The 65,823-nt window shown below is 41.4% G+C and overlaps 2 protein-coding genes and 2 non-coding genes across 4 annotated transcripts; 2 read left to right on the top strand and 2 right to left on the bottom strand.

The window, feature by feature from the left end:
- Window positions 1–25,864: 25,864 nt before the first annotated feature.
- Window positions 25,865–25,947, top strand: trnal-cag (transfer RNA leucine (anticodon CAG)). Its single transcript has one exon. It is a non-coding gene; the product is annotated as a tRNA-Leu (tRNA).
- Window positions 25,948–26,626: 679 nt separating this feature from the next.
- LOC146512655 (GH3 domain-containing protein-like) lies at window positions 26,627–34,188 on the bottom strand. Its single transcript, XM_085171299.1, has 11 exons — window positions 34,033–34,188; window positions 33,576–33,851; window positions 32,115–32,311; window positions 31,827–32,021; window positions 31,633–31,752; window positions 30,946–31,243; window positions 30,636–30,825; window positions 29,079–29,150; window positions 27,480–27,613; window positions 27,280–27,368; window positions 26,627–27,171 (listed from the first exon to the last, which is right to left on the bottom strand). The coding sequence occupies exons 1-11, from the start codon at window positions 34,124–34,126 to the stop codon at window positions 26,950–26,952; spliced, it is 1,887 nt and encodes a 628-aa protein (XP_085027425.1). The 5' UTR covers window positions 34,127–34,188; the 3' UTR covers window positions 26,627–26,949.
- An 18,537-nt stretch (window positions 34,189–52,725) lies between these two features.
- Window positions 52,726–52,808, top strand: trnal-cag (transfer RNA leucine (anticodon CAG)). The gene has a single exon. It is a non-coding gene; the product is annotated as a tRNA-Leu (tRNA).
- A 524-nt stretch (window positions 52,809–53,332) lies between these two features.
- LOC146512653 (GH3 domain-containing protein-like) lies at window positions 53,333–59,647 on the bottom strand. The gene is made up of 11 exons (XM_085171298.1): window positions 59,372–59,647; window positions 58,915–59,190; window positions 57,455–57,651; window positions 57,167–57,361; window positions 56,973–57,092; window positions 56,286–56,583; window positions 55,976–56,165; window positions 54,419–54,490; window positions 54,186–54,319; window positions 53,986–54,074; window positions 53,333–53,877 (listed from the first exon to the last, which is right to left on the bottom strand). Exons 1-11 carry the CDS (start codon window positions 59,463–59,465, stop codon window positions 53,656–53,658), a joined length of 1,887 nt encoding a protein of 628 aa, XP_085027424.1. The 5' UTR covers window positions 59,466–59,647; the 3' UTR covers window positions 53,333–53,655.
- Window positions 59,648–65,823: the final 6,176 nt, after the last annotated feature.

Below are 65,823 nucleotides of genomic sequence, written 5' to 3'. Positions count from 1 at the left end.
TAGAGCCTGATGGGTTCTTCTTACCAATATCTATTTCTAGAGATGAACAGTCTGAGGTTCCTAAAACCAGTGTTTCTGTAAACACCTATGAAAATGAACAGGCAACCACCTCTGAAATAGATGAGGCTCCTAAAACCAGTATAAACAACTTTGAAAATGAAGAGTCTCCCACCAGTGAGAATTACAGCACTGATTTATTCAATGGCGTCCTCCCCAAACCTTCAGATATGAACAAATCTGAAGAGAAGGAACAAAACGCTGACCAAGGAAGTTTTCAAAGAGAGGACAAAGAAACTTTTTTTTCCAGAGTTCAAACAAATCTTTCAGCTCTGTCTTCCATTATTACAGCTCCAGTTGAGTCAGTTGGGCGAGGAGTCATTTTTGTCACCAGGCACATTTTTAATATTGGTCGAGCACCATTTACCTCACCCATTAGTGAAACGGAAAAGTCACCCACCTGTGAAACAACTGAGGTTCCTTCACCGAGTGTTTCTGTAAACAACTTTGAATACGAACAGTCACCCTCCAGTGAAACAACTAAGATTCCTACAACCAGTGTTAATATGAACAACGCTGAAGATGAAAAGTCTTCGAAAGTCTATGAAAATGCCATTCTTCCTGAACCTTCAGATAATGGACCCGAAGATAATGAACAAAATGTTGTCCCAGGCAGTCTTCAAACAAAGGAAGAAGAAACTATTTCTTCTGGAGTTCAAACAAATGTTCCAAATTTTTATTCCTCTTGTAGAGTTCCAGATGTGCCTGTGGGCCTTAGAGAAGATTTCATCACCAGGCACCTCCTTAATATTGGTCGAGCACCATTTACCTCAAATATTCCAAATCTCTATTCTTCTTGTAGAGTTCCAGATGTGCCTGTGGGCCTTAGAGAAGATTTCATCACCAGGCACCTCCTTAATATGGGTCGAGCACCATTTACCTCAAATATTCCAAATCTCTATTCGTCTTGTAGAGTTCCAGATGTGCCTGTGGGCCTTAGAGAAGATTTCATCACCAGGCACATCCTTAATATGGGTCGAGCACCATTTACCTCAGTTACCACACCCACTAGTGAGACTTCTGAAACAGCTAAGGTTCTTAAAACCACTGTTTCTATAAACAACTTTGGACATGAAGATTCTCCCACCAGTGAGAGTTACAGCATTGATTTATTCAATGTTGGTCTCCCTGCATCTTCAGAGAATGAACCAAATATTGTCCAAGGAACTCTTCAAAGAGAGGACAGAGACCCTGCTGTTTCCAGACTTCACCGAAATCTTTCAAGTTTTAATTCCCTTATTACAGCTCCAGTTATGCTTGCGGGCCAAGGAGTCATTTTTGTCACCAGGCACATCCTTAATATTTGTGGAGCACCATTTACCTTATTGTTCAATCATTTTTCAGCAATTATTCAGCGTATGTTTCCCATTCCCCACAGAGCAAATTCAGGCCTGATTCCTACAATCAGAAGATGGTTAGATGTAATTTCTTGGATGACTTCAGTAATTGGTGCACTTGCACTTTTAGTTTTACTTATAATCATACTTAAAATAGTCATCATGGTAATTCACTAATTCTAACAAACATGAAATTCAGTATCCTTAGCATAAAATGACATCACAATTATGCCCCCAGCCAGTCACAGCAGAAGGCTGCCCCTCCCTGAGTCTGGTTCTGCTGAAGGTTTCTTCCTATTAAAAGGGAGTTTTTCCTTCCCACCGTCGCCTTAGTGCTTGCTCATAGGGGATCGTTTGATTGCTGGGGTTTTCTCTCTAATACTGTGGGGTTTTAACCTTACAGTACAAAGAGCTTTAAAGTGCCTGTTCTAACACAGCATTATTAAATAGACCATAAATGGCTTCAACTGAAAAAACATTACATAATAAAAATAGTAAATCAATAAATAATGGTGTGTGTTTGTTTCATTTTTCTATACCAGGATTAGTGCTAAAACTTAGTGGGTTACAATTTATGTAGCTTTTAAAAGATTATTGTTGTTCCAAATGTGACTGCTGAGTGGCCGTGGCATTGCGCACAGGATAAAACTTCTTGATTTTAGTGTCATGCAGAAGAGTAGTAATACACCTGCACTTTTTTTTAGCCAGATTGACGACGCGATCAAGAGGGACAGACTCAACACTGCGTACGAGAGTATTAGAAAACGTCTTGTTTTTGACGATCTGGCGAGTTGTCCGAAGACTGGTTTGCCTGCTACCCTGTGCAAACCTAAAATCATAAGACCTTCCGACAACTAAACAATAAACTGGTAGGTTTAATGTGAGGGGTGTGTGTGGGGGGGTTGTGTGTGTGTATCTATGTGACAAATTAAGAGCTTGTGGTTTTCATTTTACAGAGAATGACTCGCCGTCGTGGGACCTGTCAGAGTCACCATCAATAGGGCTGCTAATCCCGACCCCCCAGACTCCACCACCCTCACCATCATGCTCGCAGGACCCCCTCATATCAGACCTGTGGGAGGAAACTGTAATCGACATCAAACTCGCAACTCTCCACCTGTTGATGTTGGCGCTGAATGAGTTTCTACAAGAGACATGTTACGGATGCCAAACAGGCCACCCCAGTCAGGTGCAACACAGCTGCTTGCAGGAATTGTCTGAGTATTTCTTCGACACCTACTATGACGATGTGATGATAAGGCTCAAGACTGACCGATTCATCCCAGCCATCCAGCTGTTTGTACGCTCAAACACCACAGATGGGACTGGAACACAAATCCGCAGAGTTGCAGAACACCTCATGTGTGAACTGAGATCAGAGCGAAATATAGTATGCGCCATTAATGACAACATTGTGGACCTGCTAGAAGCAAGTACTTGCGCCCGACGTGTTAAACCAGCCATGCTCCGCATGATTGGAAACTACTGGGGTGGGAGACACCTGGTTTAATGTGTGCTGTTCAAGTATCCATTGTCTGTGATTGTGTCTGTGTGAAAATTAAATAAAAAGACGTGTTAACACCAACTTCTTAGTCATTTGTGGTTTGCACAGTCATGGAAAGCACATTGCATAAAATATATCATGATCCAGCCCATCCTGCGGGGTTGGCCAGTTTAAATAAGCTACGTATAGCGGCAGGGGAGGCATCAGGTGTAACACCTCCAATATCTCAGGTCAAACATTATTTAGAACAAGACGACACTTACACACTCCATAAACCTGTGAGGATCCATTTCCCCAGAAATAGAGTATTGGTGACAGGGATCGACAAACAGTTTCAAGCCGATCTGGTTGACATGTGTGAATATGTGTCAGATAATGATAATGTGAGATATCTGCTAACATGTATAGATGTATTCTCAAAATACGCATGGGTTAGATGCCTAACAAACAAGACAGCGAATGTTGTATCAGCTGCTTTTGAGGATATACTTAGTGAGGGTAGGATCCCTGTGAAACTACAAACAGATGAAGGCAAAGAGTTTTATAATACAACCTTTAAACAGCTAATGGAGCGATATAATATCAAGCATTTCTCAACAGCTAGCGAGGTTAAATGCAGTATTGTCGAGAGATTCAATCGTAGCTTCAAGGGTAGAATGTGGAAGTACTTAACATCAGCCAACTCCCGGAGATATGTAGATGTCATACCAGATCTCACACAAGCATATAACAATGCTTATCACAGATCTATCCAAATGGCTCCGGCAGAGGTGAATAAGGATAATGAGAAGTCGGTGTTTAACGCGCTGTACAAAACGAGGCCTCAGAGGGAACTGTGCTTTAAATTTAATATTGGCGACACTGTACGAATATCAAAACTGAGAGGAAAGTTTCGAAAAGGATACGAGCAGACCTACACCGATGAGATTTTCACAGTCAAGGAACGTATAGGGAGACAGCCCCCAGTGTACAGACTAGCGGATCTAGCAGGAGAGGTATTGAAAGGGTCATTTTATGAGCCTGAGATACAACGTGTGGTTGTTGATGAAAACAAAACATTTAAAATTGAAAACATATTGGCTAGAAAAAAAGTGGGTCGGAAAAAGCATGTGCTAGTGAAATGGCTAGGATGGCCCGACAGCTTTAATTCGTGGATTCCAGAGAAAGACATCGTTGAGGCGTAATTAACTCAGATGACGCAGCTCTACACACATTCATTCAACACTGTGCATAGACGGAGAAAGCATGAATAAAAAGAACAACAACAATGCAGGCTTCTATGTAAGCCTCTTCTCGAATGCTTCGGCGCATGTTTACCCGGGTAATAAGATATCTAATTTTAGAACAAAGCTAGCAAAACCTATCGTTTTGGATCAGCCGTATGAGGTCGCTGTTATAGAGATACAGTACCCACGCATATGGATGTCTTTTCCACAATCAGATTCGCAAGTGGAAATTCATGACCCAGTCAAAGATGGAACCATCGCCGTAACCATGATCGAACTGTCTGTGGGTCATTATGCATCTGTGGAACAGATAATAAAAGAATTTAATTTTAAATGTCAGCAGTACCAAACCACTGGAGACCTTAAAATGCAATACAACACAGTTACTAACCATGCCTGTGTTATGGGACCTAGGGGCACTATTCTCACATTTAGAGGGAGACTGGCGGAAATCCTAGGATTCGAAACAGGAGAGCCGTTTGTACTTCATTATAAAAACACATATGCCCCGCACCCCGCAGACATATACGGGGGAAAATATAACATCTTTATTTATGCAGATATCGTTGATTACCAGCTTGTGGGTGACGCCCACGCGAGGCTATTAAGAGCTATAAATATCACGGACGATGACCGCCGCTTGCCTATTCTACAATTTGACAGCCCACACTACACACCTGTGTCAAAGACATTGATCGACGACATAGAAATTGATTTGAAAGACGATCGAAATCAACACATACCCTTTTTATACGGCAAGGTGTTTGTCAAGTTACACTTCCGACCGATAACCCACCATTTTTGAAAAAAAGGATGGCCGTCTACAACACTGATGACTCAAAATATGTAAAATACTACTTATCACAGGCTGGTGGAGAGCTCGGAGGGTATGTTGGGACCAGTACGCAATATGGGTCAGGGCTGGGTGGGTTGTTCCGCAGCTTGTTTAGATTTGCTGTACCACTGTTTAAAAAAGGAGTTAGCATAGTCAAACCACACCTAAAAACAGCCGCATCGGGCATAGTGTCTGATGTCATAACCAACATAACCAGACCCTCAACCACTAAGCAGGACGGTAGCGGATTGTATGTGTATACGCCCAGACCATCTAAGACCCCACCCCCAGGGCAGCCGTTGTCTAAAAAGCGTAAAACCACAAAACCTAGCAGGAGAGCTAGCAAACGGACACCGCCACGCAGAGTGAAAAGACCCAGAACCAGTCGTTCTAAAACTGCAGCGTTTGACATATTCTAAATGGCACTGTTACACAGTCATTCTGGAGAATGTGTAAAAACAGAGCTGGACCTGTTTACTGTTCCCTACACACAGACTAGCATTGAGAAAAGTACATTTATCGAAATCCCACCTGTATCTGCAATCACTGATGGAGGGCCGATCGAGTTTTACATCTCATCGTCCGGTGAAGATTACCTGGATCTAAATGACTCATATATCTACACACGTGTGAGAATCACAAACGCTGATGGCTCAAACCTTGCTAGGGACGCTAATGTAGGATTTATTAATTATCCTGGATGCAGCATATTTAGTCAAGTTGATGTTAATTTGGGAGACCGGCTCATTAGTCAATCATCCAACACATATCCATACAGAGGTGTGATAGAATGTCTTATCAATTATAATAAGGACACTTTAGACACACAGTTCAGCACCGGGTTATTCTGTAAGGATACATCATCACACATGAATGACACATCTATAGAAGGAGAGAACCAGGGCCTGGTGACCAGAGGTGGCTACACAGCAAATAGCAGTATTGTTGAATTGATTGCACCAGTACATGCAGACCTGTTTTTTCAAGAAAAACTGTTACTTAATGGAATCGACCTGTCACTGAAATTTGTGCGCTCTAAAGACGAATTTGCTCTCATGACAGCGGATGCCAACGCATACAGAGTTAAAATTGTCTCAGCCAGTCTCTTTGTCAAGAAAGTTAGTGTATCACCGACCGTCAGACTTGCACACAGCAAGGCATTGCACCATGCAAACGCAAAATACACGGTAGACAGAGTGTCTTTAAAGACCTTCTCCATACCTGCAGGGGCTAGAATATCAACAAATGACAATTTATTTATGGGTAGGATACCTAAATTTGTGATCATTGCATTTATAGACAATGAAGCATACACTGGCTCCTACCAGCGTAATCCATTTCATTTTGAAAACTGCGATATAGAATTTATGTCTTTATATGCTGATAGTCAGGCTTATCCTGCTAAACCATTCCAGCCCAATTTCCAGAGAAAACACTATACCAGAGAATTTTACCAGCTGATACAAACCACAGGAAGACATTTAAAGGACAGATCCTTATCTATTACGCGTGCGGACTTTGGTAACGGCTACACTTTATTCTGTTTCAATCTGGAAGCTGACGAAGGACATTCAGGGAATGTGTCGTTAATTAAAACAGGGAACGTGAGATTGGAAACCCGTTTCAGAAATCCACTACCCCGTACAGTGAACCTCTTGTGTTATTCGGTATTTGATTCAGTCATTGAAATATCTAACATGAGACAGGTGCTCTTGGACTACTATTGAGACAAAAACGGTCATGAACACTATAGAACTATCAGCCGTGATCGGCAGCATTATCAATAAAAACACACATTTCCTAGGCGTGTTAGCCTATGATCAGCTAACCACTGAACGGCTTCAAAGACTCCCTGCTATGAGTATTGTAAACACCCACCCTTCTACGATGCCCGGGGAACATTGGCTTGCTGTTTATATTTCGAGAGACAGACGCGGTTATTTTTTTGATAGTTTTGGTCACTCGTTAGACAGTTTTCCCCCAGCAATAAAGATGTTTCTTCTAAAAAACTGTTCCACTGTTTTATATTCAGGAAAACAAGTGCAGAACGACTTCTCCATCACATGCGGTCAACATTGTGTATTTTTTTTATATCATGTGCAAAATGGTGTATCTTATGAGCGTGTGCTTAACATGTATGGGTCTGATTTAATTTGTAATGATGCTATGGTGTGTCGATTTGTCAACAACATACAACCTGTTGCTGTATGCAGTGATTACGTGTGTGTGCAATGCGGATACTGACATGTACTAATGAGAATAATAAAAACAACATGAGAGCATGATAATCGAGTCAATGGTATTTATTATCAAATCTCGTATATAAATATATAGATTTACAACATACATTGTTTAAACATAAATAAAAGAAATCAAACATTAACCCGTAATAAAAAAGAAAAACATATATTTAACAGTAATAAAGACATAATATATTTAACAGTAATAAAATAAAACAAAACAAAACAATTTAGCAGCAATAAGTGAAAAAAAACATTACAGTAGAAAAAACACCAAACAGCAAATATTTTTAGCAGAAAAACAATTTCAGGTGCAATAAGAAAAAACCTGAATTCAAAAATCCAACCACTCTACAGGACCCCCCTTTAATTTGTTTTTTTTTATTCTTTATTTTTTTTAGTGTACTATGTCGCAGCGGTCCACCAGGGGTGATCTTTTTTGGTGTGTGTTTTAAAAAACCAGGGTCTTCAGACAGTGTGTGATCGGTTTTATACATGGCGACGGTCTTACGTATGCCTGTGTTAGATATGGCTGATAACGGTACGTTTAAATCTGAGACAGCTTTTAAAAACTCTGTCCAGCCGATAGGTCTCAAACCCTCAGAGGGTGCGTGTGTGGTTGTGACGCCTTTAATTAGATCATAAATGTGTGAACCAGGGATGGTGTGTTTATCAACAACAATTTCGCCTTTGTCGTTGTAAGAGATCAAGTGTGGCGAACGGCTCACCGCTGATAGAATAAGTTCTGCATTCCTCCTACACCTTTTAGGTATGTGTGTTAAAACATTCTCCGCAACAAGATCCCTCACCCCTGCATCACCATGAACAGGCGATGTGTCCGTCGACTGGGGTTGCACATCCCTGTTAAATTGTTCAGGTAATGATAAAGACAATACATTCTTTTCACGGGCACCTTGTCTCACAAGGGTAAGGTATCTTTGGAGAATATCGCTGTATTTTTTAGCCTTCTCATACACATCTATGTCAGAATCTTGTAACACTTGTAACATCTCCTTGTCCAACTCGTTCTGAGACTGTTGTCTGATGCTGTCTGTTTGCTGCTGCTGCTGCTGCTGCTGTTGCTTTATTAAGTCCAACTGGTGTTGGGGTACCAAAAACATCTTTTGCACATGTTCCATTTTCACCTGTTTGCTATCAGACTGGTTATGAAAGGGATTGCAGCCCCTAATAGCGGCAGTAAAAACCCTCCAGATTGGTTGATTGTCTTTCTCTTTTTCAAAGTTTTTATTTTTTTGTCTGCAATCAGTCTGATTATTGATTTTTTCTTTTTCAGCTGTTTGTACTGCTGATTGGTCAGTGGTATGTTACCATGCAATACAATACATTAAAGGCTATCTCACACAGCGCATTGATAAAATCTAAGTTTGAATTACTAATAATAACTCTGCGTAGAGTAGGAGGAGCCCTGTATATCATCTCCAACAGAGACAGATTCCTCCGCATGCGTGATGACATCCTTTCACCTCTTTGCTGATTTTTGTTTTGGAATGTAAACAACCGGACGCTCTGATAGTAAATTTGTTCTGAGTCTTAAATAGTCCGGGGTCTTAGCTTTATAGTCTATTAAAAGATACCCGTATGTTGTGGATGTGGCATCATTAAACGCTTCTATAAAATATTTAGTATTACCCGGAAACATTTGCCTACCTAAAAGCATAACCTGATATTTATCTCTCGGATTTTTAAACAATATTAGATAGTTAGTGTTCAAGGAAATGGTTCTACTGGATTTTCCTTGAATAAACAAATTCTGAACTAGATATATACAACTCAAATTCCTATGATGCACATACTTTGTGAACACATTTTGAACTTCTAAATTGTTAGCTGCATCGTTCATTACATCGTCTATAATTAACAAATTGTTCTTTTCTGCAGGAAGAAGGGTGTCATCAGCAAGAGATTCGGGTATACCGTTAACAAAGTTTATGTCTCTTATCTTAAGAAGCTGGTCATATAATGGCTGCCAGCATGAGTATATATATACAATATTGTCAATGCTGCATGATATAATCCGGGAAGAATTTTCAATTATGCTTTTAACAAAAAAAGTCTTGCCGCAGTTACTGGGACCACTGACCACCATACTGAACGGGTGCTGCAACCGGGCGTCAAACCCCTGTTCTAATTTAAAATCCATAAGGTACGGTTGTATAGTCTGGGAGCACACGGCGCTTAGTGTAAACAACTTTAACTTTTTTCACAATGGTTTTATTCTTCAAATGAAGCTTCTTTTTATCGCGTCTGATGCTATCAGACACGGCAACTAGGTGTGCGTCTGATGTCTGATTGGTTACAAACTTGTGGACTAAACCTTTCAAGGATTCATGGGTGACAACTTTTGAGTTTAGTGCGTTCAGTGTCACGCCTTTACATTTGACCTGGGTCTTGCCCAACGATGTGTGATACGCGTAGCATTTTGGCCCACCGGAAACAAATTCCGCTATGTAATCCTCCACACCACCCTCTCCCCCCAGTCGACGGACACATCGCCTGTTCATGGTGATGCAGGGGTGAGGGATCTTGTTGCGGAGAATGTTTTAACACACATACCTAAAAGGTGTAGGAGGAATGCAGAACTTATTCTATCAGCGGTGAGCCGTTCGCCACACTTGATCTCTTACAACGACAAAGGCGAAATTGTTGTTGATAAACACACCATCCCTGGTTCACACATTTATGATCTAATTAAAGGCGTCACAACCACACACGCACCCTCTGAGGGTTTGAGACCTATCGGCTGGACAGAGTTTTTAAAAGCTGTCTCAGATTTAAACGTACCGTTATCAGCCATATCTAACACAGGCATACGTAAGACCGTCGCCATGTATAAAACCGATCACACACTGTCTGAAGACCCTGGTTTTTTAAAACACACACCAAAAAAGATCACCCCTGGTGGACCGCTGCGACATAGTACACTAAAAAAAATAAAGAATAAAAAAAACAAATTAAAGGGGGGTCCTGTAGAGTGGTTGGATTTTTGAATTCAGGTTTTTTCTTATTGCACCTGAAATTGTTTTTCTGCTAAAAATATTTGCTGTTTGGTGTTTTTTCTACTGTAATGTTTTTTTTCACTTATTGCTGCTAAATTGTTTTGTTTTGTTTTATTTTATTACTGTTAAATATATTATGTCTTTATTACTGTTAAATATATGTTTTTCTTTTTTATTACGGGTTAATGTTTGATTTCTTTTATTTATGTTTAAACAATGTATGTTGTAAATCTATATATTTATATACGAGATTTGATAATAAATACCATTGACTCGATTATCATGCTCTCATGTTGTTTTTATTATTCTCATTAGTACATGTCAGTATCCGCATTGCACACACACGTAATCACTGCATACAGCAACAGGTTGTATGTTGTTGACAAATCGACACACCATAGCATCATTACAAATTAAATCAGACCCATACATGTTAAGCACACGCTCATAAGATACACCATTTTGCACATGATATAAAAAAAATACACAATGTTGACCGCATGTGATGGAGAAGTCGTTCTGCACTTGTTTTCCTGAATATAAAACAGTGGAACAGTTTTTTAGAAGAAACATCTTTATTGCTGGGGGAAAACTGTCTAACGAGTGACCAAAACTATCAAAAAAATAACCGCGTCTGTCTCTCGAAATATAAACAGCAAGCCAATGTTCCCCGGGCATCGTAGAAGGGTGGGTGTTTACAATACTCATAGCAGGGAGTCTTTGAAGCCGTTCAGTGGTTAGCTGATCATAGGCTAACACGCCTAGGAAATGTGTGTTTTTATTGATAATGCTGCCGATCACGGCTGATAGTTCTATAGTGTTCATGACCGTTTTTGTCTCAATAGTAGTCCAAGAGCACCTGTCTCATGTTAGATATTTCAATGACTGAATCAAATACCGAATAACACAAGAGGTTCACTGTACGGGGTAGTGGATTTCTGAAACGGGTTTCCAATCTCACGTTCCCAGTTTTAATTAACGACACATTCCCTGAATGTCCTTCGTCAGCTTCCAGATTGAAACAGAATAAAGTGTAGCCGTTACCAAAGTCCGCACGCGTAATAGATAAGGATCTGTCCTTTAAATGTCTTCCTGTGGTTTGTATCAGCTGGTAAAATTCTCTGGTATAGTGTTTTCTCTGGAAATTGGGCTGGAATGGTTTAGCAGGATAAGCCTGACTATCAGCATATAAAGACATAAATTCTATATCGCAGTTTTCAAAATGAAATGGATTACGCTGGTAGGAGCCAGTGTATGCTTCATTGTCTATAAATGCAATGATCACAAATTTAGGTATCCTACCCATAAATAAATTGTCATTTGTTGATATTCTAGCCCCTGCAGGTATGGAGAAGGTCTTTAAAGACACTCTGTCTACCGTGTATTTTGCGTTTGCATGGTGCAATGCCTTGCTGTGTGCAAGTCTGACGGTCGGTGATACACTAACTTTCTTGACAAAGAGACTGGCTGAGACAATTTTAACTCTGTATGCGTTGGCATCCGCTGTCATGAGAGCAAATTCGTCTTTAGAGCGCACAAATTTCAGTGACAGGTCGATTCCATTAAGTAACAGTTTTTCTTGAAAAAACAGGTCTGCATGTACTGGTGCAATCAATTCAACAATACTGCTATTTGCTGTGTAGCCACCTCTGGTCACCAGGCCCTGGTTCTCTCCTTCTATAGATGTGTCATTCATGTGTGATGATGTATCCTTACAGAATAACCCGGTGCTGAACTGTGTGTCTAAAGTGTCCTTATTATAATTGATAAGACATTCTATCACACCTCTGTATGGATATGTGTTGGATGATTGACTAATGAGCCGGTCTCCCAAATTAACATCAACTTGACTAAATATGCTGCATCCAGGATAATTAATAAATCCTACATTAGCGTCCCTAGCAAGGTTTGAGCCATCAGCGTTTGTGATTCTCACACGTGTGTAGATATATGAGTCATTTAGATCCAGGTAATCTTCACCGGACGATGAGATGTAAAACTCGATCGGCCCTCCATCAGTGATTGCAGATACAGGTGGGATTTCGATAAATGTACTTTTCTCAATGCTAGTCTGTGTGTAGGGAACAGTAAACAGGTCCAGCTCTGTTTTTACACATTCTCCAGAATGACTGTGTAACAGTGCCATTTAGAATATGTCAAACGCTGCAGTTTTAGAACGACTGGTTCTGGGTCTTTTCACTCTGCGTGGCGGTGTCCGTTTGCTAGCTCTCCTGCTAGGTTTTGTGGTTTTACGCTTTTTAGACAACGGCTGCCCTGGGGGTGGGGTCTTAGATGGTCTGGGCGTATACACATACAATCCGCTACCGTCCTGCTTAGTGGTTGAGGGTCTGGTTATGTTGGTTATGACATCAGACACTATGCCCGATGCGGCTGTTTTTAGGTGTGGTTTGACTATGCTAACTCCTTTTTTAAACAGTGGTACAGCAAATCTAAACAAGCTGCGGAACAACCCACCCAGCCCTGACCCATATTGCGTACTGGTCCCAACATACCCTCCGAGCTCTCCACCAGCCTGTGATAAGTAGTATTTTACATATTTTGAGTCATCAGTGTTGTAGACGGCCATCCTTTTTTTCAAAAATGGTGGGTTATCGGTCGGAAGTGTAACTTGACAAACACCTTGCCGTATAAAAAGGGTATGTGTTGATTTCGATCGTCTTTCAAATCAATTTCTATGTCGTCGATCAATGTCTTTGACACAGGTGTATAGTGTGGGCTGTCAAATTGTAGAATAGGCAAGCGGCGGTCATCGTCCGTGATATTTATAGCTCTTAATAGCCTCGCGTGGGCGTCACCCACAAGCTGGTAATCAACGATATCTGCATAAATAAAGATGTTATATTTTCCCCCGTATATGTCTGCGGGGTGCGGGGCATATGTGTTTTTATAATGAAGTACAAACGGCTCTCCTGTTTCGAATCCTAGGATTTCCGCCAGTCTCCCTCTAAATGTGAGAATAGTGCCCCTAGGTCCCATAACACAGGCATGGTTAGTAACTGTGTTGTATTGCATTTTAAGGTCTCCAGTGGTTTGGTACTGCTGACATTTAAAATTAAATTCTTTTATTATCTGTTCCACAGATGCATAATGACCCACAGACAGTTCGATCATGGTTACGGCGATGGTTCCATCTTTGACTGGGTCATGAATTTCCACTTGCGAATCTGATTGTGGAAAAGACATCCATATGCGTGGGTACTGTATCTCTATAACAGCGACCTCATACGGCTGATCCAAAACGATAGGTTTTGCTAGCTTTGTTCTAAAATTAGATATCTTATTACCCGGGTAAACATGCGCCGAAGCATTCGAGAAGAGGCTTACATAGAAGCCTGCATTGTTGTTGTTCTTTTTATTCATGCTTTCTCCGTCTATGCACAGTGTTGAATGAATGTGTGTAGAGCTGCGTCATCTGAGTTAATTACGCCTCAACGATGTCTTTCTCTGGAATCCACGAATTAAAGCTGTCGGGCCATCCTAGCCATTTCACTAGCACATGCTTTTTCCGACCCACTTTTTTTCTAGCCAATATGTTTTCAATTTTAAATGTTTTGTTTTCATCAACAACCACACGTTGTATCTCAGGCTCATAAAATGACCCTTTCAATACCTCTCCTGCTAGATCCGCTAGTCTGTACACTGGGGGCTGTCTCCCTATACGTTCCTTGACTGTGAAAATCTCATCGGTGTAGGTCTGCTCGTATCCTTTTCGAAACTTTCCTCTCAGTTTTGATATTCGTACAGTGTCGCCAATATTAAATTTAAAGCACAGTTCCCTCTGAGGCCTCGTTTTGTACAGCGCGTTAAACACCGACTTCTCATTATCCTTATTCACCTCTGCCGGAGCCATTTGGATAGATCTGTGATAAGCATTGTTATATGCTTGTGTGAGATCTGGTATGACATCTACATATCTCCGGGAGTTGGCTGATGTTAAGTACTTCCACATTCTACCCTTGAAGCTACGATTGAATCTCTCGACAATACTGCATTTAACCTCGCTAGCTGTTGAGAAATGCTTGATATTATATCGCTCCATTAGCTGTTTAAAGGTTGTATTATAAAACTCTTTGCCTTCATCTGTTTGTAGTTTCACAGGGATCCTACCCTCACTAAGTATATCCTCAAAAGCAGCTGATACAACATTCGCTGTCTTGTTTGTTAGGCATCTAACCCATGCGTATTTTGAGAATACATCTATACATGTTAGCAGATATCTCACATTATCATTATCTGACACATATTCACACATGTCAACCAGATCGGCTTGAAACTGTTTGTCGATCCCTGTCACCAATACTCTATTTCTGGGGAAATGGATCCTCACAGGTTTATGGAGTGTGTAAGTGTCGTCTTGTTCTAAATAATGTTTGACCTGAGATATTGGAGGTGTTACACCTGATGCCTCCCCTGCCGCTATACGTAGCTTATTTAAACTGGCCAACCCCGCAGGATGGGCTGGATCATGATATATTTTATGCAATGTGCTTTCCATGACTGTGCAAACCACAAATGACTAAGAAGTTGGTGTTAACACGTCTTTTTATTTAATTTTCACACAGACACAATCACAGACAATGGATACTTGAACAGCACACATTAAACCAGGTGTCTCCCACCCCAGTAGTTTCCAATCATGCGGAGCATGGCTGGTTTAACACGTCGGGCGCAAGTACTTGCTTCTAGCAGGTCCACAATGTTGTCATTAATGGCGCATACTATATTTCGCTCTGATCTCAGTTCACACATGAGGTGTTCTGCAACTCTGCGGATTTGTGTTCCAGTCCCATCTGTGGTGTTTGAGCGTACAAACAGCTGGATGGCTGGGATGAATCGGTCAGTCTTGAGCCTTATCATCACATCGTCATAGTAGGTGTCGAAGAAATACTCAGACAATTCCTGCAAGCAGCTGTGTTGCACCTGACTGGGGTGGCCTGTTTGGCATCCGTAACATGTCTCTTGTAGAAACTCATTCAGCGCCAACATCAACAGGTGGAGAGTTGCGAGTTTGATGTCGATTACAGTTTCCTCCCACAGGTCTGATATGAGGGGGTCCTGCGAGCATGATGGTGAGGGTGGTGGAGTCTGGGGGGTCGGGATTAGCAGCCCTATTGATGGTGACTCTGACAGGTCCCACGACGGCGAGTCATTCTCTGTAAAATGAAAACCACAAGCTCTTAATTTGTCACATAGATACACACACACAACCCCCACACACACACCCCTCACATTAAACCTACCAGTTTATTGTTTAGTTGTCGGAAGGTCTTATGATTTTAGGTTTGCACAGGGTAGCAGGCAAACCAGTCTTCGGACAACTCGCCAGATCGTCAAAAACAAGACGTTTTCTAATACTCTCGTACGCAGTGTTGAGTCTGTCCCTCTTGATCGCGTCGTCAATCTGGCTAAACAGACGCGACAAACCTCTCCAGTCGCACCACTGTATAAAAAACAAGTCCTTAAACCATCTTGTGCGCTCTTCAAGGTTTAGAGGGTAAGGATTTAACCTCCAGTTTTCAAGCCCTCTGGAAGCAATAAGACTATCCCTGTCATCACATGCACTGAGAAAAATAAAGTCTTCAGGGTTGCGATTGAAACGATCAGCCTCAACCCTGTAAAGCTCAGGGCCTGATGCACTGTTCCACTGGGAAACATACAGCATCTCTGGGAAGCCCACATTGTCCAGGTCCGCACACACTACGGTCCGGAAGAGCTTCCAGTTTTTGGTAGAGATGCTTTGGGGTTCCCCCCAAAACAATCCCTCGCCACAATCTACACTAAGCACAACTGTCCCTTCGGTATATTTAATGGTATACACATACCCTTCAGCGCCGCGATATTCTAACTTAAATACAGTCCCATCTACGGCATTTTCACAGCGTTGCTTTTTACGTTGAGGACCCCGGCTGCATACTCCTGTAGACATACCTAGAGCGGCTGTGGCATGGGCGATGTCCTGGCTGGGTGTCATGGTTGATACAGATGGTATTCCGTGCTCCTTAGGTCGGTGAGTCGTTGGGGGTCCTTAGCGCGATGTGTCTGTGCTCCTTAGGCCGTGGCGGTGATGGTCTTAGAATGTGAAAGGATCACTTTTATACCTATATAACCTAAGCCATCCCACTAGGAGGAGTCGATACCGCCCAGAGGGTGTGTTTTCACACCTGAACGCGCATGCGCCGAGCACATCTGAACGCGCATGCGCACACGCACGAATCCGACCAAACGGGGTGGGAGGTGTGGGGTGGGGTGGGGGGTGAGGGGGGTGGGGGGGGGGGGTGGGGGGGGTGGGGGGGGGTGGGGGGGCAAAAAAAGTGCAGGTGTATTACTACTCAGAAGTACATTCAGGACAAAGATTGCACTTAAGTAACATCTGTGATTAGAAGACACTGGTTTGGTCTTCTTTTTCTGTGATAATTTACTTTAAAGTTTATTTTTAAGTCTTGGATCTATTTTTATGGGTTGCTCTGATTTTAAAAACAAATTTAAAGCTCTTACTGGTCATTAACACAAATGCAGCGTTCACCTGTACAGGGATTGACCACTAGAGGTCCTTTAACTCAAGGCTTACATTCATCAGCAACTTCCTTGTCAAATGCTAAATGCTGATCAGATTAAATAGGATTATTAAGGGACAATACATTTTGTTCTTAATATCCTATTATGTCATCTATCATGTCTTTTCTATGATTCATATTTTATTGATGAGACCGTCAATAGCGAGGTAGCAAATACTCAAAGATTAACTAGTCAGGACATGTGATTTCTACAGTTTTTTTACAGGGTGGTCTTTGGCATGTTATCTTATTTTTGGTGAATAAAACAAAACCAGTGAAAAAAATCCCATGTGAGGCGAAGCCTAATTGGACTGTTATACAGATTGACAGACCACGTGACTTTCGCGCATTGCATGCCGGGAACCCATGGCAAAACAATCCAAGTATCAAACGCAAGCATTTGCAGCACCGCAAAACGTTCATTCTCCCGTTCCAATACCCTCTTGGTTTTTCTTTGCCCCCCCTCCCAAAAACAAAAACGAAAGAGAATAATGCCGGACCGTACAAAGACAGACTCGACAAAAAGGCAAAGAAAAGATACAAGGAAACAATCAAAGGAGTGAAAGAGGAGTGTTAGACCCTTACAAGCACACAGAGTGGACAAAAAACGTTAGCGTGCTGCCCAACTTTCACCACGCTCATATTTATAATTATACGGTTCTTGGAGTGAGTACATATACATACACAAGCCCGGGTACAGTTTACCGACGGATGGGTACAGGACCTTGAAATGCACCATGTAGAACGAAAGACCATCGTACGAACAAAGGTTTACCTCACAAATCGTCTTCATAAATACACATATGTTAACCGTTTATTAACAGGACCTTTGGTAATTAATTAGTGGAAATAATTTCTGGTAGGCCTTACAGAAATGTAGCAGTGACAATAATATTGTATGTTGTACTGGGCAATTAGTGATACAAAAAAACCCTGTTTTATCCTGTGAATAAAAGTATATGTTTTTGTCAATGTACCATGGTAATAACAGAAGCGAAACGCAATATTCTGTCAGGACAATTCACTATTTATACACAATAAACAAAGGAGCATAGCGCGACAATTTCTGTTCAGCGCCAGAATCGCTTGTAACCCATATCACCAATTATGTTATGAAAAATGACGTATTAACTACTACAAAACACTGACCTTTGTGGGAATGCTTGGAGCAGACTGGGAAGTTATATTTGGTCTTTGAATGGCTGCAATGCAGGCCATCCGTCGGCTCTTTGTTACTTCGGAAACATGGCAATTTCTCTTCAACGACGTAATCCGATAACAACCGATCTCTTTACCCGTCGGCTTCCTGTGGCTGTCATGCGACCGGCTATTGCAGTTAATAATACAACAGCTTATTGCCATTTTTTGTGTTTCTTTTTATCGCTGTGTAACTGATTTCAAGCCTGGGTGCGCTAGTACCTCTTGCCACGGGTTCCCAGAATCCTTTGCTCTATTCCAAAATTAGGCCTCAGAACCCAAACGGTGGACTGAAACTGAGTTTGGGTCTCATTTTAATTTGTGGTCACTGTACCAAAAATGTGGTTCATCATAACTATGCAACATTTAAAGATGCAGTTATATTTCTTATTGACATCACCAGAAATTGTGTGTGAATTGTTACGGTAATGTTCAATAAAGAAGTATAATTCTTTTTAAGAACAACAAAAAAACATTTATTATAGAGTAAACTGTGCAATCTGTTTTAATTTAAAACAGTTACAATATTTTGTACTTAGAATCGTTTGATCTGACTTCTTGCAATAAAAATAGAAAATTTGCAATTCTCTAATTCTTAGTAACAAGTCCTTTGTAAAGAATTCAGCTTTTGTGTAAACACCTAAGTTCATCAGATATCCGGGAAACTAGTGACACTGTCGCGTCGTCCATGTTTGCTACAGTCATTGGCTGGAACCTGACAACAGTGCCACCTGAAGGAGGCTTCTCTCTGTCTGATAGCTTGTGTTCTGAGACCTGACACCTGAATTTCTGAGACCTGACACCTGACGACTTTTAGTCTGAGACCTGAGATCTGACATTTTTTTGTTGAGACCTGAGGATGTCCTAAAAATGTACACCGTACTGCAGAGACAGTGCATGATGTAGGATTTTATTTCATTTTCCAGGGCAGTGAATGTAATGTACTGATAACATAAATTATGACAACTTCTTGCAGAGAAAGTTCATCAGCTTACACTATGTTAAAAACGTTAACATAGTGTAAGCATGTTACATAGTGTAAATGTTAAAATAATTTATTTTAATTGTGATTTATAGAGATAGTGGAAGGAGATGCTAAAGAGATAAAAACATGACAACATAAATGTGTAAAAAAAAATGAAAGACCTTGATATGTATATGACTACAATAGATATTGATTCAGTCGTTTGGCAGAATTGCTGACCATAAGGAGGCAACTCCTGTGGTTGCAAAGAGGCTTTGGGTGATAAAGAGGTCAGGGCAACTGTGGAACTGCTCAGCTTAAGATTTCTAAATAGAACTGAACTAATGGATGACATCAGTCTCTTTTTATATACAGTTAGTGATTATAAGCCACTTCTAGCTTGATCAGTTGAGTATATTTTTGTTTTTCCTCTGGAAACTTTTGGAATTCAGGGTTGTCATTCGGTGTGCCTGTGACATTGCTCTAGTTGTAAAAACAAAACAAAATATAGATGTATATGAAAATCTAAAATGTATTCAAAGGCAAAATGGGATGCATAGCTAATAAATAGTAATATGAAAAAAATAACAACTTTGTGTGAATGTAACCTTGTGAAATTTGAAAGTCCTAGTGGCACTACAATGATCATAGTTGCCATCATGCCTAACAAGCATCATCATATCATTTGGAAATGCAATCTGGATCCCAGCTGAAACTGAACAAGGCAGCGATGAAATGCTGCCCCTCTGTGCTCAAACAAACGTTCGCAGCTTGAAAACGAGCATATTTCTAAACCAATGAAAAGAAATATGCTGATTCAGGATTAGCAAGTTCTTTTGAAAGTTGACAGAAAAACCCAGTGCCTAATGTGTGACAGAACCAACGACAGCGGTTTTGCCACCTGCTCTCTGGAGCGGTGGCCCAGTTGTCTAGATGGGTTAAGATGCGGATTATGTTGGGTCGTGCCGGGGGCCCATAGGTGGACACAAGGTGGGCATTTGCGCCAAGCTGACTGGAGGCATGGGTTCCAATCCCACTCCTGACATCACTTGCTTATTAAACATGAGACTGAAATGTTATGTGATGTCTTCCTTCAATAAAGAAGTTGCCACTAGATGGCAACTGCTTTGATAAGTTATGAACTTGAAATCTGGTTTACTTAGTGTCGGGGGTGTCACCTACCTGCTTGGTCATTGTATGCTTTAATCTACATGCCAAATATCCTTGTGCAATATACTGACCTCAAGTACCTCTCTCATGCGTCTATCGGAGTCTGAATGTTGTTGAGATACCAGACAGCCAAATTCACTCCAGATACAGACTGCTCCGTTACATCTATGTCCACTGTGAATGACCATCTTTGAACAGAGCTGGTGGCATAGGGCACCAACTGTCTGACATCTATAATCCAGTGTTGAGAGACCTTCCCAGAAGCCTTAACGCCCATTCATATCCTGGGCCATTTGACCTCAGGAAATCACATGATAGGTTGGGGCTAGGTTTCACAATGAGCATGTGAAACCTAGCCCCAAAATCCTTGGCTGATTGTGACCTACACCCGTTTTCACACCTTGGCTCGTGTCATTAGAGAGAGGATCATTAGGGGGTCCCTCGTCCCTCTTGGGCGGACACTCCCATAGGCCTTAAATCTGGGACTCTTCACCATTTGACCCTAGAACTGAAGAAGCTTCTCGGATGAGAGGTGAAACGTCTTCAAGCAACTTAAAGAAGTTTAAGGAAGTTTCCAAGCTCCTTAGACTGCAATGACCTGGATGACTGAGAATCTTCACAGACATCCATTACAACTTCCTTCACCAAGTCGATCTCAGCCTGCAAAAATACATAGATCTAAACCTCAAATCTCACAAATGTGCTTTAGATGTGAAGTAGAAGTCAGTTCCTTTCTGTACTGCAACTTGGTCACATTCATTTATCACATAGTTGAAGAAATGTCTCATCACTCATCCAAGTGACTTCTTGAATCTCAGCTGAATATGTGTTGGTAAAGCAGATTACAACAATCTGATCAGTTGTAAAGGTGTCTTGATCTGGTAGTCTGTCATGTGGATTCTGTATCAACAAGGGAAAATGTGTCAGGATGGCCGAGCGGTCTAAGGCGCTGCGTTCAGATTACAGTCTCTCCTGGAGCCGTGGGGTCAAATCCCACGCCTGACATCCCTTGCTTATTAAACTCAAGACTGAAATGTTATGTGATGTCTTCCTTCAATAAAGGAGTTGCCACCAAATGGCAACTGCTTTGATAAGTTATGAACTTGAAATCTGGTTTAGTTAGTGTCGGGGGTGTCACCTACCTGCTTGGTGTGCTTGGTATGCTTTAATCTACATGCCAAATATCCTTGTGCAATATACTGACCTCAAGTACCTCTCTCATGCGTCCACTGTGAATGACCATCTTTGAACAGAGGTGGTGGCATAGGGCCTGTGGACACTCCCACAGGCCTTAAATCTGGGACACTCCACCATTTGACCCTAGAACTGAAGAAGTTTCTCGGATGAGAGGTGAAACGTCTTCCAGCAACTTAAATAAGTTTAAAGAAGTTTCCAAGCTCCTTAGACTCTGGTAATTGGTGATTCTGTTCTCAGACATGTGAAGCTAGAGACACCGGCAACCATAGTCAATTGTCTTCCAGGGGCCAGAGCAGGCGACATTGAAGGAAATGTAAAACTGCTGGCTAAGGGTAAACGTAAATTTAGTAAAATCATAATTCACGTCGGCAGTAATGACACCCGGTTACGCCAATCAGAGGTCACTAAAATCAATATTGAATTGGTGTGCAACTTTGCCAAAACAATGTCGGACTCTGTAGTTTTCTCTGGTCCCCTCCCCAATCAGACCAGGAGTGACATGTTTAGCCGCATGTTCTCCTTAAATTGCTGGCTGTCTGAGTGGTGTCCCAGAAACGATGTGGGCTTCATAGATAATTGGCAAACCTTCTGGAGGAAACCTGGTCTTGTTAGGAGAGACGGCATCCATCCCACTTTGGACGGAGCAGCTGTCATTTCTAGAAATATGGACAAATTTATTAAACCCCCCAAAATATGACTATCCAGAGTTGGGACCAGGAAGCAGAGTTGCAGTCTTACACGCCTCTCTGCAGCTTCTCTCCTCCTGCTACCCCCCCCCCCCCCAAAAAAAACCCCCATCTCCATAGAGACTGTGTCAGCTTCCAAAAAGACAAAAAACAAACTAAAAACCAGCAACAAACAACTTAAACATAAACAATTACAAAGAAAGAACAATACAGTATCCACATCTGAACCAAAGAGTAAAACAGTGAAATGTGGATTATTAAATATTAGGTCTCTCTCCTCCAAGTCTCTGTTAGTACATGACTTAATAATTGATCAACAAATTGATTTACTCTGCCTTACAGAAACCTGGTTGCAGCAGGATGATTATGTTAGTTTAAATGAATCAACACCCCCGAGTCATTCTAACTACCAGAAATCTCGAAGCACAGGCCGAGGGGGCGGTGTGGCAGCAATTTTTCACACCAGTCTATTAATTAATGAAAGACCAAGACAGACTTTTAATTCATTTGAAAGCCTGATGCTTAACATTGTCCACCCCAGCTGTGAAACTCAGAAACCAGTCTTACTTGTTATCATCTATCGTCCACCTGGGCCTTACACAGAGTTTCTGTCTGATTTCTCAGACTTTATATCTAATTTAGTTCTGAGCTCAGATAAAATAATTATTGTGGGTGATTTTAACATCCATGTAGATGCTAAAAACAACAGCCTCAACACAGCATTTAATCTGTTATTAGACTCAATTGGTTTCTCTCAAAATGTAAAAGAACCCACCCACCACTTTAATCACACTCTAGATCTTGTTTTAACATATGGCATAGAAACTGAACATTTAACAGTGTTTCCTGAAAACCCTCTCCTGTCTGATCATTTCCTGGTAACATTTACAATAATTGATTACACAGCAGTGGAGAGTAGACTTTATCAAAGTAGATGTCTTTCTGAAAGCGCTGTAACTAAGTTTAAGAATATAATCCAGCCACTGTTATCATCGTCAATGCCCTGTACCAACACAGAACAGAGCAGCTATCTGAATGCTACCCCAACAGAGGTCAATTATCTTGTTAATAATTTCACCTCCTCACTACGTACGACTCTGGATACTGTAGCTCCAGTGAAAACTAAGGTCTCTCAGAAGTACCTGACTCCGTGGTATAATTCTCAAACACGTAGCCTAAAGCAGATAACTCGTAAGCTGGAGAGGCGTGTCACAAATTTAGAGGATCATCATTTAGCCTGGAGAAATAGTTTGTTGCTTTATAAGAAAGCCCTCCGTAAAGCCAGAACATCTTACTATTCGTCACTGATTGAAGAAAATAAGAACAACCCCAGGTTTCTCTTCAGCACTGTAGCCAGGCTGACAAAACGTCAGAGCTCTTTTGAGCCAACCATCCCTTTAACGTTAACTAGTAATGACTTCATGAACTTCTTCACAAATAAAATTTTTATCATTAGAGAAAAAATTACCAATATTCATTCCACAGATGTAATATTATCTACAGCTACTCTTAGTACCATTGATGTTAAGTTAGACTCTTTTTCTCCAATTGATCTTTCTGAGTTAACTTCAATAATTACTTCCTCCAAACCATCAACGTGTCTTTTAGACCCCATTCCTACAAAACTGCTCAAAGAAGTCCTGCCATTAATTAATTCTTCGATCTTAAATATGATCAACCTATCTCTAATAATCGGCTATGTACCACAGGCCTTCAAGCTGGATGTAGTTAAACCTTTACTCAAAAAGCCATCTCTAGACCCAGCAGTCTTAGCTAATTATAGGCCAATCTCCAACCTTCCTTTCATATCAAAAATCCTTGAATGAGTAGTTGTCAAACAGCTAACAGATCATCTGCAGAGGAATGGTTTATTTGAAGAGTTTCAGTCAGGTTTCAGAGTTCATCACAGCACAGAAACAGCTTTAGTGAAGGTTACAAATGATCTTCTTATGGCCTCTGACAGTGGACTCATCTCTGTGCTTGTCCTGCTAGACCTTAGTGCAGCATTCGATACTGTTGACCATAATATCCTATTAGAGCAATTAGAACATGCTGTAGGTATTACAGGTACTGCACTGCAGTGGTTTGTATGGTTTGTATGTGTAAATGGAGAGTCCTCTTCACACACTGAGGTTAATTATGGAGTTCCACAGGGTTCAGTGCTAGGACCAATTCTGTTTACATTATACATGCTTCCCTTAGGCAGCATCATTAGAAGACATAGCATACATTTTCACTGCTATGCAGATGACACCCAGCTCTATCTGTCCATGAAGCCAGATAACACACACCAATTAGTTAAACTGCAGGAATGTCTTAAAGACATAAAGACCTGGATGGCCGCTAACTTTCTGCTTCTTAATTCAGATAAAACTGAGGTTATTGTACTCGGCGCTGAAAAGCTTAGAAATATGGTATCTAACCAGATTCTTACTCTGGATGGCATTACCTTGGCCTCCAGTAACACTGTGAGGAACCTTGGAGTCATTTTTGACCAGGATATGTCCTTCAACGCACATATTAAACAAATATGTAAGACTGCGTTCTTCCATTTGCGCAACATCTCTAAAATTAGAAATATCCTGTCTCAGAGTGACGCTGAAAAACTAGTTCATGCATTTATTACTTCCAGGCTGGACTACTGCAATTCATTATTATCAGGATGTCCAAAAAACTCACTGAAAAGCCTTCAGCTAATCCAAAATGCTGCAGCAAGAGTCCTGACAGGGACTAGAAAGAGAGAGCATATTTCTCCTGTTTTGGCTTCCCTTCATTGGCTTCCTGTTAAATCCAGAATTGAATTCAAAATCCTGCTCCTCACATACAAGGTCTTAAATAATCAGGCCCCATCTTATCTTAATGACCTTGTAGTACCATATCACCCTATTAGAGCACTTCGCTCTCGCTCTGCAGGCCTATTTGTTGTTCCTAGAGTATTTAAAAGTAGAATGGGAGGGAGAGCCTTCAGTTTTCAGGCCCCTCTTCTGTGGAACCAGCTTCCAGTTTGGATTAGGGAGACAGACACTATCTCTACTTTTAAGATTAGGCTTAAAACTTTCCTTTTTGCTAAAGCATATAGTTAGGGCTGGACCAGGTGACCCTGAATCCTCCCTTAGTTATGCTGCAATAGATGTAGGCTGCCGGGGGATTCCCATGATGCATTGAGTTTTTCCTTTCCAGTCACCTTTCTCACTCACTATGTATTAATAGACCTCTCTGCATTGAATCATATCTGTTATTAACCTCTGTCTCTCTTCCACAGCATGTCTTTTATCCTGTCTTCCTTCTCTCACCCCAACCGGTCGCAGCAGATGGCCGCCCCTCCCTGAGCCTGGTTCTGCTGGAGGTTTCTTCCTGTTAAAAGGGAGTTTTTCCTTCCCACTGTCGCCAAAGTGCTTGCTCATAGGGGGTCATATGATTGTTGGGTTTTTCTCTGTATCCATGAAGCGCCTTGAGGCGACTTTTGTTGTGATTTGGCGCTATATAAATAAAATTGAATTGAATTGAATTGAATAGACTACAATGACCTGGATGACTGAGAACCTTCACAGACATCCATTACATATTCCTTCACCAACTGATCTCAGCCTGCAAAAATACATAGATCTAAACCTCAAATCTCACAAATGTGCTTTAGATGTGAAGTAGAAGTCAGTTCCTTTCTGTACTGCAACTTGGTCACATTCATTTATCACATAGTTGAAGAAATGTCTCATCACTCATCCAAGTGACTTCTTGATTCTCAGCTGAATATGTGTTGGTAAAGCAGAGGTGTAATAGTCTGCCAATCTGATCAGTTGTAAAGGTGTCTTGATCTGGTAGTCTGTCATGTGGATTCTGTATCAACAAGGGAAAATGTGTCAGGATGGCCGAGCGGTCTAAGGCGCTGCGTTCAGATCGCAGTCTCTCCTGGAGGCGTGCGTTCAAATCCCACTCCTGACATCCCTTGCTTATTAAACTCAAGACTGAAACGTTATGTGATGTCTTCCTTCAATAAAGGAGTTGCCACCAAATGGCAACTGCTTTGACAAGTTATGAACTTGAAATCTGGTTTAGTTAGTGTCGGGGGTGCTGTAGTGCAGGTCACCTACCAGGTTGGTGATGGGATGCTTTAATCTACATGCCAAATATCCTTGTGCAAGATACTGACCTCAAGTACCTCTCTCATGCGTCTACCGGAGTCCGAATGTTTTGCAAAATCAATTGTTCAATGGCTCAGGGGGTTGGGAAGCGCATCTGTAACCGGAAGGTCGCCGGTTCGATCCTCGGCCTCTCTGTCCTGGTTGTTTTGTCCTTGGGCAAGACACTTTACCCTACCACCTACTGGTGTTGGCCAGAGGGGCCGATGGCGCGATATGGCAGCCTCGCTTCTGTCAGTCTGCCCCAAGGCAGCTGTGGCTACAACCGTAGCTTGCCTCCACCAGTGTGTGAATGTGAGAGTGAATGAATAGTGGCATTGTAAAGCGCTTTGGGTGCCTTGAAAAGTGCTATATAAATCCAATCCATTATTATTATTATTATTATTAAAATGAAAGCTTAAGCAACTCCATTAAAAATGCAAGATATTAACAGCATGTTATTTTGCTTTTCCTTTAACTGCCCAGAAAAAAAAAACATTGGAGAAAAGTGAAGTGAAATTTATTGAGGAATGGCAACTGAAGCTTACATTTAAATACAGCTCAAAGATTTTCTGGTGCTGGTGTCACCAGAAAATTCCCACTGGAAATACTCGGGAAACTTCTAAATTGGGGGTTTTGTACAGATGAGACTTCTGGAATATTTTGGCACTAGTTTAGAGATATAGTTGAGAAAATAAAAACAGTGAAAAATTAACAGAGTTAATGCATCATGGTTAACATCTCCCACAGGCACACTTCATTAAGTCAGTCATAAATAAACTAAACTGGAAAAAAAACATCCAATATCATCAGTCTGTAAGTGACCTCAGGAAATCGTTTTGCCCAGAAGGAATTCAGCATATTCTTTCCTGCGCAGCACCCGCTGCATTTTGAACGTATTGGGTGAGGTGCTCGAGTACGCCATCATCTGCTTACGAAGTTTGTTAAACGCTCCCTCTGCCACCAGCTGCACTCTCATTGGCCCGATGCTGCCTTTGATACGGAAGGATTTGTAGACGGCCGAATCCTGCTGGAGAGAAATGTCCAGCTGGGAAGCAAGAAAGGAAACACCAAACAGAAAGACAAGGTAGAGTGATTTAATGACATACTGTAAACATGCTGCCTGTTGGTGAACCTTCATTAGGATTTCTCTTACCTTATGTCGTTGTTCCTCTGTAAGCCTCCTCACACCTTTCAGCTCTAAGAACACCTGGTAGTGAGGGTCCGAGCCACCAATTGTATCTCCTGCAATGCCACAATAAATAAAATAAAATATGGTGCAAAGGGTTCAATAGTTTTCGCATCATATTCCAACTTCTTCTATGATTTAAGTGTATAAACAAGAACAAATATTACCCAGGATGCCGCTCTCAGCACAGCAGTAGTCAACCAGCTGAGCTCCTGGCCACTGAGCGACGGCCTTCTTCAAAGCACTGAGGAACAACGCTTCTGACACTTTCTCTCCTCGAACATTCAGCATTTGACCTCGTCTAATGGAGCATGGAAGCAAGGAGAAAGTATTGTGTCATGCTTTATATATATATATATTAGAGATGGACCGATCCGATATTACGTATCGGTATCGGTCCGATACTGACCTAAATTACTGGATCGGATATCGGAGAGAAATAAAAAATGTAATCCGATCCATTAAATATCAAAAAAGCACCTCACAAAACTTGGCGACATGGCGAGCCGGAGCAGTGTGGTCACGTGATAGAGCGGCTGTGTGTATTTGTAGCCTTGCTACCAAACCAGCATTTCATGTCCGAGGAAGTTATCTCAGAGAGAAGTAAAGCAAGTGTGTAAGTTCATCTCTGAATGTTTGTAAAGCATTCCCACGTTAAGCTTAACAACCAATATATAGAGCAACTGCCTCTTCTCTCTCTCTCTCCTGCTGCTACTTCAATCGTGAAACTGCTTAATGATCAGCTGATCGGCTTTTCTGTCGCGAGTCCGTCTCTCTTCTTTGTTTTTGGCCCACTTCTCACCAGAAAGAGGAAACCAGCAGCTGAACAACAGCAGCACTATTAAGCTTGATAAGCTGTTGTTAGAATTTATTTAATATTACTTTCTAGACCAGGATCTTTTTCTATGCAGCTGGCTGGTAACTGTGCAGGGGCGGATCTAGCAAAGTTTAGCCAGGGGGGCCGATAGGGCATGAACAGGCAAAAGGGGGCACAAAGACATACTTTTCTTTCTTATTCTCATTTAAAATGTCTAGCTTTTAATTATTTAATAATTATCTGAATCTTACACCCAAAGTTTTAATCTGATGTAAAATGTATAGAAGTCCATTACCGTATATAGTAACTGTTAAGTCTAATATACCCTAGTACTTTTTAGTAGTAGTACTTTTTCCTTTGGGAAGATACCATCTGTGCAGTCTGCAATTCTGTTGAAGAAAGATGTTGAATCTATTTAATTATTCTTGAAAAATAATTTATTTCTGTGAATTTTTTTCACCCTGCATCAAATTAAAGTTGATTACATTGATTAAGCATCATGAGGAAGAGGGTGGTTCCCTATTTTCTTTTGCTGGGAGTTTGCAACCCTATTAGTTAGGTTGCTTAATATTTCTGCTAAGTACTCTTTAAAATACCAGAATAGGGAGGATGGGGTAGGTTTAACTTTATTAGATTGATCAGTGTTGCTGAACTATGAAATATTTTGGGTGCAGTGTGTTTTTTTTACATACAGGTATAACAGAATAGCTTTAGTGTTGTTGTTGTTTTTTAACTTGAGTATGAACTTATACAAAAAGCAGCACGATATTAAAAAAACAGTTTTACTGATTAAAAAACACACTATATCGGATTCATATCGGTATCGGCAGATATCCAAATTTATGATATCGGTATCGGTATCGGACATAAAAAAGTGGTATCGTGCCATCTCTAATATATATACACACACACAGCATAAGAAAAACTGTACGGCTGTCCAGTGCTGTACCTGTACTGAAACTCCACGATGGGACACTGGTTGTGAAATCCAACAACTTTTACAATGTCTCCGATGCGATATCTGTAACAAGGGAAATATACAGGTAAATATGAGAGTTTGTTATAGTTGTAATATCACATTTTAATTGCAGTGATGGTCATACAGAGCCACCGGACAAATCTGATTTTACACTCATCAGCAACTTTGTTAAGTACACCTGTTCAACTACTCATTAACACAAATATCTAATGAGCCACTCAGAAACTTGGTGCACACAGAGATGTAGCCATGGTCAAGATAACCCACTGAAGTTCATACCAAAATTAAAATGGGTCAGAAAGTTGATCTAAGTGACTAAATGTGGCATGGTTGTTGGTGTCAGCAGGGATTTCACCACACAATCATGTCTAGGGTTTCCAGAGAATGGCACGGAAAAGAGAAAATATCCAGTGAGCGGCAGATCTCTGGTAGAAATGCTTTGCTGATGTCAGAGCTCAAAGGAGGGTGGCCAGAATGAGTTGAGCCTATAGGAAGGCAACAGAAACTCAGATAATGACTTGTTGCAACCAAATTATCAAGAAGAGCATTTCTATAATCACAGTGCATTGAACTATGAAGCAGATGGGTACAGCAGCAGAAGACCACATCAGCTGCCACTCGTACTCTGCAATATTCTTGATATTTATTTAGAATCACCTCTTGATATTTATAATTGAGTGATTTGTATATATTAGTGCCATTTCTTAAATTTGTAAAATCTGTAACATACTGTATTGTTTAAATAGTTTAGTCTGTTACTGTTACCGACTTGGAGCAACTGTAATCCACATTTATTCCCACAAGTAATCTGATTCTGATGAACAGGAAACTGAGGCTATTATTCACATAGGGTCACCAAATTTGGACAAGATTGGAAAAAGTTGCCTAGAGTTTCATTTTTTGCTCCACCATTTGGAGAGAGGGTCAGAATTTGGCATAAACAACATGAAAGCCTTGTTGTAACAATCGTTCAGGCAGATGGTGGTGGTAGCATAATGGTGTCAGGGATATTTTCTTTGTCTCCTTGGTACCAAAATCCTTTTAAACTCCACAGCCTCCAACTGAATAGTGATGCTGACCATGTCCATCCCTTTATGACCACAGTGTACCCATCTTCTGATGGTTGCTTCCGGTAGGATACCACACTATGTTACAAAGCTCAATCAAGTCTCAAAAGAGTTTCTTGAGTTCATTGTACTCAGATGACCTCCATAGTCACAAAAGTCTCATTCCAATAGAGCATTTGTGGAACGGGAGATTCCCATCATGTCAACACTGACCAAATTCTCTCTGGAATGTTTCCAGTACCGTGTTGAATCTTTGCTGTGAAGAATTAAGAAAAAAAGGATGTCCAACCTAAAAGTAGTGAAGTGTACCTAATAAAGTGTTACATATCAAACATGAACACTTCCATTTGATTCTTAAACAGATTTAGAACATGTTAAAATGCAGTGTGACCCATCACAATCATGAGGACGTAAACATACAGCTGCAGTTATTTATATTTGTTTGTAGATGAAATCAAACCTGTAAAGTCCTGAAGCATTTGTGACAAGCAGCTCATAGTTTTCTCCCTCCTTCACCTCCTCCATCAGCAGAGTGTGAGGGGCCTCCTCATCCAGGCTACTCTCTGGAAGGAACTCGCAGAACATTGAGCGAGGGCACAGCAAGTAACGTCTTTCTGACTCCTGAGGCCACAGGTTCACCCCAATTAAACCTGCAGGGGCACAGATAATGAGAGCAAATGCTGACCTCATCCACATATAGAAACCCTACAAATGCCCAACTGCAACGGTTTTTAATTAAACAGCTTAAAAATGTAAATGAAGGCTATTACCTTCAGTAGCAGCATAGAAGGGCGAGTAGAAAGGCACTCCTTTGCAGTAACTCTCCCTCAACATTTCACCGTAGATCTGATTGGAGCCTGAGTCCACTGCCAGGACCAGGTTCAGATGAGGCCACAGGCGCTTGGCAATCCCCCTGAAGCCGTCCTGGAAGTGGGCCCGGAGTTGGGCAGCTCTCTGTGGGTCTGGCTTCATTAGCGCTTCAAGCTTGGCCCTCACTTTGGGCTCCAGAGACAGAGCAGTGCTGATTTTCCCCCGTTCAATGTCCTCCACAAGTTCCTGCCAACGCTCCTATGAGATCGAGAGCATATTAGGGAGAAATGACTTGCCCAAGCCTTTAGTCATAAAGCAATTAACACAAATGTTTTAATCAGTCAGTGGGAGCTAAACACCTGACTCAAGATTTCATCTTGTTTTACTAGATGATGTCCCAGTGAGAACGAAATGAGGCACATGTGAAGGACAACAACAGCCTGCTACTGCTCAATGAAACGTTGTCTCTTAAAATAGACAAGAAATAACATTGCTAATGCTTTTCTTTGAAGGATGGAATGGATGAATTACTTTACATACTTTACGGTTTCCCATTAAGTCCTGTTTTTATGCCTCTACTCACATAAAAAAGAAAGAAAAACACAAAAACAACAAAAGTAACTCATTCCAGACAAACAACTGGGTACCTGTAGGGCACTGAAGGCATAGAAAACTGTGGAGGCGAAGTTGGACTCCAGAGTTCCCACATTAGGATCTTTCAGCGCAAAAAGAAGATGCAAATAGAGCGTGTCCTTCTCATTGGGAACCTGAAGAAACATAAGATTTTATTACCGAATCGGTCACACAAAGGCTGACCACTTGTTAGGCTTGCTGATTGTACCTTGAAGGCAGGTGCTGGAGTTGTGTACAGGTTTAGGATGTGGCGTGAGGAGGCTGGTGTCGAGGAGTTTGGTCCGATGGGAATTCCAGCCTCAGACTGCCGAAAAGTAGGAGTGTAAAAGAACTTGGTGGTGCGTTGAAGGCTCTTGGTCTCAGGGAATGCCTGCTGCATGGCATCTAAGCACACAGTCACTCCCTGATGGAAACACACAGCGAGTATTATTAGTAAAATTTCCTTGCGCAGCACATGGGCTACACCGTCATCATCATCATCAAGGAGTGACTTCACCTGCAGGAAGAACTCAGTGTTGGTGTCCTTAGTGCTGAGCAGCATGGCACTGGATCCTGATGTCCCGGAGGTCATGGCCAGAATTAATGGCTTCTCTGCAATGATGAGCTTCTCTTCTCCAGCTGCGATGCGGTTGATTAGGTCTTGATAGTGCGTGTATGTAGTAATAGGATGGCATGCCTGAAATTCTTTAATATCTAGAAAATAAAGAGATTTCATGATTTAAATCAAAACTGTATTGACACCTCTAATTTATCTTTCATCATTTAAGCACAAGTATCAAACAGTCCCCAATTTCAGCATCGCAATTCTCAGGACCTGCTGCATTGTCCGTGCCCATCGGGAACACTGGGACATTTCCCAGTATACTCAGGGTCATTTAATACCCTGGCCTGCTGTGAATAGTTTAAACAGCAACATTACAACAAGCAGAAATGAGTTGGTGGTCCTCTCAGAAACCACACTCTCATCCACAGACTATATGATACTGCTGCTATATGTGCACAGGGCATAGGCAGGTGAACCATGGACACAAGTAAATTCACACTCCAGCAAGACACACAGCACGCAGCAGCTTCTATATCAAAACTATTTAAGTGAAGCAATGAAATTGTGGAGGGGAAGAAAAAGAGAAAGTCACAAGTAGGCATCTTAACTCTGTGGTAATCATGATAATTTTCATCTCAGATGATCATAGAAATAGTGTAGTACTTTTTAAATCAATACTAAGGGTGTTGTAGTACAGGAATGAAAAGAGTGATACTAAAAAAAAAAATGACTGTAACGTTAATAATACACATATAAACATAAATGATGGTAGTTGTATTTGATTTCATCTGGCTACAGGTGTACAGGCTACATGTGTTTTCAGTGTCAATTATCTGACAAAAAATGAGAAAAATATGAGAAAAATAAACTGATTTTGACTTACAGCATTATTCCTCTTCCCTCCAATATTTCCTACAAATATTACTGTAATAACATAAAATTAATTCATTTGGAAACCCTTTGGCACAACTAAATAACAAATCAGCACATGGAGTTAAGTCTACAAAACAAGCCAAATTCCACTCAATGCATGAAATGCTGTTTTAGTCACCTGTACGCTGAAAATGTCTCGGGGACATTTGTTCATTGAAAACAATAAATTTGATGACACAGGTTTAAAACAAAATAAAAAGAAATTTTAAAAAAGCTTGACTTGCTCACAAAACAATAAAAATTGTGAACAGATAGATGCAGCTTTAATTATTTTTGGATAGCAACACATCTAAAATAGGAATCAAATCAATATGAAGTTGTGATTTGTCGCCGTTCTTTAAGGACTCTGGTGGCAGCTGGTGGCACGAGTTTTTTCCTTTAATGTGTCACCCCGGTCTTCCCAAGCGTTAACACTGAATAAACACAAATGTCTTCACACTACCTGCTTGCTAAACTAACGCCATCTACTTCACTGCTTACCTTTTATTGAGCTGAAGTCGTACGGTCTTCCATAATACGTATCTCCGTTTTTACGCAAGCGCTTCAGCAGCGTCTCCTGTTGGACTTCTTTGACTTTGAGTGTGTCTGCTTCAAGTTTCCTTCTCTGCCGCCTGCCCAGCCAGCCTACAACCTTCACCGCTACATGCTGGCTCAGAAGGCTGCTTAACGTCCGGTTTTCAACCTTTATCTTCAAGATTAGTGCCATCCCGGCCACAGAGCACAAACCGATGACAGCGGGGAGAGGGGTCGGCATGGCTGTTACACAAGACAAACAAAAACACAGAGGAGCCAGGTGGGGGCGCTGTTAGTCAGCATTAGACCGTTACCTTTCTTCTCATCTACAAACAAGAGTACGCAGTCTACCGTGAAAGTGCGCAATCCTGTCGAGACAGGATGGTTTTTATTTCGCTATTTCGCGCACTCATTCACCGCTTACCGGGAATCTGTCCGCTGATGGCCAGGGCGACCGATAAAACCGCAAAACAAAGCGGAAGTGCAACGCGAAACCAAGAGGAAGACATCTTGAGCATTAAATAAGATGTGATGTCCCCGTGGTTATAATAATTAATGTATATAAAAAGCTTTGGACTGCATTTCCACGCCCAAGAAAGCGTGTCAACTTTTACTTTCGCCGCTGTCTGTGCTGCTTCCGTATTTGGGTCAGAACTAGACGCTGATTGGTTTGACTAAATCATGACGTAATAAACCTGGAAATACCAACTAAAACAAAAAAAACCCTTATATTTTATTTATCTGTTTTTGCTTTAAATGTAGCACCACTGCCTGGATAATGCTATAGAGTCCGTGGTTGTGATTGCACAACAAAGAAAATCAATCTGCAAGTTAGATTGAACACGGGAGTGTGAGGGTTTGTGGACATATATACTACCAGTCAAAAGTTTGACCACACCTCATTTAATGTTTTTCTTTATTTTCATGGCTATTTACATTGTAGATTCTCACTTAAGGCATCAAACTATGAATGAACACATATAGAACTATGTAGTAAACAAAAAAGTGTTTTATATTTTAGATTCTTCCAAACAGCCACCACTGTTTCAGTCTCTGAAACAGTCACATGGGGGAGGGGGGCACACCTACACACTGTAAAATAGTTTCAGAAAACTGTGAAGAAGTCCATGATTTTCAAAAATGTCTTATCTGTGCTTTAGCATAAAACAGCATTTTCTGACTGTCAGGATTCTGCATCTTTCAGTCTAACGTACTTATGTATGTCAGATATGTTACACAAAAAATTTACAAAAAAAGGACCCTGGGACGACACCCCGAAGTCAGGTGTCTGCCTCCTGCTGGTTCCTGTGCCCGACGTCGTACAGGAAAGTAAACCGCAGTGAGGTTTGTGGGGTTACTGAAGTTTGGCTAGCTGGTAGATAATGATGTGCTATGTGATCGCTAGCGACACAGCTATGTTAGCATAATATAAACAGTGAAGCTGGAGGACGAAGTCGCTAGATGACGTCATCGCCTAATTTGCATATTTGGTCATGTAATTATAAAGGACCCTGTAGGAGAGAGAAATAACATCATGGAAGAGACATAAAGTCAGTAAAAACACCCTAAAACCATTTAGTACATATTTAAAACCACACATTAAATTTCTTTTAGCAATTATTGTTTTTTTTAATGTCACAATTCCAACCCTCCTCCTTTATCCGGACTTGTGACCGGCAAAACTGACCCGAAATAGGCACAAATAGAGTTACTTTTTTGTTTACGTGTCTGTGTGTGTCTTTTAAAGAATTTTAAACCTTGTGATCCACAAAAAGAGTAAAAGAAGAACATTTTTAACCATAACGTTATTAATAAACTACATTAATCAAAAATGGACATAGCAAGCATCACCAGACAGCTTCAGTCGAAATTGGATGTAGAAGATGAAGGTAAGGCTCTGCAAGGACATCCGATTTCTAAGTTAGCAATAGAATAGAATAGAATAATCCTTTAATTGTCCCACAAGGGGAAATTTGGGTGTAACAGCAGCAAGAAAGAAACATATACAAACAAACAGTACACAAAACACAAAACAGAAACATACACAATTTTTACATATTTACATCAAGGACAAGGGTTACAAAAAAAAGAGTACTGTACCGTTACTAAATTAAATAAAATTAAATACAGATAAGAGGCAAACCCTGGTTATAGTGTGAATGGGTTGATAAAATAGTGCAGGTTACAGCGCTGATGTAAAACTCTGTTTGTTGGGAGCAGTTTTGATTGTACAGTCTGACAGCTGCAGGGAGGAAGGACCTGCGGAAACGCTCCTTCATGCATCTAGGATGTAGCAGTCTGTCACTGAAGGAGCTCTGCAGTTCAGCAACATTTACATGCATGGGGTGGGAGACTCTGATGTTATTTTGGCCAGAGTCCTTCTGTCTCCCACCAACTGCACTGGGTCCCAGAACAGAGCTGGCCTTCCTAATGAGTTTATCCAACCTCTTCCTCTCAGCTGCCGATAAACTGCTGCTCCAACATACGACACTGTAAAAAATGACAGATACCACCACAGAGTCATAGAAGGTGTCCGTGTGATGGATCTGCGTCTCCGGAAGTCCACCACCAACTCCTTGGTTTTCCTGGCATTGATCAGCAGGTGGTTCTGCTGGCACCAGTCCACAAAGTCCAGAGTCTACTGTCTGTACTCTGAGTCGTCTTCACCTGTGATGAGGCCAGCTATGGCAGTCGTCAGAGAACTTCTGTAAGTGGCAGCGTGGGAAGTTGATGGAGAAGTCTGCAGTGTAGAGAGTGAAGAGGAACAGTGCCAGCACAGTTCCCTGTGGGGCCCTCGTACTGCAGACCAGCGTATCAGAGACACAGCCCTGTGTCCTGACATACTGTGGGCGTTCTGTGAGGTAGTCCAGTATCCACTGGGACATGTGGTGGTCCACTCCCGATAGCTCCAGCTTGTCCCTCAGAAGTTGTGGCTGGCTGGTGTTGAAAGCACTGGAGAAATCAAAGAACACGATCCTTACAGTGCTTCCAGGATTCTCCAGGTAAGTCGGGGCTCGGTGCAGGAGGTAGATGATGGCATCCTCCACCCCAATGCCAGGCTGGTAAGCAAACTGCAGCGGATCCAATGAAGACCTCACCAGGGGGTGCAGATGGCTTAGAAGCAACCTCTGGAGGGTCTTCATCAGATGTGATGTCAGGGCTACCTACCTGAAGCTGCTGAGGTCCTTGGGATGGGAGGTCTTTGGTACCGGTACCACACAGGAGGTCTTCCACAGCTGTGGAACTTTCCCCAGTGACAGGCTCAGGTTGAACAGATGATTGGAATGGTGTATTTTAGTGCATTGATTTATTTTAAACAAAGTAATGTACAACTTCTCACGACCTGCGTTATAGTCAGTGCGGGAGCAGCGGCTTCGCTCATGCACAATTCATTTGCAGTTTGGACGCGTAGGTGTAAACAGCTCCTGCTCTGACAGCAGCTGGGGGCGACTGCTGCGTTAGGACCGCCGCCTGTGAGTGCTTTGGCACGGGCGAGGTGCCCACGGCAGCTCCCGCTGCTTGTAAGAGCGATACGTGCTTTCACGTCAAAAGTCGTAATAACACTCCAATAACACCAGAAAAAGTCACCAAATTTGTCGCTTTTTAGAAAAAAAGTCAATAAGGGCGTCTGAAAACTCGCTAGATGTAGCGACAAAGTCGCTGCCGTTAAGTCCTCCGTTATTTATTTAGCTAAACAAGTAAATTAACACTGGCTTACAGCACCATAGAAATATATACAAAAATACAAGCCTCCGTTATTTATTTAGCTAATATGCTAGTAGCCAATGTGCTTTAAGCTAACTCGGCTTCCACAATCTTACATTTCTGAATAAAAACACAAAGAAGTTACCTTTAATACCTCCGACCAGTATAATTTCACTCCACGTTAACAGAGCTTTCCAGAGCTTTCTATGTGAGAGCAAGCCGTAAAACTTGAACACAAAAAGTAAATAATTAAAAAAAGGGGAGTGTATTGTTTGTTAATCGACGGTGAGACAGCGGGGGCGTAATCGTCAAGGGCGGATGCACCCCGGGTTTTTTCCTGTCTGGGTTGCCATTCCCCGCCAACAGCAGGTTAATATTAAAGTTAGCTTAATGGTTAATACTAACGTTCAGGGAGGTAGTGATGGGCAGATGAAGCTTCATGAAGCACTGAAGCTTTTCATCCAATTGGTTCACCCCAGCGCAAAGCTTCTTGAAGCTTCATTTGCTCTAGTAGGACACCTACTGGACGTAAAAATATTAGATGGCATGAATTTGAAGAGTGTGGCCTTTTGCACACAGCCTGTAAATGTCAACAACAAAAGGAGTGTGTAAAACATCTATATTGTATTGATGGCAGTATACTTTGTATATATACTTTGTGTATATATTGTAGTATGGAAAATGATCATTTGGAAATGCTTAAAATGGAAATGATCATATACTGTGAGGTGAGGTTGGGGTGTGGACAGTGGTTGTGCTTTTGTAACGTTGAGGTATGGACAGCTACACACTGAGGCCTCAGTCCTGCCTGTTCACATTTTATTTTGTAAAAACTAAATTTTCACTGCTTTTATGACCTTTTAGTGGGGAGAACATAGCTAGGATTGAATGATTTAACAAATCTTTTAAATCCTTTGTCCTTCACAATGCTAAATGGCTGGGAGTCCTCGATCACCATGCTAACCAGGTCTTCATCTATTTGAGATTGTACTCCTGAGGAAAGACAATAAAAACAAAGCACAAATATAAAGATCACACACGTAACTTATTACAGCTGTATAATATTGTTATATCATTTAGTTACATTACTGCATGCTATATTATCATGGCATTTGATGGTTCACCTGGTCTTGCTCCACAATCGGTGTTCCCCTATTCTAATGCAAAGCTGTGTAGTGCCTAAGCATGGATGAGGTGTTGTTGTTATATCCCAGCTCCCTGGCACATAGCAAACACTTCACCTTGTACAAAAGTAAAGACAGCTTAACATAAATTATATTGCACCATCACTATTATGAAAATACATCTTCTGTAGAAATTTACATACCTTGTTGGGAGGAATAAAATCAAAATGTTCCCACACAGGGGAGGACATCCTCCTCTTCTTAGCTGGCTCCATTCTCTCCTGATATTCTCTCCTCACTCTCCTAAACCTCCAAACTGTCTCCAAACTCTCACTAACTGCAACTCTCCATCAAACACCTACATTTTTGAATGAAGTCTGAGGGGTTTGTATCGCTGTCATAGCTCGCGGCAAAGTTCGAACCGCTTCATGAACCAGTCACGTGGTACAGCCGGGCAGCGAGGCTTCGGACGTCATCATTTTCAGCTCCTCCCATAAATGAAGCAAGCCTCGATACGCGCATCGCGGAAACGCCCCCTCCATTACTCGACACAAGCTTCGAAGCCTCGATACAGAACGTCACATCACTACAGGGAGGTGTGACGTCACGGCACGTGTGCCTTTGAAGTCTGTGAACGCGAGCTCATAAATACCCCCAAGGTAAGGCACTCTACTTTACTGCACCTAGTGTTGAAAACACATTTTAACTAAATTAACTCTGAATCGATAGTCGTCTGCAAATATGTGGCGCTCCGTCTTCAGTCATAAAAATTCTTCAGACACTGATGGCTTTGAGGAGCTTGACAGATATTATTTAGAGCCTGATGGGTTCTTCTTACCAATATCTATTTCTAGAGATGAACAGTCTGAGGTTCCTAAAACCAGTGTTTCTGTAAACACCTATGAAAATGAACAGGCAACCACCTCTGAAATAGATGAGGCTCCTAAAACCAGTATAAACAACTTTGAAAATGAAGAGTCTCCCACCAGTGAGAATTACAGCACTGATTTATTCAATGGCGTCCTCCCCAAACCTTCAGATATGAACAAATCTGAAGAGAAGGAACAAAACGCTGACCAAGGAAGTTTTCAAAGAGAGGACAAAGAAACTTTTTTTTCCAGAGTTCAAACAAATCTTTCAGCTCTGTCTTCCATTATTACAGCTCCAGTTGAGTCAGTTGGGCGAGGAGTCATTTTTGTCACCAGGCACATTTTTAATATTGGTCAAGCACCATTTACCTCACCCATTAGTGAAACGGAAAAGTCACCCACCTGTGAAACAACTGAGGTTCCTTCACCGAGTGTTTCTGTAAACAACTTTGAATACGAACAGTCACCCTCCAGTGAAACAACTAAGATTCCTACAACCAGTGTTAATATGAACAACGCTGAAGATGAAAAGTCTTCAGCCAGCGAGAGTTACAATACTGATTTATTAAATGCCATTCTTCCTGAACCTTCAGATAACGGACCCGAAGATAATGAACAAAATGTTGTCCCAGGCAGTCTTCAAACAAAGGAAGAAGAAACTATTTCTTCTGGAGTTCAAACAAATGTTCCAAATTTTTATTCCTCTTGTAGAGTTCCAGATGTGCCTGTGGGCCTTAGACAAGATTTCATCACCAGGCACCTCCTTAATATTGGTCGAGCACCATTTAACTCAAATATTCCAAATCTCTATTCTTCTTTTAGATTTCCAGATGTGCCTGTGGGCCTTAGAGAAGATTTCATCACCAGGCACATCCTTAATATGGGTCGAGCACCATTTACCTCAGTTACCACACCCACTAGTGAGACTTCTGAAACAGCTAAGGTTCTTAAAACCACTGTTTCTATAAACAACTTTGGACATGAAGATTCTCCCACCAGTGAGAGTTACAGCATTGATTTATTCAATGTTGGTCTCCCTGCATCTTCAGAGAATGAACCAAATATTGTCCAAGGAACTCTTCAAAGAGAGGACAGAGACCCTGCTGTTTCCAGACTTCACCGAAATCTTTCAAGTTTTAATTCCCTTATTACAGCTCCAGTTATGCTTGCGGGCCAAGGAGTCATTTTTGTCACCAGGCACATCCTTAATATTTGTGGAGCACCATTTACCTTATTGTTCAATCATTTTTCAGCAATTATTCAGCGTATGTTTCCCATTCCCCACAGAGCAAATTCAGGCCTGATTCCTACAATCAGAAGATGGTTAGATATAATTTCTTGGATGACTTCAGTAATTGGTGCACTTGCACTTTTAGTTTTACTTATAATCATACTTAAAATAGTCATCATGGTAATTCACTAATTCTAACAAACATGAAATTCAGTATCCTTAGCATAAAATGACATCACAATTATGCCCCCAGCCAGTCACAGCAGAAGGCTGCCCCTCCCTGAGTCTGGTTCTGCTGGAGGTTTCTTCCTATTAAAAGGGAGTTTTTCCTTCCCACCGTCGCCTTAGTGCTTGCTCATAGGGGATCATTTGATCGCTGGGGTTTTCTCTCTAATACTGTGGGGTTTTAACCTTACAGTACAAAGAGCTTTAAAGTGCCTGTTCTAACACAGCATTATTAAATAGACTTTAAATGGCTTCAACTGAAAAAACATTACTTAATAAAAATAAATAAATCAATAAATAATGGTGTGTGTTTGTTTCATTTTTCTATACCAGGGTAAGCGCTAAAACTTAGTGGGTTATAATTTATGTAGCTTTTAACAGATTATTGTTGTTTCAAATGTGACTGTGCTGAGTGGCCGTGGCACTGTGCGCACTTAAGTGATATTGGTGATTGGAAGCCAGTGTTTTAGTCTTCTTTTTTTCCTGATTAGTTTATTTTATAGTTTATTTTTAAGTCTTGCATCTATTTTTATGGGTCGCTCTGGTTTTAAAAACAACTTTAAAGCTCTTACTGGTCATTAACACAAATGCAGCATTTACTTGTACAGGGATTGACCACTAGAGGTCCTTTAACTCAAGGTTTACATTCATCAGCAACTTCCTTGTCAAATGCTAAATGCTGATCAGATTAAATAGGATTATCAAGGGACAATACATTCTCTTCTTAATATCATATTATTTCATCTATAATGTCTTTTCTATGATTCATATTTTATTGATGAGACCGTCGAAAGCGAGGTAGCAAATACTCAAAGATTAACTAGTCAGGACATGTGATTTCTACATTTCTACAGTTTTTTTACAGGGTGGTCTTTGGCATGTTATCTTATTTTTGGTGAATAAAACAAAACCAGTGAGAAAAAATCCCATGTGAAAGAGCCTTTCACGTGGGATTTAGTAAATTGTAAGTAAATTGTAACTCATGCAGTTGTAACCCCTTTAAACAATCTTTTGTGTCCTGTAGGAAATGGAATACCAAATGAACTGACTAAAGGGGGTGCCTGTAAAAATTCCTGAGGTTCTTCTGCCCACTGGTGCTGCTGCAGCTGATTTCTATCAACAAGAGGTGGGATCACTTGCAAAGAGACTGCAATTTTTGGTTTGGGGCCTTTCCCCTCTGAAGAAGCCAAACAGTGGACTGAAACTGTTTGGGTCTCATTTTGATTTGTGGTCACTGTACCAAAAATGTGGTTCATCATAACTATGGAACATCTAAAGATGCAGTTATATTTCTTATTGACATCACCAGAAATTGTGTGAGACTTGTTACGGTAGTGTTCAATAAAGAAGTATAATTTTTTAAGAATAACAAAAAGCCATTTACTATAGAGTAAACTGTGAAAGCTGCTTTAATTTAGAACAGTTACAATATTTTGTTTGATCTGATTTCTTGCAATAAACAGAGACAATTTGCAATTCTCTAATTCTTTGAAATTCTTCAAAGAATTCAGCTTTTGTGTAAACACCCAAGTTCATCAGATATCCGGGAAACTAGTGACACTGTCGCGTCGTCCATGTTTGCTACGGTCATTGGCTGGAACCTGACAACAGCGCCACCTGTCCTAAAAATGTACACCGTACTGCAGAGACAGTGCATGATGTGGGGTTTTATTTCATTTTCCAGGGCAGTGAATGTAATGTACTGATAACATAAATTATGACAACTTCTTGCAGAGAAAGTTCATCAGCTTACACTATGTTAAAAACACACAAAAATCAAATAATTTATTTTAATTGTGATTTATAGAGATAGTGGAAGGAGATGCTAAAGAGATAAAAACATGACAACATAAATGTGTAAAAAAAATGAAAGACCTTGATGTGTATATGACTACAATAGATATTGATTCGGTCGTTTGGCAGAATTGCTGACCATAAGGAGGCAACTCCTGTGGTTGCAAAGAGGCTTTGGGTGATAAAGAGGTCAGGGCAGCTGTGGAACTGCTCAGCTTAAGATTTCTAAATAGAACTGAACTAATGGATGACATCAGTCTCTTTTTATATACAGTTAGTGATTATAAGCCACTTCTAGCTTCATCAGTTGAGTATATTTTTGTTTTTCCTCTGGAAACTTTTGGAATTCAGGGTTGTCATTCGGTGTGCCTGTGACATTGCTCTAGTTGTAAAAACAAAACAAAATATAGATGTATATGAAAATCTAAAATGTATTCAAAGGCAAAATGGGATGCATAGCTAATAAATAGTAATATGAAAAAAATAACAACTTTGTGTGAATGTAACCTTTGTGAAATTTGAAAGTCCTAGTGGCACTACAATGATCATAGTTGCCATCATGCCTAACAAGCATCATCATATCATTTGGAAATTGTTGAATTCTCCCAGTTCTTTGAATCTTTGGGCTGAAGGAAGGACACTTACTCGGTGTATAAATGCTCAATCAACAATCCTTTATTTCCATACACTTTTCACACAATGAGCATAACAACCATCATGATGGGGAGAGATGCAGAGAGGGTCACAGCAAGTCTCAAAATGGTGATGTGTTACACAGCTTCTTATACTTTCCGCTGGCCCCCACCTGGTCGTAAACCTAAACATTCACACTCTCTTATCTGTCGCGACGCCTAAGTTATGACCTCGGGCTCCCTGTCTTTCTACCCCCTACAAAGGTGGGGGCACAGAATGTTGTCTGCTTTTGCTGTTACGGTCAAAGGTCCTTCGCACGCAACCTTCTCAGAGAATGATTTAAGCAGTCTGACATGACAAGAAAACAGTGTAAAACATTCACAGCAGATAAATGGTGGCGCCCACCTGTCTAACAGAACCCAAAGGATGGTCACATTCTTTTAATCCCCAGAGATATACTTGAACTTTTGTCTATCCTACTACCAAAATATACTGAGACATTTTGTCTAACATACTATAAGAATATACTGCGAAGGGGGTCATGTTCTTTAACCTAATCTCACAATTCCCTCTTTGATCTCTCTTTAGAGAGATCACTTACAACATACATTCTAGGGTGGAAAAGTGGTGTCAACTCTTTCCCAGTCTCCTAGTATTTGTGCTTCACACAAAAACACAATTCCATCGCTGGATTTCCTCTGCGCTGTCACTTTTAGAGCTTGGCACACTCTCTCCATCCCTCGAGTTGTCACACGTCCAACGCTGCTGAAGATTTAAGGCAGAGCACGTCGTACACCTTAGTTGTCTTCCTCAATGTCAACGATGAATCTCTCATTTTATTTAAAATCCTGCTGTGGGAAGTCTCCTCTTGATCTCCTGGAAGCTCAGTAGCACAGCTCTCGGTGTGATGTCTGCTGTGCTGAAGATGATCTCGGATCCTCCTGAAGCCTCTCTCCTGGCCTCAACTCCCATCTTGCGGACGATCCTCTCAGCCACTCCTTCTCGTCATGGCACCTCACGACATCTACAGATTAAAAAAATAACACTCCTCTCCCCACATGGCTTCCACCATGTGTCAACTCCCCAATGGGACATGTACAAGAATGTTGCACATTCTCTTTAAAACAATCTCCAGGGTTTCCCACTTGGAGCAGCCATACTCCAACCTGTAACCCTGTGTAAAAACATTAATCAGCAGTTACATGTTCAGCTTATTCAACTCCCAGCTCCACCTGGAGCCTGTATCCTGGAAGATAAATCTGTTAAATCAAACTTCACATTTGCAACCAACTGTAGATCATAAGAGTGATAAAGTATTCAGCATAAAAGACAAGTATCATGTGCAGGTTTTCTCCAATCATTAAATCACTATTATTACCATAATTTGTCCCAAATCATGAATCATCCCAATTTATTCGACAATTTAATCTGTGACTTCCCTTAAACAATGTCACTCCACCTATTTTATCACTATGAGCTCATATTCAACTATTCCATAAACACTGCATCTCTTATTTGTTTCCTCATGTCACTTGTCTGTTTTCTGCTGAATCCTCTACATCCACTCTTAGAAAAAACCAACATTAGGAGCACACATAGACAATCCTGGTGGTCAGGCGCAGGTCGATAGGTTCCAGAGGTGCCGTAAAAGGCCATAAAATTAAGCCTGCTGTAAAAGGAATGACACTGGTTTCAACACAGGAAATTTCTTACGTTATTCACATCGTCAAAGTAACCTTCAACATTTTCCCAACAACACAGTGTAACAGCATCATCAATCCTGTAGTAGAGAAACAAACATCAACCAATTGTTCTGTTATAAATCACATCATCAAATCACATGAAAAACTGTAATGCTGTAGAAAAGAGAATGCAAATGTTAGCGCTGCGCAGGTGTGTACACACTTTCTCACAGTAATCTCTGTGAGCAACACAAGCCCATGAATAACACACCCCTGATAGATTCACAAACACAGAAAGTGGCATTTAAAAGGTTAAATCATCACACAACCTCGAATGTTGCTGTCATCTTTCTGCTCCTGTAAAAAGAAACACATAAATTCATCCACCCTTTTGGCCTTTCTAGGTGGAGGTTAACTTTGCGTCGTGGTCAAGTCTTGTCAGCTTTTACCAGTCAGTCAGTTTGTTTTTATTTCCATTCATTCATTCTTTCTTTCTTTGCTGATAGTGGAAACCATCGCCGCATTTGATTTCCACCCTCAGCAAAATGACGTCATTTCAAAAGGAAAAAGAAGAACTTTAGGTCGGATTACCTCGCTGAATCCTTTTTAGGCAGGGACTCTCATTTTCTAATTGTCCCCAATAAGTGGCTTTCTCCTGAGCCCATTTTAATGTGGAGAAAAATACTTTGCGACTGTTTTCAGTAAGAATGTTTTATAGCGCTTTAAAGTTCACTCTCTCAGGCCTTGATTAAATACCTGATTTGTTAAATCAGGAACTCACAAAATACCAAAATATCACCACCGGTGGATCACTCCTCTCAGATGTTCTTATTTCAGTGCACTGTAACAAAAGCAAAAACAAACGTAACCAATAAAATACTCATCTAATAACAAATACTGGGGCCCGTTAGAACCATGTCCAAGCATAAAACCACCTTCCTCTCTCTTAGAGAAAGAAAACAATCCAAACCTCACTGATAAAATCAACCTCGTGTTAAGCAAAACCCAAAATCAACCAAAACTTCACCAGAAAGTGATAGGTTACGAGGCAGGGTGCACCCCGAACAGGTCACCAGTCTATCACCTAGAAACAAACAATCATTTACACTTACATTCACAGATAATTTAGAATCATCAATCAACCTAGCTCTAACAGCTGCATGACTTTTCACTGTGGCAGGAAACCAGAATACCCAGAGAGAAACCACTGCAAACTAGCCAGACTGTGGACTTGCACCCAGGACCTTCTTACTGTGGAGCGCAGCACTCACCAGCATGCCAACAATTGTAGGAAATACAGGGAAGCTATGATTTCCTGTTGAATTTTGTACAGATCTTTAAAGCCTGAGGCAATCGTGTTAAATACACGTGGGATACTTACGTAAATCCAAGGGCTGGCCCCCTTTTTCTCTTTTTCTTTTAAATTTATTTTTTCAGTGTGTTCCTCCTTCAATTAAATCTCAATCACAAAAATGTGGCGCTCCGAAATAAGGCTCACACCGTTAATTCATCATTTTCACTCTGTACCACTGCTCCTTATCAGGCTGTGTGAAGCACAGTCAACAATTCAGTCGAGGCCTTGAGCCATAAACAGACATCACTCACAGACATTGTTTTCATAACCAAACTGCCTTAGACCCTGTCCCCTAAATCTGCACAAATGCCCTCTGGGTGACATGAAATGCATTTAACCAAGTAACAATCAATGGCTTCTTGTTGTTGTAACAAATTCTGTATTTGGACGTTTGTGTGCAGCATTTTGCGTATCAGCATAGCATTTGTTAGTAAAGCATTCTTCATTGCAGCAGCGTGTGTGTATCACTCTTCATTGCACAAACATGTGTATGTGAGTGTGTGTGTGTGGATCACTTCTCAGTGAATTGAATCAGCATTTCGATTTGTGTGTGTGTGTGTGTGTATCATTTCTCAGTCAATCAATGAGTGCATATGTGTTCATATGTGTGTTTCTCTTGATTCTGAGTCAGTGTATGTAGATGTGTGTGTTTGTGTGTGTGTTTGTGTTCATCACTTTCCTGTTCTGGTGTTCTGGGTAAACCAGGGCCTGAAGCGTGCTCTGGGGTCCTGCCTCCCCCTTTCCAGTCCGTTTGCATCCCTTGGTGCTGCTGCCCAAAGTTCTGTCCATACTGGTTCTGGCCCCAATTGAGGCAGTCCTTTTCTCCAGTGTCCTGCATCTTCTCCTTGTCCAGCTCCTCCTGAGCCATGCTCAGTTTCTGCTCTGATGCCTTGAGCTCTTACTGAGGGCAGAAACCTCAGAGTCTTTTCCGTACACGTCAGATTGAAGTTTATTGATGTTTTCCTTGCTTTGCTTCCACGGCCTTCTGCAGCTCTGCTGTTCGGCTCTTCTCAGAGGTCAGCTCCTGGCCGAGCCCCGACACCTGTGCCTTCAGCTTATGTTCTTCTGCTGCTTTTGTCCAATCTGAGGTGCCTCCTGACCTCAGTCACTCATCGTGTCTCTGGCACGCCCTTTTTGCTGCCCGATCATCCGTGTTGGTCCATCACTGTCCTGCACAGTTTTAATGCAGAGTTGTTAAGGTCAGCATTCTTTTGCTCGGCCTCACTTTCATCCGGGCTTAATAGGTGTCTCGTCACAGCTCTGTCAGCTGAAGCCGTCTGGACATCTCCCCCGTGTAGTGAAACGGGCCTTGGATTTAACGTTCTCCGTCTCCGCTGCATGAGATCTCTTTCCTGCAGCACTGTTGACATTCTCAGGCTGTTGTTGTGGGTCCAGCTGCTGTAGCATTTAGTCAGGGTCACATCAAAGATGGTAGAAGGGAGAGCAAAGGTAGTAAAGGGGAGAGCAGGAGTCCAGGTCAGCCTCGGCTTTCCGGGCCGACAAAGCAGCCTGTAATCAAGCATAAAGAGAAAAAACAAAAACAAAACAAAAACAGACGAACAGGAAAATGATGTTGTTTTGGCTGTTATTCAGAGAGGGGCCAGGCCCTGTGTCAGCCTTCTCCCCCCCTTTTTTTGTTTTTTCTCACTATATAATCAACTCCTAACCCACCAAGTTGACAGGACAACACAGGTACACGTTAAAATTCTTAAGATCATGTTTAATAATTCAAAAAGGAATTTTATTTCATTCAATAATCACTTGTATTAATCAATCATAAGAAAACATGTCACAATTCGACTCTTTTAACCACTAAATTTATTATTTCATCACTGGTTTATCATACCAGTGTCTGTCTTTTTGAAGTCAAGTTGTTGTCCTGCAACCCAGAGAGTTTATTTGTTAGTAGTGGATAAACTTTATCATTTAACAACAGGTGTATGTTAAGTTTTGCTGCTTTAACCTTGCTGGAAAATCTTCACGTGTTCATGAGTGTAAGCTGTTTCTTCATTGCGTGTGTGCGTTTGTAGGTGGGTTATTTTAACTTTTTTTTCCCTTTTTTTTTTCTCCAACAGGGCATTTCTCTAATTGTGTGTGTTTTTAATTTTGTTTCCCAAATTTTGATTTCCCACCTTAAATAACCGCATTCCATGTCTTCAGCCAGAAATTAGAGCTTGCTTGTGAGATTCAGGGACACATGGTGCCAAAAACAATTCAGTGAAAAACTTGCCTGAACATTTCCAGTAATGGTAACCGATAACTGGAGGAGAATATGTCCTTTAAGCTTCTTTTCAGGGTGAGGACAACGTGAGAGGTCAAGCTGTAAAATTTTGAGCCAGAGCTTGGCCTGTCTGTCGTCCCAATTTTGTTAATCTATCCTTTTGCTGCTGTACTCAGGTTTCCAGGTTGAGAGAAATCCACCTGTATTAAGAGACTAAAACATTCATTTACTATTTTTCTTAAAACATCCATTTGGTTCATCTGCCTAGATTTTACTCTCTCTTTCTCTTGGTGCATAGTTCACACAGTCAGGCAGTTGCCTTTTATGGGCATGCAGATTTCCGGTCACCGACACTCACCCCCAGCAGCCGCCAAGCCATCTCTCCTATATCAAAACCCAGCCAAACATCAAACATTCACCGCAGTCATTCAAAAACTGTATTTATAATATTATATTCAACAAAATCAGCGTTTTAATTACAGGCATGTATCATTGTTTGCAAATCATACTTATAGAACTCAATAACACGCTAAACAGGAAGTCCTCTGTGGGCTTCACAGCAGCCACCTCATTTGCATGTTCACACACCGTCTAAACTAGCTCGCAGCGCGCTGTCGTCACACACAGCCTCGTTTCACACTCAACTCTCTATTATATTACAAAGACGTCTTATATTTACAATCACTCCTTCTTTATCACACAACTCCTTACTCTCCTTTGCCACAGCTGCAACCTCTAATTTTTCTCTGGCGCACTTCCAGGTCGCATGACCTGCAGCGCCCTCAACAACTCCTCTCTCTGCTTCTCAAAAGTTTTCCACTCACCCTGCACACCCCCTTTTCTATGTTAGACTTAAAACCCAACATTTTTACCCCACTACACACCTTTGAACCCCCCCAAATGACTTCACCGTTTGCAACAATTCACGACACGGTCTCCTGCCGCAATTTCTGCACAACACAAACACACTTTTAGACACAAATTATTCTGTTACTTTAATTGACTCCCGTACTTCTGACGAGACGCCGACTCTAACGGCGCTTTCACACAAACCGCACACCTCCTACTCTCTTCCTCTCTCTCTCCTTTTTTTTTTTTTTAACACCACAGAGTAATACACCCAATTTAGCCCGTCTATCTCTATGTGGCTCCAAATACCCTCTTTATTTAATTTAACACTCGTCAGGGGACAGGCAAACAACAATTTCAACCACTGAAACGAGGAATACAACCTTTTTCAACCTTTTTAACCTTATTTAACCTTATATAACCTTTTTCTCTGACTATTCTTAGAACTCAACCTTTGTTCGCAAAATGTGTCTTGTTCTATGTTCTCATCCAGAATAAAACGTAAACCCGTGATTACACAACCGTTTTCAATATTATTCTGTGGCTATGCGGGAGTCCTCAGTTCCCAAGTCACCACCTCGGCTAACCAAACGCCGCTGGACCTGACTGCGCGTCCACAGGCAGGGGGGTTGCCACACCATGAACAAAACCAATTTCCACAGGTCCACTAGGCATCAACCTTTGATCCTAAAATGTGTCTTTGCTCTAATGTCCTCCCATTCACACATTAACCGTCACTGTTACCGTGTTTATATTTCACACAGAAACACAGCAAGCGCGTCTCATCAGCAGTAATACACAGAAACACAGCAAGCGCGTCTCATCAGCAGTAATACACAGAAACACAGCAAGCGCGTCTCACCAGCAGAAACACACACAGAAACCTCTGAGCTCACCTTTGAAAATGCAAGCGCACCATAAGCTAGACTCTATTTCACCTCTATTTCATATTCTACACTTTGGCCGCGTTTTGGAAGCTTTTCCCCATTTCTTGCAACAGAAGCCAGTCATAGACAAAATTAATTATGTAGGGTAAAAGTGGGCTGCACTCTAGTCTCAACGTAGAATATGATTAGTATCTTGCTAGAGCCAGTTCCTATAACACACTGGAATTCTAGTCTCAACGTAGAATATTATTAGTATCTTGCTAGAAAATTCCTATAACACTTGAATTCAGCCTCAACTTATGTTGTTAGTATCTTGCGCCGAAAACCAGACACCGACAATTTAATGTGAAAATACGTGTAACCCAGCGAACAGATTAATTTGGAAAGCCCAATATGCACATTTGGTATTCATAATACAACAGGCTGTGCTTACCTTTTTATGTTTGGACCGTCCTCTGTTCGCCTCGCCCCACGATCTCACCACAGGCCAAATCTGCCCCTCCTCAGCACACCAAAGATCCGGGTCACCGGCACCAAGTTGTTGAATTCTCCCAGTTCTTTGAATCTTTGGGCTGAAGGAAGGACACTTACTCGGTGTATAAATGCTCAATCAACAATCCTTTATTTCCATACACTTTTCACACAATGAGCATAACAACCATCATGATGGGGAGAGATGCAGAGAGGGTCACAGCAAGTCTCAAAATGGTGATGTGTTACACAGCTTCTTATACTTTCCGCTGGCCCCCACCTGGTCGTAAACCTAAACATTCACACTCTCTTATCTGTCGCGGCGCCTAAGTTATGACCTCGGGCTCCCTGTCTTTCTACCCCCTACAAAGGTGGGGGCACAGAATGTTGTCTGCTTTTGCTGTTACGGTCAAAGGTCCTTCGCACGCAACCTTCTCAGAGAATGATTTAAGCAGTCTGACATGACAAGAAAACAGTGTAAAACATTCACAGCAGATAAATGGTGGCGCCCACCTGTCTAACAGAACCCAAAGGATGGTCACATTCTTTTAATCCCCAGAGATATACTTGAACTTTTGTCTATCCTACTACCAAAATATACTGAGACATTTTGTCTAACATACTATAAGAATATACTGCGAAGGGGGTCATGTTCTTTAACCTAATCTCACAAAATGCAATCTGGATCCCAGCTGAAACTGAACAAGGCAGCGATGAAATGCTGCCCCTCTGTGCTCAAACAAACGTTCGCAGCTTGAAAACGAGCATATTTCTAAAGCAATGAAAAGAAATATGCTGATTCAGGATTAGCAAGTTCTTTTGAAAGTTGACAGAAAAACCCAGTGCCTAATGTGTGACAGAACCAACGACAGCGGTTTTGCCACCTGCTCTCTGGAGCGGTGGCCCAGTTGTCTAGATGGGTTAAGATGCGGATTGTGTTGGGTCGTGCCGGGGGCCCATAGGTGGACACAAGGTGGGCATTTGCGCCAAGCTGACTGGAGGCATGGGTTCCAATCCCACTCCTGACATCACTTGCTTATTAAACATGAGATTGAAATGTTATGTGATGTCTTCCTTCAATAAAGAAGTTGCCACTAGATGGCAACTGCTTTGATAAGTTATGAACTTGAAATCTGGATTACTTAGTGTCGGGGGTGTCACCTACCTGCTTGGTCATTGTATGCTTTAATATACATGCCAAATATCCTTGTGCAATATACTGACCTCAAGTACCTCTCTCATGCGTCTATCGGAGTCTGAATGTTGTTGAGATACCAGACAGCCAAATTCACTCCAGATACAGACTGCTCCGTTACATCTATGTCCACTGTGAATGACCATCTTTGAACAGAGCTGGTGGCATAGGGCACCAACTGTCTGACATCTATAATCCAGTGTTGAGATACCTTCCCAGAAGCCTTAACGCCCATTCATATCCTGGGTCATTTGACCTCAGGAAATCACATGATAGGTTGGGGCTAGGTTTCACAATGAGCTCACCCAAATCCTTGGCTGCTTGTGACCTACACCCGTTTTCACACCTTGGCTCGTGTCATTAGAGAGAGGATCATTAGGGGGTCCCTCGACCCTCTTGGGCAGACACTCCCATAGGCCTTAAATCTGGGACTCTTCACCATTTGCCCCTAGAACCGAAGAAGCTTCTCGGATGAGAGGTGAAACGTCTTCAAGCAACTTAAAGAAGTTTAACGAAGTTTCCAAGCTCCTTAGACTACAATGACCTGGATGACCGAGAATCTTCACAGACATCCATTACAACTTCCTTCACCAAGTCGATCTCAGCCTGCAAAAATACATAGATCTAAACCTCAAATCTCACAAATGTGCTTTAGATGTGAAGTAGAAGTCAGTTCCTTTCTGTACTGCAACTTGGTCACATTCATTTATCACATAGTTGAAGAAATGTCTCATCACTCATCCAAGTGACTTCTTGAATCTCAGCTGAATATGTGTTGGTAAAGCAGAGGTGTAATAGTCTGCCAATCTGATCAGTTGTAAAGGTGTCTTGATCTGGTAGTCTGTCATGTGGATTCTGTATCAACAAGGGAAAATGTGTCAGGATGGCCGAGCGGTCTATGGCGCTGCGTTCAGGTCGCAGTCTCTCCTGGAGGCGTGGGTTCAAATCCCACTCCTGACATCCCTTGCTTATTAAACTCAAGACTGAAATGTTATGTGATGTCTTCCTTCAATAAAGGAGTTGCCACCAAATGGCAACTGCTTTGACAAGTTATGAACTTGAAATCTGGTTTAGTTAGTGTGTTAGGGGTGCTGTAGTGCAGGTCACCTACCAGGTTGGTGATGGGATGCTTTAATCTACATGCTAAATATCCTTGTGCAAGTACCTCTCTCATGCGTCTACCGGAGTCCGAATGTTTTGCAAAATCAATTGTTCAATGGCTCAGGGGGTTGGGAAGCGCATCTGTAACCAGAAGGTCGCCGGTTCGATCCCCGGCCTCCCTGTCTGTCCTCTCACTCTCTGTGAGAGTGAATGAATAGTGGCATTGTAAAGCGCTTTGGGTGCCTTGAAAAGTGCTATATAAATCCAATCCATTATTATTATTATTAAAATTAAAGCTTAAGCAACTCCATTAAAAATGCAAGATATTAACAGCATGTTATTTTGCTTTTCCTTTAACTGCCCAGAAAAAAAAAAACATTGGAGAAAAGTGAAGTGAAATTTATTGAGGAATGGCAACTGAAGCTTACATTTAAATACAGCTCAAAGATTTTCTGGTGCTGGTGTCACCAGAAAATTCCCACTGGAAATACTCGGGAAACTTCTAAATTGGGGGTTTTGTACAGATGAGACTTCTGGGATATTTTGGCACTAGTTCAGAGATATAGTTGAGAAAATAAAAACAGTCAAAAATTAACAGAGTTAATGCATCGTGGTTAACATCTCCCACAGGCACACTTCATTAAGTCAGTCATAAATAAACTAAACCGGAAAAAAAACATCCAATATCATCAGTCTGTAAGTGACCTCAGGAAATCGTTTTGCCCAGAAGGAATTCAGCATATTCTTTCCTGCGCAGCACCCGCTGCATTTTGAACTTATTGGGTGAGGTGCTCGAGTACGCCATCATCTGCTTACGAAGTTTGTTAAACGCTCCCTCTGCCACCAGCTGCACTCTCATTGGCCCGATGCTGCCTTTGATACGGAAGGATTTGTAGACGGCCGAATCCTGCTGGAGAGAAATGTCCAGCTGGGAAGCAAGAGAGGAAACACCAAACAGAAAGACAAGGTAGAGTGATTTAATGACAGACTGTAAACATGCTGCCTGTTGGTGAACCTTCATTAGGATTTCTCTTACCTTATGTCGTTGTTCCTCTGTAAGCCTCCTCACACCTTTCAGCTCTAAGAACACCTGGTAGTGAGGATCCGAGCCACCAATTGTATCTCCTGCAATGCCACAATAAATAAAATAAAATATGGTGCAAAGGGTTCAATAGTTTTTGCGTCATATTCCAACTTCTTCTATGATTTAAGTGTATAAACAAGAACAAATATTACCCAGGATGCCGCTCTCAGCACAGCAGTAGTCAACCAGCTGAGCTCCTGGCCACTGAGCGACGGCCTTCTTCAAAGCACTGAGGAACAACGCTTCTGACACTTTCTCTCCTCGAACATTCAGCATTTGACCTCGTCTAATGGAGCATGGAAGCAAGGAGAAAGTATCGTGTCATGCTTTATATATATACACAGACACAGCATAAGAAAAACTGTACGGCTGTCCAGTGCTGTACCTGTACTGAAACTCTACGATGGGACACTGGTTGTGAAATCCAACAACTTTTACAATGTCTCCGATGCGATATCTGTAACAAGGGAAATATACAGGTAAATATGAGAGTTTGTTATAGTTGTAATATCACATTTTAATTGCAGTGATGGTCATACAGAGCCACCGGAAAAATCTGATTTTACACTCATCAGCAACTTTGTTAAGTACACCTGTTCAACTACTCATTAACACAAATATCTAATGAGCCACTCAGAAACTTGGTGCACACAGAGATGTAGCCATGGTCAAGATAACCCACTGAAGTTCATACCAGGTGTTAAAATGGGTCAGAAAGTTGATCTAAGTGACTAAATGTGGCATGGTTGTTGGTGTCTGCAGGGATTTCACCACACAATCATGTCTAGGGTTTCCAGAGAATGGCACGGAAAAGAGAAAATATCCAGTGAGCGGCAGATCTCTGGTAGAAATGCTTTGCTGATGTCAGAGCTCAAAGGAGGGTGGCCAGAATGAGTTGAGCCTATAGGAAGGCAACAGAAACTCAGATAATGACTTGTTGCAACCAAATTATCAAGAAGAGCATTTCTATAATCACAGTGCATTGAACTATGAAGCAGATGGGTACAGCAGCAGAAGACCACATCAGCTGCCACTCGTACTCTGCAATATTCTTGATATTTATTTAGAATCACCTCTTGATATTTATAATTGAGTGATTTGTATATATTAGTGCCATTTCTTAAATTTGTAAAATCTGTAACATACTGTATTGTTTAAATAGTTTAGTCTGTTACTGTTACCGACTTGGAGCAACTGTAATCCACATTTATTCCCACAAGTAATCTGATTCTGATGAACAGGAAACTGAGGCTATTATTCACATAGGGTCACCAAATTTGGACAAGATTGGAAAAAGTTGCCTAGAGTTTCATTTTTTGCTCCACCATTTGGAGAGAGGGTCAGAATTTGGCATAAACAACATGAAAGCCTTGTTGTAACAATCGTTCAGGCAGATGGTGGTGGTAGCATAATGGTGTCAGGGATATTTTCTTTGTCTCCTTGGTACCAAAATCCTTTTAAACTCCACAGCCTCCAACTGAATAGTGATGCTGACCATGTCCATCCCTTTATGACCACAGTGTACCCATCTTCTGATGGTTGCTTCCGGTAGGATACCACACTATGTTACAAAGCTCAATCAAGTCTCAAAAGAGTTTCTTGAGTTCATTGTACTCAGATGACCTCCATAGTCACAAAGGTCTCAGTCCAATAGAGCATTTGTGGAACGGGAGATTCCCATCATGTCAACACTGACCAAATTCTCTCTGGAATGTTTCCAGTACCGTGTTGAATCTTTGCTGTGAAGAATTAAGAAAAAAGGATGTCCAACCTAAAAGTAGTGAAGTGTACCTAATAAAGTGTTACATATCAAACATGAACACTTCCATTTGATTCTTAAACAGATTTAGAACATGTTAAAATGCAGTGTGACCCATCACAATCATGAGGACGTAAACATACAGCTGCAGTTATTTATATTTGTTTGTAGATGAAATCAAACCTGTAAAGTCCTGAAGCATTTGTGACAAGCAGCTCATAGTTTTCTCCCTCCTTCACCTCCTCCATCAGCAGAGTGTGAGGGGCCTCCTCATCCAAGCTGCTCTTTGGGAGGAACTCGCAGAACATTGAGCGAGGGCACAGCAAGTAACGTCTTTCTGACTCCTGAGGCCACAGGTTCACCCCAATTAAACCTGCAGGGGCACAGATAATGAGAGCAAATGCTGACCTCATCCACATATAGAAACCCTACAAATGCCCAACTGCAACGGTTTTTAATTAAACAGCTTAAAAATGTAAATGAAGGCTATTACCTTCAGTAGCAGCATAGAAGGGCGAGTAGAAAGGCACTCCTTTGCAGTAACTCTCCCTCAACATTTCACCGTAGATCTGATTGGAGCCTGAGTCCACTGCCAGGACCAGGTTCAGATGAGGCCACAGGCGCTTGGCAATCCCCCTGAAGCCGTCCTGGAAGTGGGCCCGGAGTTGGGCAGCTCTCTGTGGGTCTGGCTTCATTAGCGCTTCAAGCTTGGCCCTCACTTTGGGCTCCAGAGACAGAGCAGTGCTGATTTTCCCCCGTTCAATGTCCTCCACAAGTTCCTGCCAACGCTCCTATGAGATCGAGAGCATATTAGGGAGAAATGACTTGCCCAAGCCTTTATTCATAAAGCAATTAACACAAATGTTTTAATCAGTCAGTGGGAGCTAAACACCTGACTCAAGATTTCATCTTGTTTTACTAGATGATGTCCCAGTGAGAACGAAATGAGGCACATGTGAAGGACAACAACAGCCTGCTACTGCTCAATGAAACGTTGTCTCTTAAAATAGACAAGAAATAACATTGCTAATGCTTTTCTTTGAAGGATGGAATGGATGAATTACTTTACATACTTTACGGTTTCCCATTAAGTCCTGTTTTTATGCCTCTACTCACATAAAAAAGAAAGAAAGACACAAAAACAACAAAAGTAACTCATTCCAGACAAACAACTGGGTACCTGTAGGGCACTGAAGGCATAGAAAACTGTGGAGGCGAAGTTGGACTCCAGAGTTCCCACATTAGGATCTTTCAGCGCAAAAAGAAGATGCAAATAGAGCGTGTCCTTCTCACTGGGAACCTGAAGAAACATACGATTTTATTACCGAATCGGTCATACAAAGGCTGACCACTTGTTAGGCTTGCTGATTGTACCTTGAAGGCAGGTGCTGGAGTCGTGTACGGGTTTAGGATGTGGCGTGAGGAGGCTGGTGTCGAGGAGTTTGGTCCGATGGGAATTCCAGCCTCAGACTGCCGAAAAGTAGGAGTGTAAAAGAACTTGGTGGTGCGTTGAAGGCTCTTGGTCTCAGGGAATGCCTGCTGCATGGCATCTAAGCACACAGTCACTCCCTGATGGAAACACACAGCGAGTATTATTAGTAAAATTTCCTTGCGCAGCGCATGGGCTACACCGTCATCATCATCATCAAGGAGTGACTTCACCTGCAGGAAGAACTCAGTGTTGGTGTCCTTAGTGCTGAGCAGCATGGCACTGGATCCTGATGTCCCGGAGGTCATGGCCAGAATTAATGGCTTCTCTGCAATGATGAGCTTCTCTTCTCCAGCTGCGATGCGGTTGATTAGGTCTTGATAGTGCGTGTATGTAGTAATAGGATGGCATGCCTGAAATTCTTTAATATCTAGAAAATAAACAGATTTCATTATTTAAATCAAAACTGTATTGACACCTCTAATTTATCTTTCATCATTTAAGCACAAGTATCAAACAGTCCCCAATTTCAGCATCGCAATTCTCAGGACCTGCTGCATTGTCCGTGCCCATCGGGAACACTGGGACATTTCCCAGTATACTCAGGGTCATTTAATACCCTGGCCTGCTGTGAATAGTTTAAACAGCAACATTACAACAAGCAGAAATGAGTTGGTGGTCCTCTCAGAAACCACACTCTCATCCACAGACTATATGATACTGCTGCTATATGTGCACAGGGCATAGGCAGGTGAACCATGGACACAAGTAAATTCAGACTCCAGCAAGACACACAGCACGCAGCAGCTTCTATATCAAAACTATTTAAGTGAAGCAATGAAATTGTGGAGGGGAAGAAAAAGAGAAAGTCACAAGTAGGCATCTTAACTCTGTGGTAATCAGGATAATTTTCATCTCAGATGATCATAGAAATAGTGTAGTACTTTTTAAATCAATACTAAGGGTGTTGTAGTACAGGAATGAAAAGAGTGATACTAAAAAAAATATGACTGTAACGTTAATAATACACATATAAACATAAATGATGGTAGTTGTATTTGATTTCATCTCGCTACAGGTGTACAGGCTACATGTGTTTTCAGTGTCAATTATCTGACAAAAAATGAGAAAAATATGAGAAAAATAAACTGATTTTGACTTACAGCATTATTCCTCTTCCCTCCAATATTTCCTACAAATATTACTGTAATAACATAAAATTAATTCATTTGGAAACCCTTTGGCACAACTAAATAACAAATCAGCACATGGAGTTAAGTCTACAAAACAAGCCAAATTCCACTCAATGCATGAAATGCTGTTTCAGTCACCTGTACGCTGAAAATGTCTCGGGGACATTTGTTCATTGAAAACAATAAATTTGATGACACAGGTTTAAAACAAAATAAAAAGAAATTTTAAAAAAGCTTGACTTGCTCACAAAACAATAAAAATTGTGAACAGATAGATGCAGCTTTAATTATTTTTGGATAGCAACACATTTAAAATAGGAATCAAATCAATATGAAGTTGTGATTTGTCGCCGTTCTTTAAGGACTCTGGTGGCAGCTGGTGGCACGAGTTTTTTCCTTTAATGTGTCACCCCGGTCTTCCCAAGCGTTAACACTGAATAAACACAAATGTCTTCACACTACCTGCTTGCTAAACTAACGCCATCTACTTCACTGCTTACCTTTTATTGAGCTGAAGTCGTACGGTCTTCCATAATACGTATCTCCGTTTTTACGCAAGCGCTTCAGCAGCGTCTCCTGTTGGACTTCTTTGACTTTGAGTGTGTCTGCTTCAAGTTTCCTTCTCTGCCGCCTGCCCAGCCAGCCTACAACCTTCACCGCTACATGCTGGCTCAGAAGGCTGCTTAACGTCCGGTTTTCAACCTTTATCTTCAAGATTAGTGCCATCCCGGCCACAGAGCACAAACCGATGACAGCGGGGAGAGGGGTCGGCATGGCTGTTACACAAGACACACAAAAACACAGAGGAGCCAGGTGGGGGCGCTGTTAGTCAGCATTAGACCGTTACCTTTCTTCTCATCTACAAACAAGAGTACGCAGTCTACCGTGAAAGTGCGCAATCCTGTCGAGACAGGATGGTTTTTATTTCGCTATTTCGCGCACTCATTCACCGCTTACCGGGAATCTGTCCGCTGATGGCCAGGGCGACCGATAAAACCGCAAAACAAAGCGGAAGTGCAACGCGAAACCAAGAGGAAGACATCTTGAGCATTAAATAAGATGTGATGTCCCCGTGGTTATAATAATTAGTGTCTATAAAAAGCCTTTGGACTGCATTTCCACGCCCAAAAAAGCGTGTCAACTTTTACTTTCGCCGCTGTCTGTGCTGCTTCCGTATTTGGGTCAGAACTAGACGCTGATTGGTTTGACTAAATCATGACGTAATAAACCTGGAAATACCAACTAAAACAAAAAAACAAAAAAAACCCTTATATTTTATTTATCTGTTTTTGCTTTAAATGTAGCACCACTGCCTGGATAATGCTATAGAGTCCGTGGTTGTGATTGCACAACAAAGAAAGTCAATCTGCAAGTTAGATTCTTATTAAATATTTCTTACATAAAACACGGGAGTGTGAGGGTTTGTGGACATATATACTACCAGTCAAAAGTTTGACCACACCTCATTTAATGTTTTTCTTTATTTTCATGGCTATTTACATTGTAGATTCTCACTTAAGGCATCAAACTATGAATGAATACATAGATTTATGTAGTAAACAAAAAAGTGTTTTATATTTTAGATTCTTACAAACAGCCACCACTGTTTCAGTCCCTGAAACAGTCACATGGGGGAGGGGGGCACACCTACACACTGTAAAATAGTTTCAGAAAACTGTGAAGAAGTCCATGATTTTCAAAAATGTCTTATCTGTGACTGTCAGGATTCTGCATCTTTCAGTCTAACGTACTTATGTATGTCAGATATGTTACACAAAAAATTTACAAAAAAAGGACCCTGGGACGACACCCCGAAGTCAGGTGTCTGCCTCCTGCTGGTTCCTGTGCCCGACGTCGTACAGGAAAGTAAACAGCAGTGAGGTTTGTGGGGTTACTGAAGTTTGGCTAGCTGGTATATAATGATGTGCTATGTGATCGCTAGCGACACAGCTATGTTAGCATGATATATAAACAGTGAAGCTGGAGGACGAAGTCGCTAGATGACGTCATCGCCTAATTTGCATAATTGGTCATGTAATTATAAAGGACCCTGTAGGAGAGAGAAATAACATCATGGAAGAGACATAAAGTCAGTAAAAACACCCTAAAACCATTTAGTACATATTTAAAACCACACATTAAATTTCTTTTAGCAATTATTGTTTTTTTAAATGTCACAATTCCAACCCTCCTCCTTTATCCGGACTTGTGACCGGGAAAACTGACCCGAAATAGGCACTCTGGCAGAGTTACTTTTTTGTTTACGTGTCTGTGTGTGTCTTTTAAAGAATTTTAAACCTTGGGATCCACAAAAAAGTAAGAGTAAAAGTAGAACATTTTTAACCATAACGTTATTAACGAACTACATTAATCAAAAATGGACATAGCAAGCATCACCAGACAGCTTCAGTCGAAATTGGATGTAGAAGATGAAGGTAAGGCTCTGCAAGGACATCCGATTTCTAAGTTAGCAATAGAATAGAATAGAATAATCCTTTAATTGTCCCACAAGGGGAAATTTGGGTGTAACAGCAGCAAGAAAGAAACATATACAAACAAACAGTACACAAGACACAAAACAGAAACATACACAATTTTTACATATTTACATCAAGGACAAGGGTTACAAAAAAAAGAGTACTGTACCGTTACTAAATTAAATTAAATTAAATACAGATAAGAGGCAAACCCTGGTTATAGTGTGAATGGGTTGATAAAATAGTGCAAGTTACAGCGCTGATGTAAAACTCTGTTTGTTGGGAGCAGTTTTGATTGTACAGTCTGACAGCTGCAGGGAGGAAGGACCTGCGGAAATGCTCCTTCATGCATCTAGGATGTAGCAGTCTGTCACTGAAGGAGCTCTGCAGTTCAGCAACATTTACATGCATGGGGTGGGAGACTCTGATGTTATTTTGGCCAGAGTCCTTCTGTCTCCCACCAACTGCACTGGGTCCCAGAACAGAGCTGGCCTTCTGTCGGATTATGATATTACTTTATGCCATGTTAGACCCCTAATTAAAGATTGTGAATTATTATGTAGTTTTAGTTTGCATTATTCTCCTGAATTAGAAGAAGGTGATAACTATTACATTTGGTAAACTGATTTGCATTACATTAGACTGCTGATTTATTGTGAATGAATGATATTGTTTTGTGATGCATTATACTGCTGAGTTATAAGAAAATATTGTTCACAGAAAGTCATCACCTTATTTGTCTGATTAGAAGAGAACAGAGCATACTGCCCCATCTCATCAGGAGCAGATAAACAGGGAGCCAAGGTCGTAGCTTAGGCGCTGTGTGAGAAAGAATGTGAATGTTTAGGCTTTTATGATTAGGTGGGGGCCACTAGAGGCTATAAGAGTTTGATCAAGGCTCCACCATTTTGAGATCTGATGCTGTCTGCTGTATGGTGTCCATCTCCCACGCGTGTGTTCATTAAATCATCGTTTGACTTGACCCGGCCGGACCAGTGTGGTTATTTTGGGTTTTCCTCTTGTATCCATCCCCAATATTTGAATTCGTAACAGTTTTGGGGGCTCGTCCCGTGGTATTGGGGTGGAAGTTTTGGAGGCTTGGACGGTCCGAGGTGGTCAGACGGGCAGACATTATCCGGCAATCGAACTGAGTGGACAGGCGCCTTTATAAAAGAGGTAGGCACAGACCTGTTGATTTTATCCGAAGTGTGCTGAATTGGACGATAAAATTAAATGTCTATTCAGTAAAAGTTGCCGGTGAGTGTCTGTTTTGATTTTGAGGAAAAAATCTCATGAGTGTTGAAACTTGAAGTAAGCTTATAAGTAATAATACTGGGTTAGAGTCCCAAGATAAAGTAATAATACTGAGTTAGAGTCTCAGGTAAAGGTAATAATACTGGGTTAGAGTCCCAAGGTAAAGGAAAATAATACTGAGTTAGAGTCTCAGGTAGTTGGATAGGGAATTGGTCATTTTGTGAGTTAGAGTCTCCATTGGTCTAAGGATTGCATCTGTGTTGGTCATTTTGCGAGTTAGAGTCTCCAATGTCCATAACGTTGCATCTGCCTCAGTCATACTCTTGTTTTTTGGGTGTTGTCTGTTGTTTAAAAGTATTATAAATTTTGTGAGAACGGTGGTTAGAGTCCACTAGGAGTCGCAGTGCTCAGAGGTAACGCTTGCCAAGGCCAGGGACGCCTAGGCCTTGTCCTCTTTGAGGGATAGTCAGTTGGTCACTGTGGAGCTTGGGGCACTCCAGAATAACTAGTGGTTGCACCACTTACCGTGTTGAACGGTATCTGCGCTTTTTTGGACACTCTAAATTGAGTTAGGGACTTTAGAGATGAGGCCAGATACAGTTAGAGTCTGATACTGGTTAATTGATTACAAAAAAGTTGGACTTTCTTCGGTTGGACCCGTTATCTTAAATTTGTCAAAATTGTGTAGGCGCTAAAACTTTCAGGCCTGAGAGTGATTGTAAATATAAGATGTCTTTGCAAAATAAGATAGAGAGTTGAGTGTGAAACGAGGCTGTGTGTGACGACAGTGCGCTGCAGCGCTGCGAGCTATTTTTAGATAGTGTGTGAACATGCAAATGAGGTGGCTGCTGTGAAGCCCACAGAGGACTTCCTGTTTAGCGTGTTATTGAGTTTTATAAGTATGATTTGCAAACAATGATACATGCCTGTAATTAAAACGCTGATTTTGCTGATTATAATATTACAAATAAAGTTTTGAATGACTACGGTGAATGTTTAATGTTCGGCTGAGTTTTGATATGGGAGAGACGGCTTCGCAGCTGCTGGGGGTAAGTGACCGGAAACTTGCATGCCCATAAAAGGCAACTGCCTGACTGTGTGAACTATGCACCAAGAGAGAGAGTAAAATCTAGGTAGATGAACTAAATGGATGTTGTAAGAAAAATAGTAAATGAATGTTTTAGTCTCTTAATACAGGTGGATTTCTCTCAACCAGGAGACCTGAGTACAGCAGCAAAAGGATAGATTAATAAAATTGGGACGACACACAGGCCAAGCTCTGGCTCAAAATTTTACAGTTTGACCTCTCACTTTGTCCCCACCCGAAAAAGAAGCTTAAAGGACATCTTTTCCTCCAGTTATCGGTTACCATCACTGGAAATTTTCAGGCAAGTTTTTCACTGAATTGTTTTTGGCACCATGTGTCCCTGAATCTCACAAGCAAGCTCTAATTCCTGGCTGAAGACATGGAATGCTGTTATTTAAGGTGGGAAATCAAAATTTGGGAAACAAAATTAAAAACACACACAATTAGAGAAATGCCTTGTTTGAGAAAAAAGTTAAAATAACCCACCCACAAACGCACATACACGCAATGAAGAAACAGCTTACACTCATGAACACGTGAAGATTTTCCAGCAAGGTTAAAGCAGCAAAACTTAACATACACCTGATGTTAAATGATAAAGTCTATCCACTACTAACAAATAAACTCTCTGGGTTGCAGGATAACAACTTGACTTCAAAATGACAGACACTGGTATGATAAACCAGTGATGAAACAACAAATTTAGTGGTTAAAAGAGTCAAATTGTGACATGTTTTCTTCTGATTGATTAATATAAGTGATTACTGAATGAAATAAAATTCCTTTTTGAATTATTAAACATGATCTTAAGAATTTTAACGTGTACCTGTGTTGTCCTGTCAACTTGGTGGGTTATGAGTTGATTATATAGTGAGAAAAAACAAAAAAAAGGGGGGGAGAAGGCTGACACAGGGCCTGGCCCCTCTCTGAATAACACAGCCAAAACAACATCATTTTCCTGTTCGTCTGTTTTTGTTTTGTTTTTGTTTTTTCTCTTTATGCTTAATTACAGGCTGCTTTGTCGGCCCGGAAAGCCGAGGCTGACCTGGACTCCTGCTCTCCCCTCTACAATCTTTGCTCTCCCTTCTACCATCTTTGATGTGACCCTGACCAAATGCTACAGCAGCTGGACTCACAACAACAGCCTGAGAATGTCAACAGTGCTGCAGGAAAAAGATCTCATGCAGCGGAGACGGAGAGCGTTAAATCCAAGGCCCGTTTCACTACACGGGGGAGATTTCCAGACAGCTTCAGCTGACAGAGCTGTGACGAGACGCCTATTAAGCCCGGATGAAAAGTGAGGCCGAGCAAAAGAATGGTAAATGGACTGGTTCTTATATAGCGCTTTTCTACTCTGTCCGAGCACTCAAAGCGCTTTATACAGCTAATTCATTCACCCAATCACTGCTAAGTTTAAGTGCTGAGTATCTAACATTCACACTCCGATGGATGCATCGGAGAGCAACATGGGGTTAGTATCTTGCCCAAGGATATTTGGCATGCAGACTGGAGCAGCCGGGGATCGAACCACCGACCTTCTGGTTAGTGGCTGATCCGCTCTGCCACCTGAGCTACAGCCACCCTGCTGACCTTAACAACTCATTAAAACTGTGCAGGACAGTGACGGACCAACATGGAGGATCGGGCAGCAAAAAGGGCGTGCCAGAGACACGAGGAGTAACTGAGGTCAGAAGGCACCTCAGATTGGACAAAAGCAGCAGAAGAACATAAGCTGAAGGCACAGGTGTCGGGGCTCGGCCAGTAGCTGACCTCTGAGAAGAGCCGAACAGCAGAGCTGCAGAAGGCCGTGGAGCAAAGCAAGGAAAACATCAATAAACTTCAATCTGACGTGTACGGAAAAGACTCTGAGGTTTCTGTCCTCAGTAAGAGCTCAAGGCATCAGAGCAGAAACTGAGCATGGCTCAGGAGGAGCTGGCTGCTAATCGAACCCATCAGTCAGGCTTAGAGTCCCAGATACAGGACTTTAAATCAGGCCGGAGCTTGCTGGAGCAGGAGGTTGCCAAACCTGATGAGAAGCTCCAACACAAGAGCAAACCCTGAAGGACCTACAGAAGCAAAAAGGGTCAAGTTAAGGAGGAGCTGGACAAGGAGAAGATGCAGGACACTGGAGAAAAGGACTGCCTCAATTGGGGCCAGAACCAGTATGGAGAGAACTTTGGGCAGCAGCACAAATGGACCCAAACGGACTGAAAAGGGGGAGGGTAGGACCCCAGAGCGCGCTTCAGGCCATGGTTTACCCAGAACACCAGAACAGGAAAGTGATGAACACAAACACACACATTTACATACACTGACTCAGAAGCAAGAGAAACACACATATGAACACATATGCACTCGTTGATTGACTGAGAAATGACACACACACACGCACACAAATCGAAATGAAGTGATCCACACACACATACACATGTTTGTGCAATGAAGAGTGATACACACACGCTGATGCAATGAAGAATGCTTTACTAACAAATGCTATGCTGATACGCAAAATGCTGCACACAAACGTCCAAATACAGAATTTGTTACAACAACAAGAAGCCATTGATTGTTAATTGGTTAAATGCATTTCA

This window comes from Neolamprologus multifasciatus, chromosome 8 (assembly GCF_963576455.1).
Source record: "Neolamprologus multifasciatus chromosome 8, fNeoMul1.2, whole genome shotgun sequence".
Classification (NCBI taxonomy): Eukaryota; Metazoa; Chordata; class Actinopteri; order Cichliformes; family Cichlidae; genus Neolamprologus; species Neolamprologus multifasciatus.
Note: the sequence above shows the minus strand (reverse complement) of the source record. Positions and strands in the feature narration are given on the sequence as shown.

Excerpts from the sequence above, each read along its gene's own strand:
- LOC146512655 (XM_085171299.1), bottom strand. The coding sequence starts at position 34,126 with ATGCTCAAGATGTCTTCCTCTTGGTTTCGCGTTGCACTTCCGCTTTGT. Across the intron at positions 32,312-33,575 it reads CGACTTCAGCTCAATAAAAG|ATATTAAAGAATTTCAGGCA; the intron begins GTAAGCAGTGAA and ends TTTATTTTCTAG. Across the intron at positions 29,151-30,635 it reads AATGCTTCAGGACTTTACAG|ATATCGCATCGGAGACATTG; the intron begins GTTTGATTTCAT and ends CCCTTGTTACAG.
- LOC146512653 (XM_085171298.1), bottom strand. The coding sequence starts at position 59,465 with ATGCTCAAGATGTCTTCCTCTTGGTTTCGCGTTGCACTTCCGCTTTGT. Across the intron at positions 56,584-56,972 it reads ATGCCTTCAGTGCCCTACAG|GAGCGTTGGCAGGAACTTGT; the intron begins GTACCCAGTTGT and ends TCGATCTCATAG. Across the intron at positions 54,320-54,418 it reads ATCGTAGAGTTTCAGTACAG|ACGAGGTCAAATGCTGAATG; the intron begins GTACAGCACTGG and ends ATGCTCCATTAG.